The sequence below is a fragment of the Chelon labrosus genome (genome assembly GCF_963514085.1).
Source record: "Chelon labrosus genome assembly, chromosome: 23".
Taxonomy (NCBI): domain Eukaryota; kingdom Metazoa; phylum Chordata; class Actinopteri; order Mugiliformes; family Mugilidae; genus Chelon; species Chelon labrosus.
Genome location: NC_140356.1, coordinates 17,893,492 through 17,964,783, shown reverse-complemented (window position 1 = coordinate 17,964,783; position 71,292 = coordinate 17,893,492). Strand labels below are relative to the sequence as shown.

Below are 71,292 nucleotides of genomic sequence, written 5' to 3'. Positions count from 1 at the left end.
CCAGAGAGAAACGATCCAGATCAAGCGTTTACATGGTGTTTGGCAACTAATATTGACTTACTGGACGGATTATCAAAGGCTGACACCACCACCTCTACATCAGATAGTGAACTCCTTCTGATCAGATTGAGGTGGCTACAGGAAACATTTATTCAGATTATTTCACCCTTGCAAACGTAGCCATTGTCAATAAGAAGAAGAATAAATGATTATATTCCTGCTGTTTGACCCATGCATTGGTTCACATGGTAGCGTGTACAGCTGGAGCAGTGAGCTGCAGCCTCTATGTGGACTGCGCCAGGGGAGCAATTTAGGGATTACGTGGTTGCTCAAGGCACCTCAGCCATGGACATGGGGGGAGGTGAACCCGAGACCCTTCAGCCCCAAGCTGCACCTCTAACCACTACTCCATTTGATATTGGATCAGAACCACATCTTGATATTATTCGAATATTTCCTTTTGGCCCATTTCTCAACCTTCAGATTGAGCACCGGCATCCATACGAGCACAGATAGTGATTAGCTCCCTTCTTGAATAATCTGATATTCATTATAAGAGCCTAAATCACAAAGTGAGTCCAAGAAACAACTTGACTTGAAGTCTAAAATTTAACAAAGGACGTCAGGAAGCAGAAGCAAATCCTCTCATGATAAAAGCTCCTCATATAACATCAAAATAAATCTGTAATTTCAGATTATCAAAAGGTTTACGCCGCCCGTCATCATCTGAAAATGGTTTCTTTTACGTCCATGTAAAATGTATAGTTCAGTATATATATGCTCTTTGTGCTGCACTGGCTGAAGCATATGAAGCATAAATCCATATGAGCCAGATGATTATGTTATGACTCCTCACACATTTTATTAAACTTTTATTAAACTCTCGCTTGAGTCCAATTATCTCCATAAACACTATGAGCAGTTTACAGTGTGGTCTGCGCCACAAGATGTTCTCGGTCTTTACTGGAACAATATTTCTGAGGCTGCCTCCTCCTACATATTAAACCCACAGCAGAATGGAACAAGCTCCAGCCTCCTCTTCTCTCTCTGTGGGCTGTCGTTCTGGTTAATGTAGGAAATCACAGACTGTATCTGATCCTCACACATTTACTTCACTTTCCCTGCACATAACGACTCTCTTTCACCGTCTCTACAGGAATCCTCGTCTCTTTTAAAGTCACGAACTCTCTTTTTTCTTTTTTTCCTGCAGAGCTGCCGTCGGGTCATTCTCCTGGAGCGGCGGCTCGGTGAAGAGCTAAGAGCTTCAAGGACTCTGCTGCTATGCTGTGGGTGAGTCTGAGAGGAAAAAAGGTGGGAGAGGAGGAGGAGGAGGAGGAGGAGTGAGGGGGAGGGAAGATGAGCGAGATGAGGTCTGGTGGTTGGAAAGGAGAAAACGTTTAGAGTGGCGTTATCGGTTTGTAGAGACTTTTAAAGATTACTTCACCAATTTGTGGTTTGTATGACGCAGTCAAGTGCGAATGTTTTAGATAAAATACAGACGATCTTATTTTGTATGAGACATGTGGAGCAATACAAATTAAATTTTATTTAACTTCAAATTTAAAAAGATAACACGCTGCAGAGAAACGTGCATCTTGTCATACAGTTTCACAAAAACGATCTCTTTACAAAAAATAATTACGTGAACTATTTTTATAGTGCCAAAAGAGTGATGCGCAAGCGTGACGAACAAATAAATATCTGCCAAAACCTTTTAAATGAATGGCTGCAAACAGAGATGAACCAAAACTAACTTAAGAGCGGCTTTGAAGCTCAGTGTGGCGTCTACGGCCGCCGCCATCTTGGAAGTGCCCTACTCTGTGTAGCATGGACAAATAAATGCAGCGCGATTGGAGCAGAGCTGGACGGCTAACGCTAAATTGTCGCTAGCAACCTGGGAGGGCCCCCCTGCCTGTGACTCAAAGAGGCCACACCCTTAATTATGCATAATGTTATTAATGAGTGCTATTAGCTAAAAGTGTAAACGTGTTTATGACTGCTGTAAAGTTAAACAATTTAAAATGGAGGTCTATGGAGTCAGAAAAAAAGGTGAAAAATAAAAGTATAGTAAGATAGAATATAAAAAGTATATATAAAATTTTCAAAGATAAGAAATATAATTGAATATATATGTAATGCAATAAATATGGATATGAAGATATGTGATAATATAAAATATTGTGTACAGTAAGACTGCAACTGTATAAGATTTGTTAATACTGTATAAAATATTGGAGTTATTTAAAAAAATGCAATTTGAAAGATATACAAGTTATTAAATACATCATACTGTACAGTGACATATGTAGGATGCAGTCTCAAGTGGTCATTTGAGGAACTGCAGCTTGTGTCACCGAGCGTTAGCTTGGTGCAACTCGGTGCACGAAACAAGCAACTGAATTTTCTCCCCTATAACCACAATGATGACACTGATGTGAAAATGTGAAGGGAGGCCGTGTGTCCTTCTGGTTGCGTCATCTTTCTGTAAATGCCTTTCATGTCTGTAAGAAGTAATGACAAACAGGCTTCTCTTTAGAGCGTTGTCCTTCTGTGATATGATGCACGTAAAGAACAACTGACGAGCTGATTAGACAAACGCTCAAAGTGAAACATGATCATGAATCATCGCTATCTTAGCTTAGTGGTTTCCGTCTTCTTTGGCTTTGGCTTTCTTCTGGTAAGTTTCCCACCTCTTAGAAACTAAAAGTCCACAATATAACATGAAGCTCACTCACTTAAGTCTACAGGGGCCTCGCATAAGAAGACACATTTTAATCTACTGTAAATAAACATTAAAAACATTAAACAGGAAACCGGTTTCATCACAGTTGTGTCAACGCACAACTTCATCGCCTAACCCGCAGCATCTTTTATCTTTTATGTACGTGACATAACAACAACGTGTCAACATCGAGTCAAACCAGAAATTATTGAGAAATTATTTAAAAAAAATATATATTTATCAGGAATCAAAATTGTGGTGGTGTTTCTTCCAATTTGTCACCTCAGTTTTCCGTTTTCATCACCAGTGTTTGTCATCATTTTCCAATCATGAGCATTTTATGATTTTATCACGCCGATTAAAACACTCGTCATGCCCATCAGAGACTTCCCACACACGCAGGAAAACGTCTGCATAATCTACTACGCCGTCAAAATCTGACACAAATGCGAAACATTACAAATATCAGATGAACAAGTCAAAATAGTTTATCCTGGCGGCACCCTCTAGTGGCTGTTGTAATTATGACGGGAACAAAGGAGGAAGTGAGGTAGTTGTGAAGCCAGGACATTCACACAGAGGGAGGAGGTTGGGGTGGAGGGATGGGTTGGGTAAGACGTTGGATTTTCACAGTCAGCTGTGAAAATCATGTGCGCTCCATCATTTTTGGTCTTTTTTAATAAATCGCTGAACCTGCTGACTAATTATCAACATTCAACGGTCGCAACGGTTTATTGTGGTTACACCAAGGCCCTCTAGTGGCTCATGATTGTTCTTTAATCTGGACCAAACGATGAAGGAGAAGGTGTTGCAAACCTTTCCTGCAAACGTTACCAAAGCAACCAGTGGGGATTGTAAATTTTCGATTTTCTATCAATCACCAGTTATTATGAAGGGAAAAAAGGAGGAAGCGAGGTAGTTACAAAGCCACAACATTCACACGGAGGGAGGAGGTTGGGGCGGATGGACTGGTTAGGCAAAAATTTGTAATCTTACAGTCTGCTGTTAGCTTGTTATTTCTAATCATGTCTTTAACCAAAGTTATGTCTGAACCAGAGGTGAAAAATACCTCTGCTTATATTTCTGCCACCAGTACGAGTTCCAATACCACAACATCACCATATCGACAGGAAACTGCGAGCAACTAACTAACTTGTCCTTGTACCAGTTACATCGAAAAAAAACGTCCAACAGCTGTTGTGCCACAGGATGCCAGAATAGTCGGGGACAAGCAAAGGTTTTATAGGATTCCCAAAGACGTAGGCGCAGACGCAGATGTGGATTACTGCAATAAAACGCGCAAGAAGCAGGCACGAGAAAACAAAGCGGTGGGATCCCTCAAGAAACGGGTTAGTCTTGTGTAGCGATCACTTTATATCAGGGACAGAATCCAGCGTTTTCCAAGTGTAACGTCTTGTTTATTTAGCATGTTTTTAACACCATGTCCAACAGGTTTCTTTTAATAAAGACAAGTTAGGCTAATGTTTATAACGTGGATTACAAAGGGGTGTTGCTCACTCAGCACTAAAACTACTCACAATGAGAAAGAAACTCAGGATTAAACAGTTACTTGTTGTTGTAGCTGCGTTACTGTCATGAACCTCCTCAGAAAAATTCTTCAGCGTACGCTTTCAGTGACTCTCCGGAGTAGGAGAGTTAGGTAGTTATATGCATCTGGATACTGCAGGTCAGGAACATTGTCCACGCCGGCTGTTTCAAAGCTCGAAAAAAGGGTCCGTGATATATAATCTGTCAAATTTTGCCTTGAACTGATCAATTTCCATCTGTTTAAAGTGTGCAGTAACCTCAGTCTGAAATCAGCGCTGACTCCATTCATTTTTCCTCAGTTTTCCTGCCAATATGACGTTGTCAACAAAAAAAAAGCTCTACGGGATTTATTCTGACGATAACCAACTCTTTTTGAGTAATCAGGATGTATCGACAAAACATCACAATGCTTTGTGGAAAAAAAACATCCGTTCCAAGTCTTCAATCAATCATAAATCAATCAATCAGCACCTATCAGTCATCATTACATAAATTAAGAAGCTGTGAATTAATCATGACAGACAATAAGGAAGAAAAATAAAGCTGTGGTGCACAGAAGGACACAAAAAGAAGACATTACACTGAAAACTCAGAGGGAGTGACAGGACACGGTTCATGAAGGTAACTCCATTGTGTGTGTCTGTGTGTGTCAGTGTGTGTGTGTGTGTGTGTGTGTGTGTGTGTGTGTGTGTGTGTGTGTGTGAAGGTATGAGTGGATGTGGGGGATGGAGAGGTGTATGGTTAACCATAGTCTGAGCTCTTTGTCTCTTTCACACACACACAAACCATCACTTGCATTGCACTGCAGACATGAAATCTAGGTCACGTTAACACGCGAGCTGTCTTTAAAGGCTCGACGGAGAGAGAGAGAGAGACAGAGAGAGAGAGAACAATCAGATGCGATGAAGACGAGGCTCGGTCTGTCATCTCTCGCCGACATTCAGACTGTTCGCTAAATCCACCCCAAAAAAAGAAGAAAAAGAAACGCAGTTAGATTTCATCAGTGTTTCGCGGCGCTCGCAGACTCTGTGAAGCTGTTCCGTGATGAGGTGTTACGTCTTTTTTTTTTTTTTCCTCCCGTGTTGTAGCCAGTTTTTCACAACTTGCCCTGATGCCATGTAAGACAAGAGGCAAAAAAAATGTGTGAACTTGTTGCAGCGAGCTGTGGGTAACAAGTGTGAGCAAGTTTTTCCGGCTGAGGGAAAAAAAATAAAATATACAAAAAATTGGGGCAGTCAAGTGTCACGTTTAGTGGTCAGATGAAACGATTATTAATAAATGTCAGTTTCTCACAGAAATAGACGCGTCTTCTGCTTGAGTAGGTGAAAGGTGAAAGCGTCACAGTGCGGTATCAACTCTTTCTGCACAATCTGCAAATTTTTGTTTAGTACAGACACTTCTGATGATCTTTAAAATGCTTTTACCTGTTTATATACAAAACAAAGCAATAAGAAATAAAGACTACAGTGTTTTAATGGCTTTACAGTTTCTTTACTTTACAGTCAGACACCCCTAACGGTCACTGGGTAGCCATTTTTTATTATTTCACTGATTAGTTTTACTTCATCTTTTACTTTTTCCTTAGTATTTCTACAGATTTGCTCCCAGAAATGTTAACGTGCAGAGTAACAGGATCCAAACTTGTGCACATTCCTTCCTTTTTGGCTAATGAACTGCACCGAGAGACGGCCCCCGTGTCCCCTGCATCCACAGATCGCAATCCGAATCCGGCAAAGCGTGTCTCATAAATTATGCGCTCCCTGAGCTTTTGATAAGCTAATAGATGCCTGAGTGGAAGCAAATTGATGCCGCGCTCGTGCGACTCAGACGAGGAGACACGATTCAATATTGATTAATGTTTAGCGGGGACTGAGCGGCGGCGTATCTCCGACATCACACCTCTGTTTATACGACGGAGCGGTTTCCTCTCTATTGTTCATTATTCATTAGTCATCTGGACTGCCTGTGGGACTCCCTCCCATCTGCTACGACTCCCATTTCCATATGCCCGGCTCGACCAAGCGAGGCATTCATCTGATATGTAGAGAGAGAGGGAGAGAGAGAGAGAGGCAGAGGGAGGGTATAAATTCATCTCTTTTAGCTCCCTTCATCTCTCTTTCAAAAGGTAATGCATTCGTTGATGCCATCATTGGGAGGGGACTGATGAAATGATAAAAATGGAAATAAATTGCCGCTTTGAACAGAGACAGAGCGCAGAGTAGTGGGACTCAACAGGACTGGTGTGGGAAGAAAGAAGTGTGTTGGAGTGCCGTGGGTGGGAGGGAATTCAAAAAGAGAAAGAGAAAGAGAGAGAGAGATGTATAATTAGGAGCTGGCCGAGAGCTCTGCCTACATGGAAATTCACGTTGAATAATTTGACACAGGAAATGCTTAAAAAAAAAAAAAAAAAGACAAGGCGGAACTCGTCTCATTTTGCAATTTCAGCATTGGTTTTAGTTAGAAATTATTAACACCCTGATCACGAACTTCCTCAGGCAGAAACAGAGTGTAGGTAGAAAAACTTAATTGGGACATAAAATGGAACCAAGGACAAACTACTACTGCTACTTCAGGCTTGTTTTAAGGAGCGGTAAATGTGATATATTCATGCAAAGAACAAAAAATAAAAAAGGTTTTAGTGTTCCTGCAGAGTTTGAATAGTGTTTGATAAAGTTTTCTTAATGTGCAAATGAAGCCGTGTTTGGATTTCAGATAACAACATTTGTAAAATGTTTAAAATCTGAGGGAGAGGAAAAAAAAATAAAACTTTGCAACTACTGCTCAAAACAGGAAATATGTGCATGAAACTGAAAGGGATGTAAATGTATACTGCACTGCAGACCTCTGACTTCCTACCAGAGCAAATGTTTATTTTGGTGACGCGCCTTTTTCGTGCATTTGCTGCTTTTTCTGCGCAGATATTAAATTTAGAAGACTCAACCTAGAGGGACCTCGTGAAGCCGAAACAGCCAGGCAGGATTTGACACCGACAAGTGTTTGCTTCGTGTAAAATCTGGAAGAAATTTTTTGCAAAATCTGACCTTGAGTCCGGTAAAAGTGCAGGCCCACTCTGATGGCACGTACGTGGGCTCTGACATTTCTAACAGGAACCATCTGTAGGTTCAGACTTCCCCGTGTTTGACTATATTATTGATCTGCATGATGCAAATACGGTCTCAGATAATATTAACTGAACAACACCAGATGATTCCTGACCCGAGTCCTTAATCATAGAGGTGACACAAAGAGGTGAGTCTTTAATCATCAGGTAAGATCTGAAAACCTTTAACTAAAAGGATTCAAACTAATAATTGCTGGTGGGAAGCATGCGTATAAATATTAAAAGACGTGCAAAAGCATAAATAATAAAATTCTAAATTAGATTCATGAGGAAAAACCTTGAAAATGCCTCTACGTTTTATGCAACATTTTCTCCAGCAGTTCTGGTAGAATTGTCCTTCAAACTAAAGAAGAACTAAAAAACTTTACATCTTCTGCACGAGTCCTGCATGAAAAACTGCACTTATTCACAGCGACATGTGCTCACAATGCAGAAAAACCTCCCCAGACTGATTCATTATGATGTTTTTGATTGTTATGATGTTATGATGGTTACTGTACATATTTATTTAGTTTAAAGCTACAAGACTAAAAAAAAAAGCCATGTGTCTTAGTATCTTATCTTCTTTCAGTGTCCTCAGACAAAGGAAAAGCAACTTGAATGGTAATCGATATCTGTCCTCGCCATCTATCGCTTTTCAATTCTTCTTTCGACCACAGGAAACTTTTATTGGACACTTACAGGGCTCTGTTTTCATCCCTAGACGTTAATTCTCACAACCTTAGTTACATCTGTAACTCTGGTTTCTCTGCAACAGGCTCATCTATGCTCCGAGCTGCGGTAGTCTAGTCCGTCTTCGTTGCTAAGAGTTCAGCCATCTTTGCTGAACGTCACCACAGACACCAGACTTAAATACATTTTCCAATTCGAGTCAAATTTATTTACAAGATCCGATATTGAATCTATTGAAAATCCCCGGATTAATATTAGTGTATGATGTTTACGCTTTCATCCTCTTATTAAGAATCTCGCTGGGGTCTCGTGAGACCGGGTTTTGCATGATTAGTCTCATGAGATCAGTGCACGTGTGAAAGAGATCCGAAGCATGACAGAAGCTACAGCTTTGAGGGCGCTGAGAGCATCGTACTCTTTGGTTTTAAAGAGTACGATGACGGAGGAGAGCTGCCCCAAAGCAAAGCTACAGCACATACAAGATGAAGTATGAAATTAGAGGTCAAACATTGTGGAACTGCCCCGGGATGGACTGGCGACCTGATGACAGCTGGGATAGACTCCAGTACTCCCGCGACCCTTCACAGGACAAGCGGTTGCAGAAGATGAATGAATGAATGAATGAATATTGTGGAGCTTTCATGTCAAAGTAGTTTAGAAACCAAGGAAGCGAAATGAACTGAATCAAATCAGGAAAATCGGTAGCAATACCCAGTACTAGATTTAAAACACCAGTATGTTATGAAATAAACGCATTGATTTGCTTAATTAGACGGCAACAAACATCAGTTATATATAAAAATCCTACTTAAATTAAAAACCTAGGGGACACGGTGTAATTCAAAACAAAAAGACGGGTTGTCTTAATGAAATCTGAGAAAACTGCAAGATTAATGAGCTCCAACTGGACACTCCGAGCCAAAAGTGTTGGAAACGTTAATTTAATCTGTTGTACGTTAATAACCTGATCATGTGTAGTGTTGTAGTATCGTCACACTCGAGCAAGAAACAGGGAAAAAAGAAGAAATAGTAAATGTTCTAATAGTTCCACTTTGGCACCCTAAATAATGTCTACAGTATATTTTGTGTCTTCCGAGCTGAAAACTGGGCTGAGTGCCTGGAAAGCTGACACGGTGGAGATTCAAGATTTTTTTGCCTGACAACAGCCATATTTTATGAGGCTGTCTCACACTCGGCAGCAGTAACTCGTAGTAATGGAGCCTGTCTCTCCCCAAAAATAAAATACAATCGCCGATTCGACAATCGCCGAAGCAGCGCAGAGTTGAGAGCCCGACCCTCGCGTCGCACAATGCAAGGTGTTAGGTGAGGCGCATCAGCAGCATCATTGTTTGCGAAGAACAAGAGGGGATTATCAGGGTCAGCGGTGGCGTCATGTCATTGTAAACTGCAGCGCTGTGGAGGCTCAGTGTTCAGTGTCTCCGAGCTCGGCTTCGAGGGCTCGGCTCCGTCGGTAACGTGAGACCAAACTTGCGCTCCTGGTCAGGGGGTCCATCTCTGGCAGGTCGATGTAATGCAGCTCTCCTCTTCCTCACTGCGTCAGGGAAATTCAAAACCTCAACCACCGGAGAGTACACTGACGACACATTAGCATGCGTCACATACTGAGTCCGGGCTGATATGTATCTGGCTGATGTCAGACTTTTATTCGGTATTAGATGTCAGACCGTGAGTGTTGTTCTGAAGTTTCTTTCTGGACAAGAATGAAGTAAAAAGAAGTTTTTCTGTGAGCTCACTATGAGTTTTCAAATAAATGGAGGTAATTATCAACGGGTTTATTACAGGAGACTTTTCAATGCAAGGGGAAAAAACAAATAAGTAGAAAGTAAGTAAGTCTCTGCAACTAGAGACTATGTTTACACAGACAACATTTCTTCAACTTTATAGTCCTGGTTACTGTAGACGAGTCCATCTTCATTACTATGATTTAATATCTTGTCAGTTCTGGCAGTAACAGTAAGAAAACACAGTTAGATCTGCAGTTACCAGATCTTCTCAGTGTTTTTCAAAAAGATTTAGGTAACTATCAATAAATTTAGCAGTTAGGACTTTTTAATGCAAGGGGAAAAAACAACTAAATATGAAATAGGACTGAAACTAGCGACTATGTTAACGTGGACAATAATTCCCCATCTCACTTAGACGCCTACAAATTAATTCTTACAACCTTGGTTACATCTGTAACCCTGGTTTCTCTGCCTGTGGGACTCCTAGGCTAGTCCGTCTTCGTTGCTAGGATTTCAAATGTCTTCAGGTGTGGCAAACAATCATTGTAATCATTTTTCACTGATCTCTGTACTATGTTTTTTTTTTTATTGTAGGTAATTATGAATGGATTTATTACTTGGGACTTTTAAAACGCAAGAGGAAATTACTACCTAGGGCTGCTCGATTTTGGAAAAAATGAGAATCACGATTTTTTTGGTCAAGATTGAAATCACGATTCTTCAAACGATTCTTTTTGAGTTTGAAAATAAAATGCATTTATTCGGCATTTCGGCAAAAAAAATGGGGGCGACAATTTGCCAGTTCCCCACACAGATATGACAGATAATAGAAAACCATGTAGCGGCGCAGATGTATTTGTTTATTTATTTTTTTTCCAAGTGCTCGCACCGCCCCCCTTGTGTCATGAAAAAATGCCGCCCCGGGTGACTGCCCGGTTCGCCCGTGCCTAAAACCGCTACTGGGTGCAGATATCACACTGTAGCACATTTTGCACATTATGTGGCCCTGTGCTTCGTCGGATTCTTCGAATCCGAAGTGTTGCCATACAAGAGAACTTGTTTTACCCTTTTTATCGACCAAACGGGACCGTCCTCCCTCTGCCATCTCGCTCACGCTGTTTTCTGAATAAGATGAGTGTTGCAGGTCACCACACACACACACACACACACACACACACACACACAGAGCTCGTGGCGCCGCGTTGAACGCTCTGGGGGAGCGACTGAATTGCGCATGCGCGTCTCTTTCAGAAAAACCTCACAGACAATGGAAAATGGCAAAAGAATCGTTCCAACTCGATTTTATTAATTTGGAGATCGTTTGAACCAAGAATCGAAATCGTGATCAAAATCCGATTAATTGCACAGCCCTATTACTACCAACTACAAATGTGTTTACACGCCCCGAAAACACAATCACGTAGAAGACGATTTGTCAACACTGAACCGATTCAATTTCCAACGTTACTCCACATATTGATTCCAGCTTGGTTCATCTTTTCAAACTCTTGTTTCAACAGCTGGTTGTTTTTCTACCATCATGCTTCTGTCCCTCCTGGAAACTCGTCACCTGATGTTTAAATTAAGTGGAGAAAACATGCTCAAAGAGAATAGATTCACTCCAGCCAGAAAGAAACGATCAAATCAAATGTTTATGGTTATTAGGAGACCACCCCACTACGTGTAGTTGTAAATTCCCTCTGATCATTTCACATGAGGCACTTTTTATTCAGATTATTAGAGGAAGACTCGAGTGAACGCAGCCAGCGATACAAATATCATGTAAAACAAGCAGCTTCTGGCTCGTCTTCACCAACCCTCCCCGGCTGTAACCTCCAGATTTGCATAACCTCTCAAAGGTTGTGTGTTTCTTTTACAGACGGTAGAGTAAAGCAGTGTTATAGTTTTCATGAATGGAGAACAGAATCAAAGGCAGTCTGCGTCAAAAACTGACAAACAAAGACAACGACAACGCCGCCCACACACATCTTCCCTGTTCATGCCCTGCTCCTGAGGGCCTCTTTAGCAACTCACCACTAACACATCGCTACGCTAACTCATATTAGCACACAAAGTAATATCTCCCCCTCCATGCCGTCATGAACAGGGCTGGGAAAGTGATCAAATCAAGTGTTTACATGGTTATTAGCAGATCAGATTATCCTAGTGAACAGATTATCAGATATTTACACCAGCCCTCTCCGTCAGATTATAAATTCCTTCTGATCAGGTCAGTCTGGTCTGAACGAGGTGGTCACATGAGGCATTTCTATTCTTGATTAATCCGTTGTTTATTATAAAATCCCAAAACACATAATAAAGAGTCGATTAAATGACTCCGAGTAAAAATCCAAAAGATATTAACTGTGTAACTGATATAAAGCAGAAACAAACCCCACAATAAAGTGACTAAACGATCTTTAAATTAACTTACAGTTCGTTTTCTGACATTAAACTAATTGTTAAAGAATTTTGAGAACACGGTGCACATTATGAACATCTCATAGCGACACAATAAAACACATAAACAGATGTAGATGAAGTAGTAACTGTGGCTTTTCAGGCAACAATGCTAAATACTTGCTAAATTTTTAAATATATAATTAATGTAATTACCCAAAATTCTTCCAGTTGTGTAATGCTCTCTCTTTTTGTCCATTTCTAGAAAAACAATATCATGTAAATAGAGTTTGAAACAAGGAGTATTTCATTATATAATACTGAGAAATACATCTTACACAACTCAATTAGATAGTTAGAGCAGATTAAATGGCATTTCTGTCATTTAATACACAATAATAATAATATAGTATTTGTATATGACATATTCAGCAATGTTTTTATCTGTAGGGTTCATTTCCACCACCAGTCGTTCTCCCCGGTTTGTTTTGCAACGACTGCCCAGATGTTTAACCTCACGCACTGCGATCGGCACGCTCTACTTGCGCGCACACGTGCACACAAAGACCACGCCAGCGAAAGAATTAAAGAAGAAGAAGAAAAAAATAAAAAAACCTGGTCACTCTCGTTGGTTTATATTCAGTTTCGTGCTTTGACTGATTTCACTTCACCTGCGTTTAGATGTTTGCGGTCGTTGCCTCCTCTTAAATAGCTGACTCATTTCCTGCCATGTGTCTCTGTTTCTGTATCATCAACTGCCGCACGGCCCTGTCACACTTTGGTTATGCATAAGCTCTCTGCACTGCACTGTGTGCAAAGGTGTGTGTGTGTGTGTGTGCAGTCAGGTAGAGGGTGAATATCTGTACGTTTCCGTTTTAGTTTTATTTGCAGGTTACATCCTCTTTTTTTTAATTTTTTTTTTATCTCCTTACTGTAAAAACACTCACTCTGGTCGGCTTATAATAATCCATGTGCTGGTATGCAATATGAATGTGGAGGGTGAGGGAGGGAGGGAGGGAGGGAGGGAGGAGAGTTGTAAAGGATGACTGGGAGGGAGGAGGGGGGGGGGGGAAGGAAGGGGGGTGTATCTGGATTGTTGCAGCAGCTGGTTGGCTGCTGGGCAGGTTTCCATGGCAACGTGTGTAAAAAAAAAAAAAAAAAAAAAAAAAAGAGTACAGGCTCCGTCCCTCAGTCCCGTATCGATGCTCCGTACAAAAGAATAACATTTTACAATTACATGCCCTCCACCCTCTCCCTCTCTCTCCCTCTCTCTCTCTCCCCATGTCTGGTTTTCATCCTTCTCTTAACCTGAGAGAAATTCATCTTTAATTTAAATTTGCAAATATTTAAATATGTGTTCCGCTATCTAAAATAGAAATATATATATATATATATATATTTTAAATTCAAATGCATGTTTCTCTACAGAGTTGGTTAGAGGGGAGGAGGTAAAGCGTTTACTGGATGTGCTGCATGTTCTTGCAGGAGGATTCATTTAAAACAATGCAATGGGGGAAGCCCACTAACTGTCTAATGAGGCTCTGAACATATATATATAGAAATAAACTGTTAAAAATAAAACACCTACAGAGGGGACTCTCCAATGAAACGATATTAAGTCACCCTCAGAATAGTCAAAGTCAAAAATACTTTTAGAGAAGTAGAAATAGTAGCAGGTTGTTTTTCCTTTTTCACAAAGGTATAATGATTTAAATGAATTAAATTAGAGCTGTTGAGAAGAACCCTGAGCAAAGTGATTAATAGCTTCACACTGCAAAATAGAAAAAGCAGATGCTGATGTCTGAAAACTTTAAACCTGCAGAGTTCTTTGGGCTGAACTGGTCAGGTGGAAGGATTTAGGGAAAACATGGGCGTCAAACAACACAAGTTTCTGGGGGAAGCAGATACCTTCCTGTGAGGAGGCCTTTCTGAATTAGCTTTTATTGTTTTAATTCTTATCTGCAAGAGTCACTGAAAGCACAGATACGAGTTTGTTCAGAAATCTAAACCAGAAATCTAACACTGAACATTAGAGGCTCAAGGCCAAGAACATTAAACAGTAATTAACATAAAGCTCCAAATTCACTAGATCCCAAACTGATCCAGTATCTGTGGGATGATCCACAGAGGCCCCTCCCCTCAATAGGACCAGACACCACAGGACACCCTCAGAAGGCCCATGTCCATTCTCTGATGAGAGACCTGCACAATATTAGGAAGGTGGTCATAATGTTACGCCCGATCGGTGTAGTATAATATAGTAAAGGATGGTAGAGGACAAAGCACATGTTGGCACAGAAGACAGAAGTGCAGGAGAGGACGGTACATTCAAAGCCACCACCAGAGGATAAAACTGGACAGTTGTGAAAAGCAGAAAACAGTTCAGGTCGATAGAGGCCGATGTAGGTCAGTAGAGGACAGTAGAGTGCAGTAGAAAACAGCAGATCAATAGGTGCTGTGGAGGACGAAGCAGAACAGTCGAAGACGGTAAAGGACAGGACTGTACAGACGAGCGTACTGGCGTTTGTTTACGAGCTTTGTTTCCTTCTCCGACTGGTTTATTGTAGATTTCAGGTCATAGGTCTGTGAAGATCACTAATTTAATTATATACATATAGATTTATTGCTTTATTTTGCTTCTTTTCTAACTTGTTAGTCACCTCCTGCCTTCACACAAAGAAAACCACAGATGAAGGGAATATCTGACTCAATTAACACATTTATTTTGGTTGCACACCATTTCTTTTTCTTCATATGTTATTAATAATTAGATCCGATTCAAAAACCACAGGAAAAAAAAAAAGATTTTTCTGTAAACGGTGCAGCTGCACTACAGTCAAATAGAGCTCAGTTCAGTGCAATAAAACCACTGAAACAGTTAAACAGTTGGTTTAAATCAAGTCCATCGTAATTCATCTTTGTGGATGCCACACTTAGTAACTGGGAGTATTTTCGTTCCTCTGGACAATTATGACAGAGGCAAGAGAAGAAAACGCTTAAAGGTGCTAAACGCTCAGCAGTTACGGGAAGGAAGTGTGGCTTCATCAACACAGTTAGCACACGCACACAGCAGGCCTTCTGCTTCTGCTTTGAATTTAAACATGACATGCTTTTATATCTTCGCGCGGGACAAACGTGACGCATGTGAAGTGTGACAAATAATAATTTAAAAAATAAAGAAGCGTGCGTGTGTGTGTGTGTGTTTTATCTGCAGTTGTGTAATCATGGTAACGATGAAAGTCACAAACTGGTGATGATTCATTTTATAGACAAAACTGAAACGTGCATCACTTTGAACTACATTTCAATCTGGCACGTTTAATCTTCTTTCAGTTTTTTTCATGTTCTTTTTTGTGACTCGTCCTCATTAATTTTCTCTTAAAAAAAAACAAACAAACAAAAAAAAAAACCTGATGGGTGAGAAGATCATTTCAGGAACACTGGCACCTCCTGGTGGAGAAATGACAAACTATCACATGCATTCATTCATTCATTCATTAATCTTCTGTAACTGCTTGTCCTCCTGAGGGTCGAGGGGGGTTCTGGAGCCTATCCCATCTGTCACAGGGCGAGAGGCGGGGTCCACCCTGGACAGGTCTCCAGTCTATCACAGGCCTAACACAGAAAGACACTCACACCTACGGCCAATTCAGAATCACCAGTGAACCTAACCAGCATGTCTTTGGACGGTGGGAGGAAGCTGGAGAACCTGGAGAGAACCCACGCAGACACAGGGAGAACATGGAAACTCCACACAGAAAGGAACCAGTCGACGGACGGATTAGAACCCAGAACCTTCTTGCTGTGAGGAATCCGTGCTAACCACTATCACATGCAGAAATCTACTAGTTTTAAATTAAAGATTTAACACATTTGCAGCGTTGTTTTGGCAAGTACTAGATTATCTTATATATATATATATATAATATTGAAGAAAACTATTCCAGGAATGTGAAGAAAAATATGAAAAATCAAATATGATGAGTGGTGGCAGCAGTAATTTGCATGAATCAAGTAAGAGTGGACCTTTAAAGCAGGTAAATAAAGCAACTACAGTTAATAAAATAAGAATAATTATTGAATGTTCCGGTTTAGGAGGTGGGGTGGGACCCAGACACTTGACACACAGGAACGCGAGGAATGAGGAAACAAAAGGAGAACGTTAAAGAGAAGCTACTGCAGGTAACAAAGGTAGATTAATAAAGAAAAGCTGATAGAGAAAACTGAAGAAACCCAAAGGGGGACAAGGGGGAAAACACTTGAGGGGAACAACTGGGGAGGAACAGGAACAAACACATGAACTGACAAAGGACAAACGAAACAGAGACAGGTCTACACACCCATCAGCTGATTATCTTGTTATCGTGGGAACAATTTGAGAGACTTTGATATGAGCTAAACGGCAGCGGCTAGACGACTGGGTCTATCAAACATGGTCCGTGGCGTGTGGATCTAACAGATATCCACCGTTTTTCCTTTGTTAAAAAAAAAACAAACAAAACAAAAAAGAGTGACTTATAACTGAAGCCACAGATGAGAGAAATGTGACTCTCTCTCCAGATGATGAGTCTTCATACAGTGACCTGTGCTTTACATTCAGTTGCAGATGTTCAGTTCTGTAAATGACTCACTGGCCTTTGCTTTTAAATAAACAGAGCTGGGTTCTGGTTAGGGGTGGGAGTTAAGCTGCTTTTGTTTCTAAAACTGGCGTTTTGTATTGTCTTGTTTCCAAGAACATCATCAATGTTATTCACTACACAGGTCGGTGGTTTTAATATTGTGGCTGATCGGTGTATATATATATATACAAACACAAAAGGCTGACGGGATAAAAAGAAACACGTGAGCCCGCAGCGAAACAAAAAAGCTGGATGAACAGAAAAACAGAAAACTAAATATCACGACGACCGAGTATTTTTAAAATTGGAAAAATGTGTTTCTGCTTTTCAAGATCACCTTTAAATCCATTTCATCTCGTTTGCACGGTGACGCCACGACAATCTACCTGTGCTGCTGTGGTTCAGCAATAAATCACATGACACAACTCTAAGCAAAGAAAAAACACAACATGACATCAGTGTTGTCATTTAACCCACGTGGCTCTCTAGCGCCTCTTCCAGATAAAAAAAAAAGAAAAGCAAACCAACTTAGAAACGTCTAATTATACTAAAATAAATGTCGGTTCTTTTTGTTTCATACGTACGATAATTTGAGGACTCACTCACAAACACACACACACACAATGACTTCCCCTTTCTAACCTCACTGAGTGTGACCTGAGAGGTGTTTCCCTTTGCCTTGTTGTTTTACAAATGGGTTTCACTTCATGTGTGGGTGGAAAGATCAGAAGATGCGTTCAATGTCTGCTCGGAAATTGCAGCTTCTGGCGCTAAATAAAAGTTTAAACTTCAATGCTTTAGCAGAGCGAGGGGAAATGTGCACAAGGAATCTCAGCACTTGAATGCAGCATCAACTTAATTCGAATTTTTTAAATCTCTTTAAATTTGTCCTACCTCACTTAGAAGCTAAGTAAACCTAACAGAAAACTATTTTATTCAGCACTTCATATTGAGATATTTGTAAAAGGCTGAATATTCCCACAGTCAGTGAATGCATCAGGATATCACGCTTAAATGCTCAGGCTGTTCTCCGTCCGGTCTGTCACACAAATGCTCGGATGGAGAGAGACGGAGACACTAAACTTCACAGGACTCTGCGGTCTGTTTAAAGGTGAGCACATGTTTTTTATTGTTTTTATTTATTTTGTTTTATATTATTTTTTTTTTTAAAGTATTTTCCAGCTATTTTCAGCTTTGAGACGCACGTTTGTCATGAGCTTGTCGGGCTGCATTTAGAAGCAGAGTGGAAGGAAAAATCCTGCTCAGAGTCTGTGGCTGTTATTATTAAACGCTTTATTTATGGTGCTTTAAAGTTGCGGTTTGTTAACTCCATTTCAGTGTCGTAACAGACTGACAGGAATCTGATTTAAATGCAGGTAAATTAAAAGAGGCTGCAGTTTGTTTTCTAACCTGATCATGTGCACCGTTGGTGAATAAACAGCTGTGAGGCAGGAGGTAAAAAGCAGCAGCATGTCTCCACTGTGAGTGCATCACTAAGAGGAAAGAGATCGTCTTATCTCTTATCAACTGAGGCTGTGAAACCTAGCGTAGGAAGAACATGCATGATTTTAATACAGGATTAAATTTAAAATATGTTCTAAATTTACCATAAAGGGATATTTTTCCATTCACTGCAACAGTCCAACACAATGATAAATACTGTCCAGAATATTCTCCAGAATAAAAGTTATATATTAAAGAAATATGCTGCACATACTGTACGCTGCAAACTATCCAGCATGGTCGAGCTTTAACAAAGACAGTAGAGGGGTCTTTACTGTCAGTAAGTGGTGACTCAGTTCACATCGACAGAAAATACAAGCTGATCTCCTAAAAAGATCCTTCTATATTTATCCATTTCTGCCTGAGAGGGTTTGTTTCCGCTCGCTTCCCGATTTCCCAAACTACAGGTTGAGCCGAGGGTCAAATCCCAGAAGAGACATGTGTTAATTGTGCTTGCGTTATCAGTAAATGCTCGCGTCTAGCCTCTTCCGCCTTTTGAATGACTGACCACTTCAGGGACGCTCTGAGTGTCTGTGGTCCTGTCAGAGCTGCAGCTGAAGTCAAAGTCTTCTGTCACACACATGGACCTCCTGTCAGCAACAACAAAGATGTCCCCTCCTCCTCCTCCTCCTCCTCCCCCTCCTCCTCTTTTGGCTACTTCAAACACACACTGTGCTTTGATGCTGTTTGATACAGAGGGTCAGGTGGGAGGCCTCGCTTGACTTTCTCTCATGAAAGGTTTGTGAAAGGTCTCCGGCTCCGGCGCGCCGGCTCTTGACCTTCTTTGCATCTTTGTTTGTGTGTGTGTGTGTGTTTGAGGACGGACCAGCGGCGGTGGCATTTTAAAGTGCCGCCGGGTGGTTACGGATGGCACCGTGGTGCTCCGAGGCGACGCGGTAAAGTCTGCTTATTTAGCCTGTTGGCTGCACCGAGACCAACATCAGCCGACGAGCGCTCGCCGCAGAGATTTGAAAGATTCTACACTGCTCGCGCTCATTGCAGCGACGCATTTAACCAAAACGTGTTCACGGGGTTTTACAGAGTAGAGGTCAGGCGTCTTGTTTTAACAATTACCCCTGTGTTAGTCCTGACTAAATCCACTTAGTAGGTTACTTAAAGATGAAGAAAGAGGGAACAGAGCGATTAATCCCTTAAGGACGTCATTACAGATATTATACCAACAGTATCCGGTTTGTTTTTAAATCTTTATTATTACACATTATGAAGTATTTTATGGTAAATAATAGGAGCTTTTCTGGAAAAAAAAATTGCTCACAAGGCTTATAGATTTCAACTTTTCTGACCTTTCAAATAGCTTCACGGTTGTTAAAATCATCTTATTCATCAATCGGCTTCTTCCAACTCTCCATCCAATTAGTAAAACATGGATATTTTCACATATATCGGGGAGGAACTAACATCTTTACATAAAAGACCGAACGTCTCTTCAAGTGTGATGTCTTGAGTCTTTTATGGGATCTGTACAAGAAATAAAAACAGTTTTTTTGAGGGAGCAAACGAGAAGACACTATCAGATCAAGTGTTTATATGGTTAATATATATATGTGTATTATTAGGAGCTAATATCAAATCTCAATCTGATTGAAAATGTGTTCTGACTAAGTCATTCTGTTCTTATTGAGGTGATTACGATCAAGCAATCCATACAACATGCTTTCAAATATATGACATCTTTAAATGAAGTAATCAGCAACATATTTTGTGTAGTATTTGGGAAGACATACATTTATCTAAAACTTTGATCACTGTGTCGGCTTCTCTCAGCTTTCCGCTCCCTGAGCTTCTCTCTGCCCACCTTTTTCAAACGTGTACAGCAGCCGCGTTTTTGCGTGTTTTTCTGCTCGACTTGTGTTTTTCAGTCACGCTCGCACCGGCCCCACCTGTGAGGCTTGAAGAACGACAGAAGAAAAATTTAAACCGCTCAGAGACAGGAAGCGTGGTTACACCGTCGTAACTCGAGCACCGGAAGTTTGGCTCCTCCTGCACGAGAGGCTGCAAAGAAAGCGATGCAGCTCGGTGCATTTTCAAATCTTTGAATCTGTGACGTTAGGAGTGTTCATTGGGGAAGACGTGATATTTATTCTTGGCGGTTACTCTTCAGAGCGTTTGTTTTACGCAAGTTATAATAGTGTAAACATGTACTGAATAAGCTGAGCCATTGGTTTACATGATGACCGTCGCATAATAAAGGTTTAATTAATGGGACATTTTTTAACTGGGACTAGAAACTCTGTAAAATCAGATATTAAACAATGAGATTGATGAGGTGTCCCAGTTTCAAACCACTTCATTGCTTTGATCATCAGTACGTAGGCCATTACCTCGGAAACAATGACAATAGTGGTTGAAAGCCACTAACAACTTCAGTGAAACTGATGGCGCATGGCCAACACTACTCCAGTGTTTAACTTTTATTCTTTAATTCTTTTAAGGCAGAAAATTCGTCAGTATTCACCTGATTCCAGTTTTTCACATGTAACATTTGCTCGTTTTTGTTTTCTTTGGGGTTTTGGACTTGGAAAAAGGACAGCAGTGTAATTTATAGTCTGTCAAATACATAATAATATAATAAAACACAATCACACGATGCGGATTAAGCTGATTAGCGCCAGGTAAAGCATCCCTACTAGTTTTAAACTTGGCGTCTGTGGTGACGTTCCCAGGTGTCGATGCGCTTTACGTCAACCAGTTGTTTGCCACAGCAACTGTCAGCAACGAAGATGGAGTAGACAACAGAATAGGATATAAAAGTTTTAAGTAGAAACCTTTTACAATTCATCAAAGCTGCCTCTTCAAGAAGCTGCAGTTTGTTTGTTTGTTTTTGTTACATATCCAGCTCTTTAAGCTGCTCCAATATGTTCACCGTCTAGTTGCCAACGATGTCTGCCAGCTAATGAATGTTGGTCAGGTGTCAAGTGTTTTCAGAGCTTTTCCTCTGGCTTAAGAGAGGAATGAAAACCAGAACAATGGTCTAATGATAAGTGACTGCTTTTACATTCTGAAATAAACATATTAGTTTTAAACTTCCTAACAGCACAATAAGAACACACCCACGTCGAGAAAGGAAACTCTTTCTCCACTAGAATACAGTAAAATTCTGCTTTAACGCTAGATGAAAACTGAATCGGTCTCTGTTAAGACGTTGGACTGAATCCCGTCTTTCACTTCACATGACACTGCTGAGCAAGGGGCAGAGAGGTTTACAGTAAAGAAAGACACAGAGTCCTGCAGACTCAGGCACATGCAGTCATATATTCCTGATCTGCGTTTAGTATTTCAGCTCTATTAATAGTCACCTCCCAGCTTCCTCTACACCACTGGGACTGACACACACTTACAGCCATATGCACAAAAAAAAAAAAAACAACAACACACACAGCTCTCCAGCAGGCCTCAAATATCACATCGACCGTCACCAAGCCAAAAGCAGCCACTCGCTATGAATTCCTACAGAAGAGGAAGTGTGTTACAGGTAACTCTGTAGTTATTTTCACGCTTGATTACCCAAAGCTGAGGGTTTTTTTTATTTTAAAAAAGATTTTGTTTTAAATAGTGCCCCGCGGCTCAACCAAGCCTGACAGCTGGTGTTTACGAGTTCTCAAGGTATGCGTGGTTTTATTTCAGCAGAGATTCAGCAGGCTTGGTTTAGGTGTGATTACTCTGATGCCCCATCGCGAGACAGTTGTGATTTATTTTGTCCGGCGAGGGTGTATATATGCGGAGATGTTTTGTTGTTGATTTAGCTTCATGCCCTGATTTGACAGCCAGCTGGAGTAGACTTTAAGTTTGCAGGGAAGCTCGCTTTACAGCCAAATCTTGTGGTTGTGGCGTCATGGGTGCTAAAAAATCTTTGTCTGTGCCTCTTCCTTTCACAGGTTGATTCAAGCGTCAAGGACGGAAAAAAAAAGCAAACCCTTCACTCTGCCTCCTCCTCTTCCTCCTCCTCTTCCTCCTCCTCCTCCTCCCCGGCGGCCAGACCATCTTTCCTCTGGAGGAAAAGGGGGCAGTCGGTGTATGCTGTGGTGGAGGAAAGGAGCCATCTCCGAAATCTGACATATCTCATCACTTTGCAACGAGGGACGTCACCCTCGGGCTCCCAGAACGTTGTTTGGATATTTGACTTGAAGCCGGACAGTAACGATCCACAGCCATGTCACCTTTCCTGAGGATTGGGTTCTCACAGTTTGAGATCGATCCCGGTCTGGCCTACCACGAAGAGGTGCTAAACCCTTACTGCGCCGTCTGCATGAAGGAGGCCATCGACACAGGTCAGTTATCTGAAATGTTGACGCCCGTCTTGTTGTCGGTGCACCAATCAACTGATAACTCTGCCAACGGTCGGCTTTTGGTTGCGTGGTCCGGTCTTTGTCATCCGAATGTGGTCGTGGCAGATTGAGGAAACTTTACATATCTGCATTGGTGATAGCATCATCTGTGGTTTACATGTCTCACAGATAAACTGGACCTGAATCTGTTTGCAATATTTTTGTTGATTGAATGTTTTCAGTCATTTTCATGGACTTGATCGCTAAACTAGTGTTTGCTTTGAGTTAGGTATAACTGGCAAAAAGTCCAGTTCTCTATGCCCATCTAAACCAATTATGCTTCTAAATGTTTATTATGTTTAGACTATTGTTTGGGAGCTTTGTAAGTTAATCAAATAAATAGTAAATCTAGTGTACCTGTCATTCTGGCACAATCTATATTTCTGTTTTCAACAGAAACCTTCTCTTCCTTGGTATTTTCTGACATCCTTACCCAAGCCCATTGCTTCATACCAAAGGAAATACATAATAATATACACATCCATTTTTCAGTAGCCCGATCATTTACAGCAACAGCTGGGCATTGTTGTCATTAGCAAACTTCACTTAAACCGGAGTAAATGAAGCAAATGTAGACGATTATTTTTAAGGGTTTGACGTATTTTGGACTCTTGGTTTGACAAAGGTTAATTTCAAGACATTATCAAGCATTTTTAGATAAATTCAAACATCTTATAGATAAAAAAAAAGCCATGTATTATAATTAACGGCCGTTTTGTTTTCACCGTTCTCTAGAAAAAAACGAAAATGAATGATTTCCTTTCCACCCAGGAAGTGGTGTTCAGGAAGACAATGTTTTGTAGTACATAGCTTTTAGGATCAGTCATAGTTAATGGTGGCTTTTCTGGCTGTAATACTGTCAGGGAGTCTGATGCATACGACACCACGCCTCATATAGTTGGTGAAGAACTCAACCAAAATAGCACTACGCTGTAAATCTATATATTAAGCCTGCACAGCCTTAATTTATTTTTAAAAGGTCTCCGTTGTGGCCGTTGATTCGCATCCAGTGTTACAACTCTGGGAAGCTTCCCTGCATGATAACACACTCACAGTGGATATCTTTACCCTGCATGTGGCTATCTTTAACCACTGGTGAGTAAGAGGGCAGGATGAAGTTTAAAAACAGTGTCACTGAGAGGAAAGGGGAGGGCTCTCATATTTCTTTTGCTCTTCGGTGAAAACCACAAGACTTGTCCTTCAAGGTAGTCGAGACTCAAGACTGAAACAGCAAAAAACACATGAAGACATCCACTGTTTTCAAAGCGCATAAAATAAAGCCCTCGTGGTTCCAGTGTTTATAACGGCACCATGCTGAGCCCGTGCAATAAAGAGCTGATGATGAGGCTGGCTAAAGAAAACTAAAGACAGCTCCCTCCCATCAGGCACTTTGGCTCGCTGCGGCTGATTGGATCTTCAAATAAAAGTGATGGAAAGCCCCCAGAGACTGCTTTACGTTTGAAGTAGGTCTTTGTTTTTGACTCTGCCAAGCACAAGTCGCACACAAGTGCTACATTTAAAAGCCTTTTGACTTTTTTGTTTTTCCCATGCGTTTGATCGCTAAAGTAGAGTTGGCTAAAACAGAATCCGCTTCTCGGTGCCAACCTTCTCCAATTACGCCTCTAAATATTGATTATTTTTAGAATAATCGTTGGCTTTGCAGATGAATCCAGTAATTTAGTCTGTGAAACTGTTACAAAAAAAATATATAAAATTGACAAAAAACTGAACAAAAAAACCAAAACCTTCTACGTCTTGGTACATTCTGACATCCTTACCCAAGCCTGTTGGTTTATACACTTATGTCCAATAATATGCACTCAATTTTAATTAGCCCTGTCATTTCCAACAACAGCTGGGCACATTTGTCATTAGCAAACTTTACTTAAACTGGAGCAAATAGAGCAAATGTAGACGACTATTTTCAGGGGTGGATTAATACATATTTGATGCTAATTAAGCATTTCTGGCGTCAAGAGAGAGTATGAAGGCTCTAACAAGTCGTGGATACTAAGAAAAAACCTATTATGCAGATCAATCCATTGTTGGTTGTGATATTTTAGGGAATCAAAGAATAATTTGTGGATTAAAATAATGAAGCTTGTTCAATATAACAAAGCCCTGCACAGCTTCCCATTTTTTTGTTTTTGTTTTTTTTTAAGATAGATATATCCCTCATGTGTTAATGGAAATACTTGTTTGACAGGCTCATTCTTGGTTAACTTCCACTTTTAGATCTCTACTCAAATGAAACAAATGTGATGAGTCAGAGGTTTTAAGCTGAAAATGTAGCTGACCAACTTTTTTATGCAGCTACTGTGGACGTTGTCATGGCGTGTTTATACCAACAAATTCAACGTCACCACATAGCGCCGTAGACCGACAGCACACGAAGACTGGAAAATCTAAACTAGTCTGAGGTGTAAATGACACTGTGGTGCCTTTTCAAAGAACACAGGAACTGACTGAACTGAGAGACGCCAAAACACAACGCTTCAAATTCTGCTTAACACTGTGAGGGTAACCTATCGCCTCATTTCCACTTTAGTTTTTGGTACAACGAAAACCCCCGCAGACTGGTCACTAGAACCGCAATATGTGCTGCCACAAGAGACATAAAAATAGTTTTGAAAGGTTGAAATTTAATTTTTTGGCAAGACTGAAGTTTTGAAGGCGTGTCAGTCTTTAGTGGAACAGTCTGCTAATCCAGCTTAACCCTGTAAATACAATATCAGGTTTGTATCGCATTTCAGACCAGTTGACCCACATACAGGATCTAGGCTTTTGTTTTTAGACATTCAAACCACAGAATCACCACTCGCACACTCGCAACTGTTTGACATGTGACGCTGAAGTGCCCACTTTTCAGAAATAGTGGATAATACAAGCGCAAATATAGAAAAATCCTGTGACTCTCTGATCTTTAGCGTTACAGGTTTCGCTAAAAGTAATGCAATTATGGATCAAAATATTGATTCATTTTAGACTTTTTTTTTTTAAAACAAGTTTTTAGAAACAAGAAATAGTTAATAAAACTAAAACTGTCCTTTATACCCGTGTGCTACACTTTCAGAACTTTTTCCCCCCGCAAACGACCTAGGTTTCAAACTTGGAAAACAAACAAACGCACTATAGGAACAGAATTACAACTCCACAAAAGCATTGGAGAAGCACTGAAGAAAGAGCGTTGCAGTTGAAGAGAAAGAAAGTGGAAATATAAAGTACTATTTGCAGAGATTTGATTTTGAGTTTTTTTGCAGTCATATGAAACACTAACCAAGACCTCAAATCTTACAAACCTCAAGTTTCAGTCTTGCAAAAGATTTTCCTGTTAGATTTCAAGCAAAATCAAAACCTTTCTTTCTTCTTTTGAAACAAATAACAAAAAAAAAAAAAAATATGGCATGATATTAATCCCCTACAACTATAATTTCTTTTATTCGCCCAACCAAGATTTTACAGCACAGTCAACTGACGATGTACTTAACGTCAGAATGTCACCTATGCTCAGGGGTATTACGCGCAGTGGAAAATAGAGAAAAGTACCTGGAACCATATCATGTTGCAAAAATGAGGCTTATATGCAGACATATTTTCCTCTGTATGCTTTAATCGGCACAGGCGGCAGCTGGCAGAGCCGATGGACAGACAGTCAATGAGCTGATGATGGAGAAGGCTCACTTTTGGGGGTAAAAAGCTTAGCGGGCTTTACTGTCGAAGCAGCGGGATGGCCGGGATGGCATGAGGCCGTTATGTAAGTGGATATATGGGGTGTTATTGCAGAGAAGAAAAAAAAAAAAAATCTGCAGATGTCAATTATAAAAGCCAGAAGGGCCTTTTATTTCCTGTCCATATGATGCAATTGAACATGTCTGAATCGGTACAATAATCCGTTGGCCGCATGGTGAGATATTCAGATGCTAACTGAATGTGGTACCCATGGAAACGATGGCGCACAACATGGTAACTGACACTAACATGCATGTAAGACGGCCACAATTTAATAAAACATGGGAAGGACGGAGCTTTAAATGGCAACACGGGCAAAAAAAGAGCAATTAATCCCTTGAGAGTGATACACTATATATTAATCTGATCCTACACCAGATTAATTCCTGGTGTCCGTTTTCATCCTGGCAGGAAATCTTCTCCATGTTGTGAGTTAAATGCTTAGAGGAAATGGCTGTTGACATCCTATACATCCGTTATGGTCAGCTAATCCCATGAAAAGTGAAAAAGCTGCATTGTTTTTTTTTTCCCCCCCATTACAAAAATGCTATACCTCCAAACCATACATCCGCTGTTGAGTCATGTACTTATCAGGGATTAGGGCTGCGGATTAATACACATTTGGTGTTTTAAATGGTATAAAGCTATCAGATGTCCAACCTCGAACCAACAAGGCAGCAGCAGCGTCGGTATTTGGACTGTTAAGAGTTTTAGCTGATTGTTGGTTGGTGATGTCGGTGATCTAGCAATTGCTGATGATGATGATGATGACAGCAGTGCTTTAAGTGGGAAAAAGTGCCAGTTATCCCCTTAGTCACCTGATGGTGTGTTTGTGGGTGTGTCGGGTAGTCGATATGGAGACGACATAACCACGTTCTGAATGGCAAAAGTAAATAAATCCTGGTGAAACGCTCAATGCAGGTGAGGGGGCAGAGAATTAAGTGGGTGTTTTGTCCTTATCAGTTGTGTAATGAACAAGAATTCAACAAAAACAGAAACAGGGGAAATTAGATTTGTGGAGTCTTTTGAAGATGCTTCATCAAGTCTTCGATTCTAAAAGACTGGTGGGAAGTTGAGGTATAAATAGGAACATCTGTGGGTGTTGTTCAACATAGATTTATATGACTAGGGTCTGTTGAAGACCAGATACCAGATTACTCTGGTACTAATCGTATTTTCTTCCTCTAACGAATGGTATTCAACCAACCCATTATTAGGCAGAGAATCCGGTCCCAAGGACTGAATGTGGGTGAAAACGTCTTCAAGAAACCCTAAGTCCAGTTGTCCTTGTTTGAGCTTTCTTGTACACACTTGTCAAAATGCTATATTTGAATAAAAGTTGAAGTTATGTTCGCTTTTGAGCGGAAATGATTTGTCGCCGATTTTTTTTATTTATTTATTTTTTTAATGAGATTTGCTGACAGCAAGTATTAGCTGAAATTTCTTGGTAAAAGTAAAGTGAAGTGCTTTATCTTGTCATTATATAACGTACAACGAAATTGCATGGTCGGATGGAGGGTGCTGAAGCGAAAGTCAAAGAGAAAACAGCCAAGAGCGGTTTTAGCTTCATCTTACTTCCTGCACAGAAAATAGATTAATATATTTGGCATTTCTCATTTCCTTTCCAGAAAAGGGTCAAGTGTACAAGCAGAAGAAGCCCACCATGTACCCGCCGTGGAGCTCCACGTTCGATGCCCACATCCATCGTGGGCGCATCATGCACGTGATGGTGAAGGACCGAACTGTCGAGCTCAAGTCCGAGGCCACGGTGGCTCTGGACTCGCTGGCAACGCGATGCAAGAAGGAGAACGGCAAGCTGGAGATATGGGTTAGTGCAGCGGGATGGGATGTGTGTTTGTGCTCGCGTGAATTCAAAGCTGTGGAGCTGCTCTGGCAAAATCCAGATGGGCCGACTCAGTTTGGGGTCAAAAGACCAAACGTCTGAAGGGGTAATCCTCCTTTTAGTCATTAAAACCAAATCATGGTTTCCATTTTTTGGTACCGAGCATCCTCACCTGCATACAAAATGTTTTTTTGTTTTTAAATCTGAAAGCAGAAAAAAAAGCACTAATGATGGCTCTGATCCATGTCCTAGAAAGCAATGTCAAAGAGCCAGTATGCGCCAAACCATTGAGCAGAAGTGGAAAAACTAGTGTTACTAGCTAATATGATCTTTTCTTCTACGGAAAAGCTGCACTATGTGCTCGACTGCAACTTTTGCATCTTTTGGAAGTTTGTAGGTCAGACACCAGCAGTGAATTTGCTTTCTCATCTCCATTTCTTCGGCTTCCCATCAACACTCTGTTAATCTACTGTAAACCAATAGGTTAAAGACTTTCAGTGTGTTGTTTTATCAATATTACAGCTGTGAACACAGGACATGACTCAAAGTGTGATTGTGGCAGAAAAGAAAGCTGCAACATGGCTTTGTGATTACAAGAAATTCATGTCTGTGATCATCAGTGAAAACAAGTCAATATGAAACATTTAAACCCTCTTGCAGCAAAGTTCAAAATACGAAACTCCAGTGAATCGAGAATTATTACAGTGTCAACAAGAAGGCAGCAAAATAAAAACCCAATTCGGTATTAAGTGCACAGGAATAGAGCGAGACATGTTGACTCGTTGCTTTACTCTGGCCTATCTCTAGCTGATTTTAAAAAAATTACAGCTAGCAACCTGTGAGGGCAACTAGCTGTTCGCCAACGCAAACCCCATGTCGTTGTCATGAAAGCTTTAATATTAGGATGAAAGCCAGACCAACTTACCCTACCACCACTTTTCACTCGTTGGGAACCGATTATGCCGTGGCAAAGATCTGTTGGGCCGATCAAATGGTTTGGGAGGGATTTATCCAGTTTAGTTTGGCTCAGATTGGTTGTGGGACTATCCAGTTACAGGCAGAGTTTGTCTGTATTGGCTTGCCTGAAATCCAAATTGGCACGTTACCAGACTCTTATTTGATAAGAATTGAGTCTGGGTTCACCATGCTACTTTTATATTCAAGCCCGAGTTACACCTTAATTATATCCATGCAGATATCATGCTCATAATAATCACAGTTTTTCCTTACCAAAGCCAAGATTTGACAGAAGCTTCACGCCAACTGTCTCCAACACTAAACCGAGAATCAAACAAATACCGAGACAACTAAGCTCAGATGAAAATTCCTCCAATCTGGCCCTTATGTGTGCACCAGACTGCGTCAGCGCCTCCAGACTGCATGACACGGATGCGTCATCATCCTCCTGAATCCTTCCCTCTTCATTCTCACGAATTTCTGTCCTAAAACATCGTTTTCGTTTCACTTTTTGCTTCTTCTTTCTCTTTTTGTTTCACGTCAGTTGGAGATGAAGCCGCAGGGCCGCCTGCTGATGGAGGCCAGATACTATCTGGAGAGAAGTGGTGAGTGAGTGGTGAGCTGTGGAGGTCATAACCAAAGTGGTTGAATGAATTCACGACCAAATAACACATAAAAACGCCCGCCTCAACTAACCGTCATTTTTACCCATTTTATTGTTTTAAACGGCTTCACAGCAGCTGCAAATGTGAGGAGTCATCCAAATTGTCCTTTAGCAGCACCCTGTGCCTTAATCAGACTTAACTGTGCCACCCTAATTACATTGTCTCAAGCTAAAAATAGAGTTTTGACTTTCGGCCTTCTGCTGGTTTCAAATAGTGAAAAGTGTCATGTGAGCACTTTGCATTTTCACTGGTGCTTTCCTGACATTAACGCCATGCCGAAGCCTGAGATGTCACAGAGAACTAAAGGGAAGGAGTCATCTCGTGCGTCTATAAATAAACCGAGCAAATGGGAAATCACTGCTGGGAACAACAGGTGGCATTGTGACTGGTACACAGTGAGGATTTCAGCTGCAGAACTTCCTCCTGCAAACTCACACTGCACTCGTGCATCTTGTCGAAATGCAGCAAACTGTCTCGCTGTGCTCATTATTGTGAATCTTAAAAAGAAAATCAATCCTCGGACGTATTTTAAAAAGATTTCTTTGCAAGCGTGAGAGAGGAAAAAGATCTTACATCTTACATCTTACACATCCTGAGCTGGTGTGAACGAGGATATGTGGTCGGTGTTGGCCAATCAATAACTGTGCAGCGGCAGTGAGGCTACAGTCTTGAATTTCTATTCTTACACAGGTTAATGCACAATAAACTAATACCTACCTAGCTGGCATGTTTTGGACCTTATCGTCCCCACTTGTCGAACATATACTTAATATAACTCTATGCTTTATGCACATCCTTGAGCCACGTTCAGAGTGGAGGCTTAAGCTGCCATAATCTGACCACATTACAATGACGACTAAAGCCTTAATTTATGGATGCAGGATGCAGCCTGACACAGACACACACACAAAAACGCTTTAGGAACAACTTAAAAGAAAAACATGAAGAACGGCGTTGGTGTTGACCTGGCCTCCAAATTCACTAGATCCCAAACTGATCAAGTATCTGTGGGATGACACAAATCGTGATTGTATATTCTGTAATTCTTGCAGCTGCAATTGGTCTGAAATGCATTTTCTTGTCCGCGTGACTCAGCAGCCGGCATTTGCAGTTATAGAAAATAATCCGTCTCGGTCCATCTGCAATAGTGTTTGTAAGAATTATTAGGGACACATCAGTCATGTCAGCTCGATGATATTATCTTACTATGGCTCAGACTCACTGACTGATGTAACTAACACTTCTGAGTCAACAAAAGGTGAGAAACCGAAACTTCACTGTGGATCCTCTCGGCGGTTTAGTGCTCACTCTGTATGTTTTTTTTTTTAAATCTAACGGTTGCGTGATGTGATCTTTTTAGACGCTGCAGGCCAGACCGAGGGAGACCCCGCGTCGGAGCGGGACCAAGACGGCCTGTTCACGCTGCATCAGCGACGCGGCGCCATCAAACAGGCCAAAGTTCACGTCGTCAAATGTCACGAGTTCAGCGCCACGTTCTTCCCTCAACCGACGTTCTGCTCCGTCTGCAAAGAGTTTGTCTGGTACTGACTGACTCTGTCGTAAAACCACTGAATGAGTAATTTTCTCCATTAACACCTTAGTCATTTCACCTCTTTCTCCTCCACTGCAGGGGCCTTAACAAGCAGGGCTACCAGTGCAGACGTGAGTTTATTTATGAGCTTATAAGTTTGACTGATGCCTCCATGTCTATGTCACACATTTACAACAGTCACTATTGTCTCTTTTAGAGTGCAACGCTGCCATCCACAAAAAATGCATCGATAAAGTTATCGCCAAATGCACCGGTTCGGCTATAAACAGCAAAGAAACAATGGTAAATACAAGAAATTCGCAATGAAACACTAGCCTTGTTTGCTTTTATCTCGCTGCTAATGTTTCACTTTTAACTCGGGCGTGAATTCATAAGACGACGACGCTCACCGTTTTGACACAGGAAGTGTGTCTGTACCTCTTTTGAACCTTGAAGGGCTCAATTCGCTGATAGGTGTGATAATGTGTTGCAGATCCACAAGGAGCGCTTCAAGATCGACATGCCCCACAGGTTTAAAGTGTACAACTACAAAAGTCCCACCTTCTGCGAACACTGCGGGACTCTGCTGTGGGGGCTCGCCAAGCAGGGGCTCAAATGTGAGGGTGAGAGGCGGGAGTTTTATGATTTATGTGGTTTTGTTTGCACTTATACAAAAAAAAAAAAAAAAGAGAATTATTTGACTTGTGTCTTGTTGGCAAAAGTTCAGTTTAACATTAAAATGTCAATATACTAATAAAGATAAATGTGAAATAAACATTTATAGATAAAAGTCACAAATAAAGATAATAATAAGAAAAGACCAGATGAGACAAGACAAGACAAGACAAGACAAGTCCAGATAAAGCAAAGACCAAACCAAACCAGACCAGACCATGCAAGATTCAACAAGATCAGACAAGTTAAAGTTAAGATTCGACCAGAACACACAAGACTAGACCAGTCCAGACCAGAGCAGACCAGGCAACAGCATAGTTTGAGGTCTGTAAGTCCTTATATTACGCAAACTATGTCCTGCATTTTCTCACCAAGTCATAAAAGAAAACAACTCTTCAGAACAAGTAAGAACTAATAAAATGTACCAGAACTCGCAGAGTTGCTCGTCTTTAAATGAAGTTAAGGAATAGCTACGTACCAGGCAAGATGCTTCACAGTAGATGCAGCGTGTGTGTGTTGCATGAGTTTTCAGTGGAACCACTTGCTGAGCTAGTTTCTTAGGAATCATACGTTTACACAGTTTGACTGTCACGTATTCTTTAAACACACCTGCATCTTCTGCTAAGAAATCTTGTTGTGTTTCGAAAGTGAAAAATCTCTGAATGAGTTGATATCGCATTGAATCAGGACCTTATCGATCAGAATCAAATTGTTTCCAGGAAATACGCAGCAACACCCGACACCAACAGAGATATGTGGAAACAAACAGGGGCGTAAAGTTATGTAAAACGTACCAACACCCGAGGTTATACGCGTACTATTTGAAAATATTTTGTACGCGGCCAGGTGCAAATATTCAAATGTGCAGAGAGGTTCAAGACAATTCAAGAAAAATCTATTTATACCAACTTATCTATATTTTTCCAATCTGTAAAACCTCACTTCAGAGTACAAGGAAAAATAAAATCATGAAGAAGAGCAATGGAGGATAAAATGCTCTAAGCACTAATATACAGATATCAATATGTTTTTAAATGGTGAACGTTACAAGAGGCTAATATTCCAGCAGCTGACACAACAGCTGATATTTATATATTGTGGCTGAATTCTTTGAATGCTGTTGGATGATCGACCAGATACAGCTGCAGCAGCAGGTGGAAAATATCGTGTTTCATGTCAAATTAATCACATCCAGTACAAAGCTCTCTCACTAGTTTGGATATACTGTGTATTGTGTGTGTGTGTGTGTGTGTGTAGAAATAAGAATTGGTCAAGAAAATGTGTTTTCTATGTAAAAAAAAAGTAAAGCAATGAGAATAATTGGTTAAATGAGAATACAATCCTTTTTAAAAGCCTGTTGCATGATAATGTGTGAAAATGAAAGACGTCCAATCCATTAGGAGGACGGCGGATGGTTAAAAAGATAATATATTGTTATCTGTAAACTGTATTAAAGCTGTGTTTTCTGTGCAGAATGCAGCATGAACGTCCACCATAAATGCCAGAAGAAAGTAGCCAACCTCTGTGGCGTCAACCAAAAACTGATGGCTGAAGCTCTGGCTGTCATCGAGAGTAAACAGCAGGTCAGACCAACAGATCTTCTGCATGATTCTGATGCTGAGAGCTGCTCCATCAACTCTTATCTCCATAGTAAACTGCATTAGTTTGTACTTTAAAGTTAAACATCACTCACAGATTTGGCCTAAATCTTTAGGTTTAGAGTTTAAAATGGTTCTGATTTAGTTTATAAATAAAAACCCTTAAACCTTAAAGTTGGATGTTGGCCTTACCTTTCCTCTTAAGGCCCGAAGCACCAGAGATACTGACAGCACCGGTCGAGAAGGTCCAGTGGGTCTTGGGCAGCCGGGAGTGGTCCGAGCGCCATCCGGGTTAATAATGGGCTTACCAGCCACGGCTACACCTGCAAACAAAGGTAACAAACAACTCAAGTCAAACCTGCGATGCCTCCTTTGACGCTTTAATGTCGTATCTTATTTCCCGACCTGCCTCTTGTCGCAGATGTTCAGGGTGTTTCATGGGAGGGACCGATGGACGTCAGCAGATCTGCCGCGGACGTGGCGGCGGAAGAGCCCTTGTACGCCGTTCCGAGGAAGGATCACCAGTCCAGATTCGCCATCGATGACTTTGTCCTTCACAAAATGCTCGGGAAAGGCAGCTTTGGAAAGGTCTGATCTGATTCAAAGAAGCAAAGCACAAAACTGAGTTTATATCAAATCTAAATCTTCATGTGTTTTTATTTAAATGGAAGCAGGAAACATTGCTCAGAATAATAAGATAACTGCAACGTTTTTAATGGAAATTCTTAAAGCGTTAACGGCTTGTTGGGGAAAGATTATTTCCATTAGTTAGTTTTTCCATTTTAGTCATCGTCTTCAATCATATTCATGTAGCTTCACATAGAACATGTAGGGCTTGTGGTCACAGTTGTTTGTGCAGCCAGTTTCCACTGAAAACCACCTGTTACTTCTTTTTTTTTTTTTTTTTTTATTTTGCTGTTAACGGTGAAATGGTCTCCACCTGAGGAGACGGCGGTGAGCAAACAGGGTGACGGGTGCACTGTCTTCCAGGTGTTTTTGGCCGAGCTGAAAAAGAGCGGGAAGTTTTTCGCTGTGAAGGCGCTGAAGAAAGACGTGGTGCTGATGGACGACGACGTCGAGTGCACCATGGTGGAGAGGAGGGTCTTGTCTCTGGCTTGGGAGAATCCTTTCCTCACGCACCTCTATTGCACCTTCCAGACCAAGGTGATAACCGTGTACACACATTTCGTCTACGCCACCACCACCTCCCTCAGCCGACTACGGCCCTGAAACTCTCTCTGATTTTTCATGTGCAGGAAAACCTGTTCTTTGTTATGGAGTATCTGAACGGAGGGGATCTCATGTTCCACATCCAGAACTGCCACAAGTTTGAACTGCACAGAGCCACGTATGTATTCAGTCACCATGTCTTTGATGATACACATCTTTGCTGGAAAGAAATGATCTTTAGTGACGTGTGTTTCAACTTTAGATACAGTGAAAAACACTTTTAATAACAATCTACAGTGCAGTTAATTGTTTTTTTGCATAAAAATGACTCAAAACATCAGCTGACTTTCACACTAGTCCTGAAAGCAGGGGCCATCATTGGTGGACCAGTGAATTCTGAATTATGGCAAAAAAATTGAATCTTACGAGAATCTTCAGAGAAACTGGGTCATGCAGCAATACAATGACCCCAAGCACACAAGTCTTTCTAAAAAAGAACGGTTAAAGAAGAGCAAAATGAAGTCGTGACCTTAATCCAAGGACCTGAAGCAAACAGTTCATGTGAGGAAACCCATCAACAACGCAGAACTGAAGCTGATCTGTTCTGAGGAATGAGCTAAAATGTCTCCTAGCTCCTGTCGATGATTAGCCTGGTCGTTACCATCCTACGTTTCGCCTGAAATGTGATTTCGGTCTGGCACGGAGTCTGGCCCAATTGCACTTCTGCGGTTCGCGTGTAACCGCGCCAATCAGCGAACAGTTGGGTGATGACGCGGAACTCGCCTGCCCGAGTTGCTTGTAGTTCAACAGCATAGCAACAATGGCGACGGAGGAAGAGACGCTAGGAGCCATCCGCGAAGTTGTCTCAACTCTCGAGAGCATCACGGAATTAAAACCAGAACAAGAGGCTTGTCTTGTCAATTTTATAAATGGCACGGACGTCGTAGCTCTCCTTCCAACTGGCTTTGGGAAAAGTTTGATTTATTTAACTGGAAGCGGAAGTGGTAAGCGTAAGAGCCTGAACTCCGGCGCACAATATACGTCATTACCAAACGTTGCTGATTGGTTAAGGGAACTCCAATGATTTTAAACCTCAAAATAAGCATCCGCCCATTACGGAGACAGATTCCTATTACATTGGGCCAGACTAACGTCAAATTTCGGGCGGAAGTACGTAGGATGGTAACGACCATCTAGGCTCGTAGATGATGAGCTCCTGTAGATATTTTATAGATCAGCAGTTACCGGAAACGTTTGGTTGTGTTATTGCTGCACAAGGAGGTCACAGCAGATACTGAAAACAAGGATTCTCTTGCAACTCAGATATAAACAAATTACAAAATTTCTAGAATTAAATAAATGCAGTATAATATTTCTGTTTCATTTGTTTGAATACTTTTGGGACTTTGGGAGAAAATTCTTTAGGTCACAAAAAACTTTACGCTGCACTGTAAATTTCTAACACAACGCTAACAGTCTGAGGTTGACCCAGTTCATCTCTACTCTCCATCTGTAACACGACAACAGTAACACGCCCAATACATTTGTCTCTTCCTGCAGCTTCTATGCGGCCGAGATCATCTGCGGCCTCCAGTTCCTGCACTCCAAAGGAGTCATTTACAGGTAGGCGCCGAGTAAAAGCCAGAAACAAAACTGAAATCTACCGCGAAAAAAAAAAAAAGTGAAACTGAGACATTTTCTTGTGTCTCTGTAGAGATCTGAAGCTGGACAACGTGCTGTTGGACTCAGACGGTCACATAAAGATAGCGGACTTTGGCATGTGTAAAGAGAACATGCAAGAAAAATCTATGACCTCCACCTTCTGCGGGACGCCGGACTACATCGCCCCCGAGGTGACTGCACATTTTGCATTTTAACACGTGAAAAGCTGCGTTTATGATATTTCTTCATCCGGATTTGAAACCTGACCGTTTACACGGACGTAAGGGCGCATCTCTGTAAGGGCTGAAACAAGCCCAATTAAATTTAGTCCATCTTCGTCAGTGTAAAAATTCACCAGCATTGTGTGTGTGTTACTGCGTCTCAGATCCTGCTGGGTCAGAAGTACAACAGCTCGGTGGACTGGTGGTCGTTCGGCGTGCTGCTGTACGAGATGCTGATCGGTCAGTCTCCGTTCCACGGCCGCGACGAAGAGGAGCTGTTTCTGTCCATACGAACGGACAACCCCGTTTACCCCAGCTGGCTCAGCAAACCAGCCAAGGACATACTGGTCAAGGTGAGACATCAGGTGTTGTTGTAGATGCGTTTCACAAGGTCAGTGTTGACATTATGAGCACTGAACCAATGGTGCGTTCTATTTGTCTTGTAAGCGCGACTTGCAACTCGGGAGTGACGTCACATCCGTGTCGGAAAACAAGTTACAGCGGGTTTTTGCGTTCTGTTTACGAGAGGTCGGAGAAAAGATGGACGCCTCCAGGAAAGTCGCTGTTGCGCTAGCTCTGAAAGAGTACAGCTACAATCAAAGTTTGTGGTTCATCAGTGTGGTTCAATGTGCTTGGTTGCACTAGGCAGTTTGGACGGTTCGTAACATTTATAGTGTTTATCTCGTTTACAGTGCAACCACGGCGGATTTCACATGTTCACTACATATTACACAAACATATTTCACAGTTTGATATCTGAATATTCCGCTTTGATTAACGTTAACGATAGGCTACTGCTCCGCTTTCTGCTCAAGACTCGGCATTGTTGTCATAGCAACATGGAGCGTCTCTAGCCAATTTAAACTGGACAAGCTACAAAATAACTTATTAAGCGGTATTTAGCTGTAGCGATATGCCTATTAGGTAACCGTATACACTGCTATGTGTACGACTTCTACATTTGGTTACAACAAAGACAAAAGTGCTTAAAATAGTAGAAAACCACAATGTTTACTACGTGTGATGCTCGTGGTAGCCATCTTGGAAACTGAACTCGGGGTCCTCTGAGCCTCGACGAGTTGACGACTTGTATATGCGACCTCGGGGGCGTTCTATTTGCAACTTCCGGTTCGTAACTCGGGAAAACGACTCGGAAAACGAGTTCGGTGGACAAATAGAACGCCCCACAAGAAAAAAGGGCAAGATCAAAGCAAGTATGTCAAGATTGCTTGCTTTTTTTAATAACACGCTATCCTAGCAACAAGCAAATGTCCACACACACAATTCTATAATGTTAAAACTCTTGGATATGGAAGTGCACCAATGATAAGAGACAGTAGAGGAACAAACACGAGATTAAATCCTTCAAATTGTCGCCCCTGATTCTAAAAACAATGCCTTCATGTTCATGTTTTTCTGCTTCAGCTTTTCGTGAGGGAACCTGAGGAGCGACTGGGAGTGAAGGGAAACATCCGACAGCACATCTTCTTCAGCAGCACCGACTGGAGCGCCCTGGAACAACGGCAGGTGGCGCCGCCCTTCAGGCCAACTTTAGTAAGTACAAGAGGAAACTGTACTTTAATAGGGATTGTAACCACATCCAAATACACAAACAATAACCGTCTATTACCTTAAATATTTCTTCTCAATCCTCGCAGTCGTCACCCAGCGACTGCAGCAACTTCGACAAAGAGTTCATCAACGAGAGGCCCAGGCTATCGTGCGCCGACCGCACGCTCATCAACAGCGTCGACCAGACGATGTTCAGGAACTTCTCCTTCGTCAACCCGGGGATGAATCGCGTCGCAGCTCGCTGACCGGACCCAACCACAACAACAAACAAACAACAACAACAAAAACAACTACCTGCTACCTACAAGCGAGCCGCTCAGACAAAACCAACACTTACTGTAACTAAGCAACAAACTGCAGAGACTTTAGACTGTGAATGTCACAAAACTCAGCTGTGTGTTCAAACTGGATAAAAACAACCACTAAAGACGTGTCCTGGGTGGAAGGGCACAAACAACTCAAGCGTAACTGGATCTAAAACTTAATTGTGACACATCCTGAACAAGTCAGTGGTAACCGGTGTGTTGTTTTGTTTTTGTCGTAAATATTTCACTCAAATATTCAAATAGACGAAGTATCGCACACCAACAATTTGATGTGTTTACCAGTAGAACATGTAATGAACTAATGGTGCCTCATAATATTTTATGAAGTTCATGTGAATTAAACTGAGAAACTTACCAATTAAATCTACTGTATATTCCTGTCCTGTTCGACAGCAGTGTTTGCCTCCATTTTACCCTTTCTATGTAAATAACTGGATGTGGTAGCATCAGTAGCTTATAGACGCGTTAACGTATCAGAGTTAAACGACAGGGTTATTGTTTACATGTGTTTTCCTCTTCATTGTGAATTCTGTACAATAAAATGTGTTTGTGTTTTTTTTTTAAAGTGTTGTGTTCGTGTCTTGTGTAGTGCCGTACTTTATACACTGAGGAAGTGGTGGTGGAGGCGTTGACCCAAGAAACTGTGTCAGTTTTTCCATTTATTATTGCACCACAATACGAGTCCAAAGGTTAAGACGTTTACAAAAGTAAGGAGTTTAAATATTATTATAAATCACGCTATAATCTGTGAACGGAAAATATATTTGCAGACAAAATAGTCTTGACAAGTCATGTTTTACCACCGTTTCCTAAAGGGAACAACAGAAGAGTCATGTGGGAACCAGAAACCATGACATTTGAAATCTGAAATTCGTTTGAAATTCAGAAGAGGCACAAGCATAATATTGCGACATATGACGCATAAAAACAGAATTTCCCAACCGTTTACCACAGAGAAACACCGTTCACAACTTTGGTTCCTATTCCCATATTCGCAATGCTGATAGCGGGCTTCAAACATGAACCCAAACGGAGGGGGTGGTTTCACTAATGTAGAGCAAAAAAGACCTACGGACGAGATTACTTAAGCTACCAGAGCTGGAAAAAAAAAAACACCAGCAACGAACTTCGTCAGCTATGAAGTAAGCATTCGATGAGCTCAACTTCCTATCAGCTGACAGACAAAGTCCCAAGGCTAGTAGAATAAAGTTAAGAGCTATGATAATACTTAAATTAACCGATTACCTAACAGACAGAACATGAATCAGCAATTCACATATTAAGATAGAGAGATGTTCATTTTTATTGCTGTTTTTTGAGCGATGATAGAACATATTCTGGTTCTAAACAACCCATTTCCCTTTATTTATATTTTATAGGTCGCGAAATTGATCAGTTAATTAGATTAATCCAAACTAAATGTCAGTTTCAGTGGTATTACATATTTAGTTAACCTTTTGACACGTCGCAGTGGGATGGGATTGCTGTAGTTTTAAGATTATGCTACTGTCCATATATAAATTGTGTCATGTTGTGTCAAAAATCATCAATGACATGTCAAAATGTGTGCTGTTTAAAATTACAAGAAAAATAGACAACTGAGCTGCCTTCTTTGTCCCAAGTATTTCTTTATTTGGAGTGTCAAAGTGCCTTTACATGACATCAAAACTATTTCTAGTATTTCAGGACAATTTGGTCTACGGTGTGGTTTCAATTCCCTTCTTGCACATCCACACAATGGTTCCGGTTAATGAAATACGAATACGTTCACAACTGTTTTGACCGTGTGGTTATATTACACCATAACCGAGGTCAAGTGAGCAACAAGCAGAAGGAGTAAGCTGATACAGAGATGTTGAAATAACAGATGTTTTCCCACAAAGCCGTCAATACAACAGCCAACACTGAAACTATGCAGCAGCTGGAATAAATTCTTCAACAGACATTTGGCCACACGAAGATAAAATGACAACACAACAAACACATGTGTGTGAGGTTGTAAATGAGATGGTAATGATTTGAACAACTGCAGAGATACCGGATGAGATCAGGATAAGAACACCTGTGGTCCCTGTTGGATTGCATTGCCAGCAATGTGATGCTAAAGAAACGGTAGCAAGAGGAATGCTAAAATCAGCATCCGTGTTGCATCTGTCGGCACACACTTCCATCAACACTTTTAAAAATGAAAAAGTGTAGCTTCGCATTCAACTCCACTGTAGTCCTACTTGAAACTAGCTAACTAGACGTCAATCACGGCTAACCGCGTTAGCTTCTCGCGGATAGCGTTGGAATTTATAACATAACGACAAATCCCCTTATAAAATATTATTTAAATACTCCCGATTTGTGAATTTCTTTTAACCTTAACCACATTTTTATTTTTATGTCATACCAACGTGTGGAGTTAAATAATGTCCACCTGTTCGCTGACCGTTAGCTGACCGTTAGCTGACAGTTAGCTGAGTGTTCGCTGACCGTTAGCTAACAGTTAGCTGGCCGTTAGCTAACCGTTAGCTGACCGTTAGCTGACAGTTAGCTAACCGTTAGCTGACTGTTAGCTGACAGTTAGCTGACAGTTAGCTGACCGTTAACTAACAGTTAGCTGACTGTTAGCTGACTGTTAGCTGACCGTTAGCTGACCGTTTGCTGACCGTTAGCTGACCGTTAACAGTTAGCCGACCGTTAGCTACTTTGTTTACAAGCACAAATTTGAAAAACAGACTTGACGACACTTACCAACGTTTTAAAGACACTTTCATAGTCTTAAAGCACTCTTCTGACCACTTGGGGGGCACTATATTCCGTTTCCAAGGCAGCAAAAAAAAAAAAAAAGTTTTTAACTGGCTCTACAAGCAGCAATTTGTTTATTAGCTAAACAAACGCAGAGCAAGATGGCGACCGGAAGTGGACCGTCGCTCGGTGCGCTCCTTTATTTCTTCCCCCTTCTGGTCAAAATAATGTACAACTGTTACCGATTACCTTAAATGCTAAATATTTTGGAAACATGAAAATGTTTTTTTTTTTTTTTTTACTAAGTAGCATAATAAATATGTCACTGTGGTTTAGATGGTGGCAAAACGGCAATAAACACTGTCAACATCTGGCACTGTTTGACAAAGTTTGGCTTGTATACCTTTCGAAAACTTAACACTGAAGGTTAATATTTGTGGTTTTAATTAAATAGTACCAAACTGTCCAATTTAGAGACAATGAAACATTTCCTTGCTTATATTTAAAGCTCTGTGAGTTTCCTTTGAGGTGACTACTAATAGTGGTAACCAACATTAAAATAAAGCCTCTTTAAAGTGCCGCGCAGGTTTCTTTTATGTGAACACAGCTACTATTTTTTGATATTTTTCTACCTTTACCACAGGAACCCATGAATCTCCAGTAACCAGTTTCAGACTGAAGTTTATGTTTTATGTTTAGATTCACCACATTCCATTTACACATTATTCAACTGGCCCAACCATCAAAACACAACATGGCCAAGCTTGGTCTTAAAATGGCATTACCGTTCACTCTTCCTTCACAACTGATCCTCGTGTTCAACAGGTTAGACACTGAGAACAATTTTTTTTTTTTTTACAAGAAAGAAAAATATTAGGTGTTTCTGGACATCATAGATGGGACACACACACAAAACCTTTATGGATTTGTCATTTACAGAAATTTTTAGGTACTTCTTGATCCACGTGTGGTTATTATTAAATACTTGGCATAGAAACAACTGGATGGCTATTGTGCAAACTTATAGGAAAAGATACTACATTATGTTTTTACTGGTGGTGCATACAAGCCCAGAAGGAAGCACTTGTCCAGGCAAGACTCTCTCCGTGTTTCACAAATGCAGTGTAAGATAATCTCAACCAAGAAACTGCGGAGTCTATAAAACAGTTCACCTTCACATCACTTTATCTTATTTAATATTATGTATTATATCATGTATAGGCCACCACTGTAAAGGGCTTGATACCTTCCCTAACTCTTCAGAAGTACAGTACCAATGCAGTTGTAACAACAGACACATTTCCTTCACACTTAAGTCTGTAATGGCTTATGGATTTCGGGATGTAAAGTTTTATTTATTCTCCACATATCTGGGCTTCACATTTCTACAACTCTTTCACTCTACACCCAGTAAGATGCGAGGTGTTTTCTCGATATGCAGGAGGCAACATGGTGTCGTTGTAGAGTGGTCTTCATCTCATGTAGCGTCAGTGTGTTTCGGGGGTTTTTCATTGGCTCCCCGTCGCCCCGGCAGCACTGCTACGGTTGAGGTTGCGACTGAGCTGAGGGAAGTGAACCATGGGTGTTCTGGACGTGGGGCCGTACAGGCCGAGGTTCCTGGCTGCCGCCGATTTCCTGGGCGGCTTCACGCTGGGGAACGGGGAGAAGACATGTTGTTTGGGGGCGGAAGTGGCTGATGAGAACGCCGGGGTCGACGGAGAAGACGGGATGTGAGATCTAGAGGACGAGGAGGCAGTGGAGAGTGACGGGGTGGACGGGGAGCTAATTTTGTAAAACTTGGAGGACGTAGGAGGGGAGAGGGTAGATAAGCCATTGGCTGAGGAGGAAGATGGGAGGCGTTGGGAGGTAGGCCTTGGGGTGGAGGCCAGCGTGGGAGAGGATGGAGAAGACGGGGCGAGAGAAGTCGGTGTAGGAACTGGAGATGGGGATGGGCTCGGAGTGGAAGGTGATGAAGAGTTGACGTGGGAGTTGTGCAGAAAGTGTCTTTCTGGTGCAGAGTTTCTCTCTGAACTGGAGGAGTCGGTCTCTCTGTGTCTGATCGAGGACGGCGGCGGAGGGAGAAGAGGAATCTGAGGAGCAGGTTTAGACTCTGGTAACTGGGGTTGCGTGTCAGGGATTGAGTCGTCGGGGGACGTCACGTTTGATTCATGCTCTAGATCCAGAGATTCCAGCTGCACCACCACCTCTGCAACATCTGCTTCATCTGTTACGTCTGAACACTGCGGAGCTTCTTCACATACTGACCCTGGACCAGAGGAATCAGGAGACACAGGTACAAAAGAGTCCCTCCTCTCTTTCTGCTCATCATCTTCTTCATTTTCCTCTATCTTCCCTTCTTCCTCATCCTCCTCAAACCTTTCAGATTCTCCTTCTTCCTCCTCCTCCTCATCATCCTCCCTTTCCTCTGAATCCCCAAATCCCAGCTGTGCTCGAGCCCTGGCGATATTCCTCCGATGCTGCCTGACGTGAGCGCGCCAAGGTGACCCCGCGCCGCCGCCTCCTCCTCCAGAGCTCCCCGGAGATCCACTGCTGATGGAGGGCAGCGAGCCGCAGCGCTGCCTGGCCAAAGAGGAGGAGGAGGAGGAGCAGCCCTGGCTCTGGGGTAGAGGAATAGGTCGAGCTCCCGGCAGCGGGGAGGTGGGCGTGCAGCTTCGGGGACTTGCGCGTGGTTTCCGACCCAGAAGGAGGTGGTTGATCGCTGCGCTGGAGGGGTTGAGCTGAGAGGCGAGGACACGGGTGGCGGGGCACTTGTCTGGAGGGAAGGAGAGATGGGACGGTGCAGAAACGGAATTAAAACACATGCTAGATTCAGGTAACGGCTAAGCATAACAAAATCTAGAACCTAAGTGGTGAATTTGACATTTTCTTTGGGTCTTTTTTACAATTAACCAATTAATCTAACACCATTTACTCACCCTCTTTTCTGAGTTCCTTAAATAGCATCTTACATCAATGTGAGAAACTGTATTATAGTGCATTTTTAACAAGTTTCATTGATTAGTATTCTGTTACAGTCCTAATTAACTGTCACACCTGCAAGACTGAGTCACATTTAGAAATAAAAAGCTGTTCAGAGCAGCCATCGGACACTAGATGGCGCCCACAGCCTTCGACTTATCAAGCCTCTCACAGACTGAATGATTTCTCTCGTGTTATATAACATGTACAGTACTTGGCTCATTCCAAATGTATGCAAACCATGTTAATGCAATCAGGGCTTTATAAAAGCTGATTACTGAGCTTTAGAGAGAGGGTGATGATTGGAGCAGAGAGAGAGAGAAGCTATAAGAGCAGATGTTTTGCAGCTGATGGAGGAAAACTGTAATTATTAAGATTTACAAATCAAATCAAATGTTAGCGTGAGATGGGAGGAGCTGCAGAAGAGTCAGAGTTTGTTAATGAGCCCAACAGAAAACCCCCAAAAATTTAAAAAACAGTTGAAGACATCCGTCACTTTTTGTTAAATTAAATATAAACTCAAGCTCTTAAAGGAGCTTGAGTTTATGAGATGTTTACGGGAGTAATTTTCTTCTATTTCAGCTTATATTTGCATGCGATGCGCGCAGAAGAGTGACAGATGTCTCCAGATTAGGTTTAATCATCAAGAACAGAACAAAAACCATCATCGTCCCGACGCGTGCGAATACTTCCACTTGCCAACATTTTGCCTTTTTCCAATCAGCGAGGCAAAGTGAATCACATGTGCTGCGTGTGTCAGCATTTAGAGAGCATGACACGTACCCAAGCTGACGTCTAGAGGATTGTTTTTACCATTTCGAGCCTGAACGTGAATCAGTTTTTAAGCAGGTCTCTCAGCAGACTTCCAATGTTTTCAAGAGAATCCTCTTAAAGGTTCATGTGAAGTCTGGTTTCTCTCTACGGTATAAAATAATTTAACTGGAAATCTGCCTTGGGAACCCACCGTAGCCTTGATGTACAGTTTAAACCCATTAACTTATTTTCATTCAATCACCAGTGAATCATTTAAAAAAACAAGCCCCGTAAAAACACCCAGCTTCATTTGTCCTGTAGCTTTGACACGAGTACCGTCGCTGTGTCGGTCTGTAGTGCCGCTGCGTTTGCTGAAACCCTCCTGAAGAGTTCCTGGACTTGTCGGCACTTCAGGTCCGATTCCTACGAGTCACACAGCAGCATCAAACATCCGGCTCATCTGAGTCGAGCGTGTCTCCGTGGCTTTGTTCCAACCTTTTATTCACATCTCACAGGTTTGATTTTGAGTCATCCCTATTACTGGCTGCGTTTACATGGACATCGTTTCCTGATCAGAGATTTCAGCTTAAGATATAACCTGGTTCTGCTGCTGTGGAGCGTTAAAACTACTGAAAATGTAACAGAAGAAGAAGAAGAATTTTACTGACAACATGAATTCATTCAGTAAAAGAAGACGACAAAGATGGAGCTATGGTGTCAACGGGGAGAAGGAGTAGGAGGAGAAGGAGAAATAGAAGAAAGAGATAAGGGAGGCCAAGAAGAAGAAGAAGGACAGGGACGGATAGGAGGAGAAGAAAATGGACAAGGAGGAGAAGAAGGTGGAGAATGAAAAGGAGAAGAAGGAGGTGGAGAAGGAAGAGAAGAAGAGAGAAAAGAGGAGAAAGTGAGGAGAAAGAGGGGGAGAAAGAACGGGAGGAGGAGGAGAAAGAAAAGGAAAAGGAGAGAGAGGAGGAGCATGGATAGGAGAAGGCAGAGAAGAAAGAGAATGAGGACGAGATCAAGAAGGAGGAGGAGAACAAGGAGAAGACCCAAGAGGACGAGGAGGAGAAGTAAACGGAAAAGGAGGGAGAGGAGGAAAAGGAGGAGGAGAGAAGAGGAGGAGGAGGGAAAGGAGAAGGATGGGTAGGAGAAGACAGAGAAGAAAGAGGACGAGGAAGAGATTGAGAAGGAGGAGAAGAAAGAGGTAGAGAGGAAGAGAAGAAGGAGAATGGAAAGGAGAAGAAAGAGGTGAAGGAAGAGAAAAGGAGGAGGAGAGAGAAGAGGAAAAGGAGGGAGAGGAGGAGGATGGATAGAAGGCAGAGAAGAAAGAGAATGAGGAGGACATCATGAAGGAGGAGAATGAGAAGGAGGAACAGAAAGAGGTGGAGGAGGAGAACAAGGAGAAGACCCAAGAGGATGAGGAGGAGAAGGAAACGGAAAAGGAGGGAGAGGAGGAGAAGAGGAGGAGGAGAGAGAAGAGGAGAAGGAGGGAAAGGAGGAGGATGGTTTGGAGAAGGCAGAGAAGAAAGAGGATGAGGAGGAGATCAGGAAGGAGGACAATGAGAAGGAGGTGGGGGAGGAAGGAGAAGAAGGCCAAGAAGAACAAGGAGGAGAAGGGGGAGGAGGAGAAGAGGGAGGAGGAGGAAGCAAAGAAGGAGAGAGGGAGGAGTAGAGGAAGGACAAGAAAAACAATGAGGGGAAGGGAGAGAAAGACAAGAAGGTGGAGGAGGGTGGATAGGGGAAGACGAAGAAAGAGGACGAGGAGGAGATTAAGAAGGAGAATGAGAAGGAGGAGACGAAAGAGGTAGGGGAGGAAGAAAGGAAGGAGAAGAAGGAGGCCAAAAAGAACAAGGAGGAGGAGGAGAAGAAGGAGGAGAATGAAAATGAGAAAAAAGAGGTGAAGGAAGAGAAGAAGTGAAGGAGGAGGAGAGAGAAGAGGAAAAGGAGTGAGAGGAGGATGGATAAGAGAAGGCAGAGAAGAAAGAGGTGGAGGAGGAAGAGAAGAAGGAGGCCAAGAAGAACAAGGAGGAGGAGAAGACACAAGATGGAGTCATGTTTTCAGTCTTCCTGTTCACATTAATTCTTTGTTCATGTTTTCAAACCACATTTTCCTGTTGAGCAGATTAATAAATATTTATATCTTTATTCCTTCTGGTCTGTTCTGACTCAGGCATCTTTATTCTGATCATTAGTGGAAACTAGAGTCCATGTAAATGCATTAATGAATCAGTGATCGACTGTTTGACCCTCGGTTAGTTCAGGTAAAAACATAACGAACATAAAGTCAGATCATCTCCCACCTGTGCGTATGTACAGTTGCATAGCCTGTTGCTGCTGCCGCCTCTTGATCCGTGCGTACTGCTTCTTCAGCGCCGAGATGTCGGTGCTCATCCTCTCCATCATCATGCTGTTGATGGCCGCTTGGTGCTCTGCCTTCGCACCCCCTACCGCTACGCCTCCTCCTCCGCTTCCTCCTCCTCCTCCTCCTCCTCCTCCTCCAGCTCCGCCTGCTCCCACTGCTCCCGGGCTCAGCTCTGCGATGTTCCCCTGCTCCCCTCGCTGGTCTGGATGGAAGAAAACAAAAGAGGAGGTGGAAATTAGGTGATTAATTCAGAGCACATTTGAGGGAGAGGAAATTAAAGTCAAACAAAATCCTTTTGGTTTTTTAATCAACCACTCAAGATAAAAGCAGAAAGCTCCTTGATGCTATCTGAGACGACGATAAGGATGTTTTGCACAGTTTTCTGAGACAAAGTCAGCCTTTGAAGACCAGTAAAAAGCATTTAGTCGAGGCAATTTCTATCCGTGAATTAGAATTGTAAGTCTGAAGTTACCTTTAATCACTTATCAGGAGCTTTTCCTGCTATTGTGCAGCAAAAACTGAATCCAATCCAGCAGAAAACGCCCGTAAGAGGCCTCCAAAGAATACATAAAGTAAAAGGAACGAGGAATGTTTGTCTTTCGAGACCTTCTTGTGAGGTTAAATGAAGATCTAAAGTCGTTTTTAAATCCCTTCCTGCTTCGGATCGTAACAAATGTTTTTAGCCAAATCCCCTCTGGGCAGTTTGTTTCTGTGCCGTCGTTGAAGGAGGAGGGGGAGGAAGCGTGAGATTTATCTGGAGGAAACAGATCAGACAACTATTTGTACTCTGGAGTTAAAACGGGGGCAGAGCACGAGGATTTGGGGCAGCGGGGCAGTTAGTCTGGCGCTCTCGGCGGGTTGTCGTTTTAAATCCTGGCACGGCGCTGACCTTTGAGATGTTTCTGGTATCTCTGCAGCTCCGGGGCCAGCAGGCCGCCCAGGGGCCCCAGACAGCCGAGCGCCGTCACCACAGAGTCTTCGTCGTCCATGTCGGCGTCGTCGTCGCTCTCCCAGCCGCCCAGGCCTCCACTGGAAGAAGATTATTACCACTGTCATCAGTGTTTCACCATAAAAATTAAAGTTTTCATACAATTTAAATTTCGCTATTTTCTGATCTTTCTCGGCGTAGAACAAACCTTCCGTTGGATTTCACTGAGGTAGGGAAAGGAGTGATGTTGTAGGTGTATTTCTCTCTGAGCTCAGCCAGCTGGGGGAACGGAAACACCGCCATGGAGTAGACCTCCTGATAGAAGGAGAGGGAGCGGGGAGTCAGGATCACGACGTTCACTCATTTAAAAAACGTGAAATAGGTCTTTGTTGTCTCCGCTACCTGCATGAGCTCGACGGGATCGACGAGGTTGTGCTCCAGCATCTCCTGAGTGAGGCAGCCCATGGTGCTGTAGAAGTCATCCGCCGACTGGCAGTACTCTATCCTCCTGGACGGAGGTCAAAAGATAAAGAGAGACAGCGGAGGAGGTAAAAAAGACAAGAAGGTGGGAAATAAAAAAGACAAAAGATGGAGAGGCTTAAAATCCAACACTGCAGTGGAACTGATGTCAGCTTGGTGGAACAGATCGATATAAAACTGTTCCTCCTACAACCTGCAAAGCTTTTTCCCTCAGAGGAATAAAACAAACCTGTAACCTGTGAGGAAAATTGACCTTTTTAACTTCAGATTAGAAGATTAATATGAAGATTTAAAAGAAACAACCATCACTAGTCCTCCCTCAGCTTTTCTTTAAAGGGGAATTACCGTTTTTTACAACCTGGACCTTATTTCTGGCTTAAAATACCATCTTTTACTCACCCATATAACTTTTGTGTCATTTGGAGTTGTTCGGACGATATTTAGATCCATGTATATCCATATAGTGTCGAGTGATCGGGACCGAAACATGATAGAGACATTTCTGGAGACGTCCAGACGCGTATCTCCTGGCCTCAAATCCTACTCTGAGCAACAGAGGCATTCTCCACAAGAACGCCACCAGTTACTATCTATTCGCAGACGTGCAGCTGTTTGTTGTTCTTCTCTCTGCCTCCTCATCCTCCTTTCAATGAGCTCCTCATCCGTATACTCTGGCTCAAAACGGTTAAGGACGTCCATCATAAACAAAGTCGTCGTCAACAACCTCAGAATCGGAAAAATATTCAGCCATGTTGCAAAAAAACTAGCAGTAGCACATTACAGGTAAACAAGACGACCGTCGTGGGTGTGCGCTCGGCACTCAGAGATGACATCATCCAGGTCAGAGGTTAGTAGGTCAATCTACAGACCCTGGATGATGATAACAGGTAACTCCAGACTCAACGGGGAATAGCACTGGTGTATCATAACAAAATATTGGTGAAATGAACGAGTTTCGCGGCTGATAATGTGTTATTTAGAGGCGCTCCACTCGATCTAAACATCGTCCGAACGACTCCAAATGACACCAAAGTTATATGGGTGAGTAAACGATCGTATATTATGCCAGAAATAAGGTCCAGGTTGTAAAAAACAGTAGTTCCCCTTTAAGTAAACATATTTTTGGATGTTTAAATAACCAAGAACCACCCTAAGCACTGTTTTCTTTCACATGACAGTATGAAAAAGGACATATAAGGACAACTCTGATAATAATGAGTGGATATGTTGTTGTGAAACCAGAATTTCCGGAAAACTGTTTGTGTTTGAGATATAAAAAAAGAGGTAATTGTGTCCCAGGCCTAGGTTTATTGCAGTTTTGACTCACAAGTTGAAGAGCGAGACACTTTGTTTGGCTGCCACAACAGATGTTTGAAGCCCTATTCGCACGGGACTAGTTTTACCTGGGAACCCCTTTTAATCTGCAATAGTTGCGGAGTTCATCTGTGATCTTAATCCTGTGAGAATCGGCCTTGTTTGTAATTTGCAAAGTAAAAATTACACAGCATTTATCCAAACGTGGAATAGCTCTACCTTTCCAAGTTTCCTTGAATTTTCCTATTTAGAAAGAAAGGTCAAACAAAATCCCTCTGCCTCCGAGACTAATACATTAAATTTTCAAGACAGGGTAATCTGTAAATCAGGCAACGAGCCACTCACTCTCCCAGTCTCTCCCAGATGGCGAGGGCGACCCGAAACAGCACCTCCGATCCCTCAAAGAAAACCGAGTCCCAGATCTTCAGGACGGTGGCCGCCGGCAGGCAGGTGGCGAACATGGTCAAAAACCACTGCATGGTGAAAACGTTGGTGAGCGGAGGCTCGTAGCTCCCTGAGAAAAAAAGCCACAGGTGTCCCGGGTTAATATTTCACTCCCTTTGCATGTTGACGTGAACATGGAGCACAATCTTACCTCCAGCTTCTCGGTTGGCTGCCTTCTGAAGGTGGTGGAGGTGCTGGGACAGACGGGGCAGCTTCAGACGCAGCAGGTCTCTGAACACGGCCATGTCCACTGTGAGGACATATGTCGATATATGAATGACGTGTTTGAAGGGCAGGTTTCACACAATTCAGACCACGGATGCAACATGCATTCACATATTCAGCTCCTTAAAGATTTCTTGAAAATGTTAGATCACTGTGAACGTTTCCCCGAGCTAATATTGTCATATTTAAGTCGTTTTATCTTTTATCTTTATATTTCTCCAAAAAACAACAATATCTGTGCCGTTTTGTACAAAATTGTCTCTTTTGTCGGCTGAAACTGTTAAATTATCTAATGTTAAAGTATTTTTAAAATTTTTCAAGATTGTCTTCAGTTACAAAACGCATCAAACTGTGTCCGTGTCATCGTGTTTACCTGACAGTGCACGCAGGTTGTTGGCAAAATAACTGTCGGGCAGCACTTTGTCAATCAGATAGATCATCACCTGAACGTAGACGAGAGGAAAAGGACATAAATCAACACATATCCCAAGAACTTCACGTGTCTACATATAAAAACTAAGCAAAACTTCCCCTTTTCATGCAGAAGACAATTGTGCAGTCATGTTTTCCCGAGTACCTTCAGCGCATCGCTCTCGCTGCCCTCTGTGACCTCCAGTATAAGTGCAGCCAACACGTTGAACCCTTGGCAGTAGCCCACCGCTTTATTCCAGCGTGCGTAGGCGAGCAGCACCCTCTTCAACACCACCCGGTCCTGCTCTCCCTCCTGGCCGCAATAAGAGCTGCAGCCCGTCCTGTGCAGATCCTGCAGATGAAAAAAAACAGTACACAAGTCAGTGCATCCCGCTGGATAAATTAGAGGATTATTATGTTGGTGAAGCAAGAGGAGAGATGCGTGGACTTTGCCCTGTTGGCGGAAGCGGCCATTACTCTTCTAAGTCTCTGAGTCATAGAGACAAAGGAAAGAGGTGCAGCGTTTCCGTGATGCGGTCGTTCAGTTCTCTGACGCACAGTCATAAGTAAACACTGACCTTAACAGTCATGTCAAATACTGTGTTATATTACAAGGACGTGCTGGTTTACACTAGCAGGAAAATATCACTACTGTGTTCAGCTAATATCTAATGTATCAGCCACAAAATTAAAACCACTGACAGGAGAAATAAATAACTTCGACCATCTTGTGATAATTCTGTGTTCTGCTGGGAAACTTTTGGATGTTATTTAGACATAGCAATGACCCTCCTTTATGGCAGCAGCCACCCCCAGCAGGATGCAGCCTGACAACTCAAAAAAAAACAGCACAAGGTGTTGACCTGGCCTCCAAATTCACTAGCTCCCAAACTGATCAAGTATCTGTGGGATGATCCACCACAGGACACCCTCAGAAGGCCCGTGTCCATTCTCTGATGAGTCAGGACATGAACAGAAATGCTCACATACCACTTGTGAACACACATTTCTCTCCTCCTCGAGTTACCTTGACGATCTGGATGCCGAGGGAGTCGTCGTCCGGGTTGCTTCGCTCATTAAAGGCGAAACGAAGCGTCTTCTCCCAGTCGATAGAGATACTGTGGAGGTACTGGTCCGCCAGTGTCAGCCAAACCTGCACAAAGACGATGGATTGCAGCATTTAAAGCTAGGTGTAGGTCAAGGACACATGGCATATGGGAGATACTTCAGATTCAAACAAAAAACAAAGTAAAGTTGCACACCCTCTTCCTCCATTCCTTTGGTACTCCTGTAGGAAGCCTTGCTACAGATTTCAGTGCATCATACCACTGTTGGAGGGGGAAAGAACAGCAGGTTAGCATCACATCAGCATCTAAAAGCATGCATGAAGGGTTATCCCTGCAGGAATTTAAACCCAACATGTGGGTTGTAGTTTATTTTCAGCCATTACCTGCTGGAATCCATTCTTCCCCAGCGATGGTTCAATGGTAAACTTCAGCCTCGTGTCAACTCCTAGAATCAAACAGAAGCACTTTTAAGGAGGTTAAAGAAAAAAGGCTCTTCCCAAGATATAATTGATCTAAAATACATTTGAAATGAATGGGAAATTAAATAAATAAGGGAATACATTTAAAAAAATATTAAGTTATGCCATTTTTTGGGGCAGCTGTGTTCCTCCATATGTCCCAGGGTTTATTAATTTTCAGAACTCCAAATATTAATATATATATATATATATCAGATTAGGATTTCTGCTTTTATATAACAGAAATAAAGGATTTGAACGATGGTTCTGATGTATTGTTGTTGGATTAAAGTTTGGCGGCACGGAGAGTCGCTGTCCATTTCCTGGTGGTGCTGAATCCTCGTTTCAATCACTGCTTCGTGCCAAACCTCTTTGCATGTCAACTTCTTTAGAGAACATTTAGCGCAGTGGACTAAAGTCCCCCCCCCCCCCCCCCCCCCCCGGAGACCAAACGGAAATTAAAATTTGATGTGAAGTTAAGAGGGAAGGTCCCGACATGACTCGGCTCCGAGCCAACACCTCCGGCAGCGGCCATTTCTCTTCCTGTCTCCGTCCAGGGCGCTGCCTGGAGGACTACACCCGTCAGGTGATCACCACAGAAGAAGAAGAAGAAAGACGTATATTGTTCCTGTAGCGTAAAACTCCTAACAGAAGTTATAACAGTGTTTAACCTGCTCGCTCCGTCTCTGTCGGTCTGCGCCGCGCCATTGTGGATGAGCCGCGTTAACGTGGTTTCCTCTCGGCGGACAGAGGCAGAGGATTACCGGGTTAAACCCTCCTACACCCCCCCCTCCCCCTCCCCCGGTCTGTCACAGATTATCAACGACGAGTCTTTGACTCATAGACAGACACGTCTACTACAGGCTGAGCCCTCCAGGGAGGAAATGAACCGATGGACTAATACAGGTGTAGTGATAGAAAGAAAGAAAGAAATGGAAAGACGAGGGATAGAAGAAAGAAAGAAAGAAAGAAAGAAAGAAAGAAAGAAAGAAAGATTTGAGAAATACAAAAGAAAAAAAGTGGGAGAAAAAGAAAAAAAAGAAAGAAAGTAAGACCGGAAAAGATTGGAGAAAGAAAGAACGGGAAAGAAAGAAAGAAACAGAGACAGACAGACAGAAAGAAAGACAGATAGATGAGGAAAATAAAAGAAAGAAAGAGAGGGAAAAATGAGAGAAAGAAAGTAAGAAAGAAAGAAAAAGATGAGAGAAAGAAAGAAAGAAAGAAAGAAAGAAAGATGAGAGAAAGAAAGAAAGAAAGAGAAAGATGAGAAAAGAAAGAGAGAAAGACAAAGATGAGAGACAGACAGACAGACAGAAAGAAAGAAAGAAAGAAAGAAAGAAAGAAAGAAAGAAAGAAAGAAAGATAAATGAGAAACATAAAAGAAAGAGAGAACGGGAAAGATAAGAGAAAGAAAGAAAGGTGAGAGAAAGAAAGAAAGAAACAGAGACAGACAGAAAGAGAGAAAGAAAGATAAATGAGGAACATAAAAGTAAGAAAGAAAGAAAGAAAGAGAAAGATGAGAGAAAGAAACAGAGACAGACAGAAAGGAAGAAAGAAAGAAAGATAAATGAGGAACATAAAGAAAGAGAGAACGGGAAAGATAAGAGAAAGAAAGAAAGGTGAGAGAAAGAAAGAAAGAAACAGAGACAGACAGAAAGAAAGAAAGAAAGAAAGAAAGAAAGATGAGAAAAAGAAACAGAGACAGACAGAAAGGAAGAAAGAAAGAAAGAAAGAAAAAGATGAGAGAAAGAAAGAAAGATAGATGAGGGAAATAAAAGAAAGAATGAAAGAGGCAGTAAGAAAGAAAGAAAGAAAGAAAGAAAGAAATAAGAAAGAAAGAAAAACAAGGTACAAATGTACTCATCAAAGTGTACATGTTCTTCCAGATGTATCTGAACAGAAACATCTGGACGTACCGTACATCAGGAGCCTCCAGAATAAAAGTCCTAAAGTTATTTGATCAAAGTGAATATTAGATGAATAAAACCACGCCTGCACCTAATGGACGTCCTGTCTGATTTGATTCTGAGTTCCACCGGCTCATCTGACACCTTAAGGGTCCCGTTGGAGAACAGACTGCTGCTTTTAGAACCACGTAGAGAACATTAATGAGAAGTAATGTTCTTTATGAGTGGATACGGCAGCATATATTAAAGCAATAAGAGCTAAAATGTTCCTGAAACTGGGGCAGATATCAGGACCCAGTGTTCATATTCAAATATAAACACTATAAATAATAAATAACAGACACTCTGTGCTTCCATATTATTTACCACACCACCTAGAGAAGTAATATTTAGCCGTTTATATCTGGTGCCACAGCTGTGTCTCCAGGTGTGGCTTCACCTGGCTCTAAGGTGCAGAGCAGCCGCGGTGCGCTCCTGGAGATCCCGTTCCGTTTCTTCAGGACGTTGCTGATGATGTTACCGACCCCTCCCGATCCCTGCTGCCGCTGCTTCACGCCGGCCCTCGGCCTCCTGCCGCCGCTACCGGGGATCCGCTCCTGCCTCATCCCGGAACCAGAGCGTCTAACCCGCCAAGTCACCTCATCGCTCGGGCCCCCCCAAAAAAATATCCTCTAATGCTTTGTCGGAGAAGAGGAAGACGTCCCGATAATCAGCTGTTTCTCCAAATAAGCGAATCTCTTCCGAATCTCTTCAAACCCGGAAAACTTCGGTTACCGTTTAGAGCTCAAACGGAGCAAACGATAAATAAATGATTGCCAGAAACGCCAGAAATAGCCGACGGTTGAGGAGGAAGTAAGGCTTTCTGCTGCTGCTGATGCTGCACCACCACCACCACCTCCTCATCCTCCTCCTCCGGGTCGGCGTCACCGGGAGGAGGCGCAAAGGATGGAGGGATGCGGTAGGACGGAGAGCCACGTGGGGAGGACGTGAAAAGATGAGGTAATGGTGGAGAGGAGAGGAGAAGGATTGGTTGACCTGCTTCCACAGACTGAACGGACCTTCAGAGGACACGTTTAAATAAAAATAATAATAGGCTACCTAAATGTTTAAAGATAACCTTCAGGGCTGAGACTGGCACTTCAACCAACTCAGGGTTTGTTCTATTCAATGATTAAAATGGTCACAATAGAGGGGAAATATTCCAAGAAACTATATGAAACTGACAAAACACAAACATGTTCAACAGCCTCACACGATAAAATATAACAAAGATGAGCAGGAAATTACGTTCATCCATAGATAGATAGATAGAAAGCAAGAAAGAGTGATAAAGAGGAAGAAAGAAAGAGGGATACATAGAAAGAATGATAGAAAGAAAGAGAGAGAAAGATGGATAGATAAATAGAAAGAAATGAGGAAACAGAAAAGGATGGAGGGATAGAAAGTAAGAAAGAGTGATAAATTGAAAGAATGAAAGAAAGAAAGAAAGAAGGATGAGGGATAGAAAGAAAGAGAAGAATATGGAAGAATTGAAAGAAAGAATGAGAGGGAAACATGGAAAGATTGAGGAATATATAGAAAGAACAAATGAAACAGAGAAAGATGGAGGATAGCAAGAAAGAAAGAAAGAAAGAAAGAAAGATGAGGGAAATAAAGAAACAGAGAAAGATGGAGAGATATATAGAAAGATCACGAAACGGAGAAAGATGTTGGGATAGCAAGAAAGAAAGAAAGAAAGAAAGGAAGAAAGATGAGGGAAAGAAAGGAAGAAAAATGAGGGAAAGAAAGAAACAGAAAGATGTTGGGATAGCAAAAAAGAAAGAAAGAAAGAAAGAAAGAAAGAAAGAAATGTGGAAGAATTGACAGAAAGAATGAGAGGGAAACATGGAAAAATTGAGGAATATATAGAAAGAACAAATGAAACAGAGAAAGATGGAAGGATATATAGAAAGAGAATGAAACGGAGAAAGATGTTGGGATAGCAAAAAAGAAAGAAAGAAAGAAAGAAACAAAGAGGGATACAAAGAAAGATGAGGGAAAGAAAGAAATAGATAAAGATGGAGGGAAAGAAAGAAAAAAGAAAGAAAGAAATAACGAGAAAAATATGGAAGAATTGAAAGAAAGAATGAGAGGGAAACATGGAAAGATTGAGGAATATATAGAAAGAACAAATGAAACAGAAAGATGGAGGATAGCAAGGAAGAAAGAAAGGAAGAAAGATGAGGAAAAGAAAGAAAGAAAAATAAACCAAAACATCAAATTGTCTTCTTCCTCTTCTGCTTTAATAACGGTTGTTTCAAGTCAAAGCAGCAGCAGAAGAAGAAGAAGAAGAAGAAGAAGTGAAATCACTAAACATGTCTGCTGTGTGGAAGAACTTCCCTCTGGAAAATGAAGTCAGTGAGATGTGGATGTTTGGTGATCTGGTAGCAGGAGATCATTGTTTAATACGACCGCCTTGATTCAACAAAAAGTCCACTCAGGTTAAAAGCTGCACCCAAACAACAACAACAACAAACACTGAACGTTTAAAAGAAGAGAAAAGTTTCCTGGAGACAAGGACAGACTTTAGGAAGCTACAGAGGAGCGAGTTTGTTTTATTTAAGATCAGAAGTTTGTAACTGTTTAGATTTTTCCAGCTGTCTGTGTTCTGAAGTAAAACCTCCTCCTTTACGTTTCACCACAGCCGCCTGGTTTGGTGTTAAATTAAAAAACAGCAGCCTTACGTCGTTTCTGTGAGACGGCCTGAAGACACGCCGTGATAATGTCGTAGTTCTTCTGCATCTTGTGGCAGAGCCGGTCTCTCCTCTTCAGCTGGCGGATCAGCTTGGCAGACTGCAGGCCTGTGCGGTATTTCACCTCCTGGATGATTGAAAGCAGCTCCTCTGGTGCTAAAAACAAAAAAAAATAATAATTAAAAAAAAGAGCAAATATTCATTATAATAGTACGTGACTGTTCAAACCGTCGGCTTTTCTCTTGAACAGTAAACAAAGCTGAGAAGCCTCAGACTTGTCACGACTTCTCAACGGCACATTAACATAGCCCAACATTAAGTCTGCAAATATTTACTATTTCTATTCTGTAACATTATATATATATTTTTTTACATATATATATATATATAAAGTTGCTTCAATCTTGACATAGTTTGGACTCACGCATGATCAGAATAACACACTCATTAGTCTGTTTTCCAGGCTCCAGGCGAAAAGAAAAACCAGACCACCTGCTCCACATAAACACCCCCCCCCCCCTTCCTCCCATTTATGGAAACATAACCTCAAAAATCAGACTCTAGATCTGGGACATAATTAGGTCAGAGGGTCACTGGTGTTTTGTCTAAAAAAAAAAATAATAAAAAGACCCGGTGCAAAAAAAAAGACATAAGAAAGAAAGTAAGAAAAGTAGAGACCCAAACGCTTGAGAGACGTTTGTCACTGTTAATACCATAGACTGTATATAAATATGGACGAGGCATCCCCACTTCCTTGCAATTTGCCCCGTGGATACCGGCGGCGCCATCTTGCGAGTTTGGAGCCAGAGTCCGAACGGTATACGTGCGATATCGACGCCCCGACCACACTTCCTCCAGACTCACTCGCGTTTTAGTTTTAGTTTAATTAAAGGAACAGTATGTAAGAAATGTATTTCAATTAATCATAAAATGGCCCTGATATGTCACTAGACATGAAGAAATCATCTTCATTTCAAATACTTATATCACTGACAACAGTGGTCCGGCCAGGATATTGTCATTTAAAAGTGAGAGTTGCAGCCCTCAACTGATGTTGATGTTGTCATGTTGTGTTTTGGTCTGAGGCGCCACCCTCCACCTATCGACCAATCACGAAGTCAGTAGAGTTTCGTCTTCCGGGTTGCCAGCTCTGCTCTAGTTACCGCAGCTGCAGCTACGAACGTGTCGGATAAAACATGTATAACGTTACTAAACCTAAAAGACCTCGTTATGAATCCGAACTACGTCGTGACAAAGTCCGAAATAAAACAAGGATTTGTACAGGAGATGCCTTTGAAAAATGGAGACGGCTGAAAACGGAGAAGAATTTGAAGACAGACGCCAACGTTGCTAATCTTCTCCTGGCTAACTTACTTGTACATAATGTAAATGGACATTTAAAATATTCACGACAGTCGAACAAAGTTATGCATGTTCGTGCAAAGCAACGTTACGTTAGCGCATACAGAGGAGGTGGGTCATCGAATTGAAAAGGTAAGGAATTGTTTGGGAAATAAAAACGGCGAGTCGTCATTGCTAACATTAGCATTAGCATTATGAGCCCGTTTCTCTGCTGAAACGCCGAGGAAAACAACATTAGCACGTCGATTACGGCAATGTGAAACGTAATTGAGACGTATTGAGTAGCCTGACGTTACCTCGGCAACCTGGCAACCTCGAGTCAGGGGGGAGGTTGGAGGGGATACACCGTTCTACAGTATTTTGAAAGTGATTGCAGTACCAGTTTTGGCCAGTTTTGGCCACAATCTTACATACTGTTCCTTTAATACTACGCTCTGCTCTACCTCCACCAGTTACAAGGAAATGTTGGATTATACACTGTACCGCTTTACGGAGCAGTTGGCATGGCAACTGGCGGTCGCCGTTATGTCACATCCTGTTTCTGTAGCGTCAAATAACCAAATAAAACGACGCTCAACACATGAACCCACTAACACGAAGGAGGAGGAGCTTATATGAGCTATACTGCAGCCAGCCACCAGGGGGAGCTCTACTTGCTTTGGCTTCACCTTAGAGGAGCAGTCTATGGTTAATAATTATGGTGTATGGTGAAGTTTAAAAGAGCGAGACATCAGCTGAGAGGACTGTCAGACAGCGACGTGAAGCTACGGTATTATTAGGTTCGTATATCTTCAAAGAAAACGCAACCATCCTTTTAAAATCTAAAAGTTTTAAACTGCGAAGCAATCAATTCATTTCACGTTTACCAAAAGGGGGGTGAAAAAAAACATTAAGCTTCCTCTTCCTCTGCTTTGTTTAACCCACATCATGAGTCGAGGACAAACCCTGAACTCGCGGGCCTGTCTGTGTTTACTGTAGGATTCCACTTTAACAGAAGGAACAATGGCCAGCAGCGTGCCGAACCAAGACTCTGAGGCGACGGCGGGGACTAGTAAATGAGCCGTCAGCACGCTCGTCCTCATCCTCCGAGTGTGTTTGTGTTCTGTGTCGCAGACAAGCCAGCTACACACACAGCTTGACTTACAGAGGCTCTTGTTAAATGAATGAATGAAAAGCCAATGAAAAGCCAAAGAAAAGCCCTCTCACATCAAGCTATTTTTTTGTCAGGAAAATAAAAATAAAAAATAAAATGTGTAACTCAGATAGTTTAAATGCTTAAGTATATTTATGGCCACAATACGGTAAATTAAATAGACTTTCTTGGGATTCAACAGCCTCCTTATTGAGCAGATCTGTGTCAGAATCTGTAGAGCATCCCTAATATATTTATTAAATCTGGGATGATTGGTCGAAATGGTCGAAATGCACAATTTCTGGCAGTTTCAGCCCCAACAATCGTATAATGCAAAGAGGAAACAAGGCAGCAGCAAATGACTCAAAAACAAAGCACAAAGACGACCTAAAAATCAACAAAAAATAACTTACAAAAGTTGTTAAAACCCACCGATGCGGATGACCAAACCTTACTGGTTGTGGAAAACTTCCTTTGGAGCCACGGTACAGTTTGTAAGTAAGTGTAAGTGTTCCTCAGCAGCCATCCATCCATTCATCAGACCAGACCACCTTCCATTGCTCCGTGGTCCAGATCTGATGTGTCCATTGCAGTGAGCTTTCATCAGTGGACGGGGGGGTCAACACGGACACCCTGACTAGCTCAGCCCACACATGCAAACCTTGGCCGTGTATGACCCTGTCCCCGGTTCACCTCTTTTACTTCCTTGGTACACATTGACATTTTTTATTCCCTGTTTTCTATTGATCATAAAACCTCTCTGGTCGTGTTTATCCAGCAGCCATTCGTGTTTATCCTGGCTGAAAACTGAGCACAGCAAGGAAAAACATGCTGTGTCAAATTCTTGGAAGTACCATTAAGTATATTTCAGGAAAATGCAACCTTTTAAGATGTTAATTTTTTGAGCTTTTCAACTTTTGCTAACTTGCAAAAACTTGATGCATGTTGTGTTTACTGAATCTGCTGTGTCGTCTGTATTATTAAGACAAATATTCCACTTTTTTGGACTTTAAAGTATATTATAATGCAGGTAATTCAATAATTCAGGTCTAAACATTCATGATAGAATGGTTTTCAGTCTTAAACATCTGGAAAAACATTTGATGTCAGATTAATTTGGCCTCCCCTCACCTTTCTGGGCCAGGTAGTTCATCTGGTGCCTCCTGGTGTGCTTCTCCTGGAGCTCCTGCAGGAAGCTGGACCCGGAGTTGCTGCGGCCCAGGAAGGCGTCTGACCCGGACGCCTCGGTGGAGCTGTCCCAGCTGTCCCCGTTCCTCCTGCCGCCCCCGCTGTACGTGTCGTACAGCTCCACCAGGAGACAGTCCACTATGGAAGTCCTCTGAGCCTTAACCCTGTCTACCAGGGACTCACAGTCACAGTCACTGTCACCGGCCGGGTTGGTCCTCAGGGTGGCGGTGACGGTGCCAGGCGGAGCACCGTGCCCTCCTCCGGGGACCCCCTGCTGTCCCGGAGGTGCTGCTGCTGCTGATGATGATGATGATGTGTCATTTGGTGACTCGGTGGCGGCGGCGGGACTAGTCCACTCCTGAAAGCCGGAGAAGTCTTCCTGGAGGGAGGCGGCAGAGTTGACACAGACGCCGCTCTCGTCCTCGGAGCAAACGCCACCGTCGCATATGTCAACTTCCAGAAGTTCGTTCCCGTTTAGTTTAAGCTCGGACGCCATTTTTCCTTTCATGAACAATAAACTCCGCAAATTAACTTTCTTATCCTGTAATAATTTATCTAAGTGCGAGTTCTTGTTTTTCTGGAAAACATTGTTGAATTTGGAAAGTTTTCGAAGAGGACATAGTTCCTGGAGCGCTCCATTCCTCACCTCAGGAAGGTGGAGACCAGTCTGACGACTTCTACTTTCCTTCCTGAACGTTCCGAGTTGGCATTCCCCGGCTCCCCCTCTCCAGTTCTGCACAATGGACCAGCCCACTCCGATGAACTTCTCAACGGCTGCCAAACTTTCTTCAGGTCGCGCGACAGGTGCCGCAGCCTGCAGGTGCCTCGAGCTGCTGGGTCGACCAATCAGAGAGGAGCCGAAAAGACCTGGACCAATCAGCTCCCGCCTTTGAGAGCGACTCTGAAAACGCTTCACCGAGACCTACAGTTAGGTGTAAACATTGAACGTAGCATTAAAAAAAATACGATTTTACGCTTTAAACTTTAGATATTTTTCTTGTTTGCGTTTTTAATTATTAAACTAATTAATTAAAAAGTGCATTTTAGTACTGTTGGTTGTCTGTAGTGCACATTTAACACACATTTCTTTATTATATTAGTTAGGAAACAGGAAAGAATAGAAAACACAGGGTCATTTTTAATTTTTTTTTTTTTTTTTGGTGTTTAATGTAAGGAATTATAAATATCAGAGGATTTTTAGGTCACTCAAATAAGAAATAATTCACTCCAAAAAACTTTAATTAGTGTTAAAATAAATAAATAAAGATAAAACAACACAACAACTTATATCAGCATACACTTGAGGCCCACTGCTCTTACTTTTTAGGGTATATCCTTAGTCAAAAATAAGTTTCAAATGGATTAAGGTAAAAGCTTATATCGTTAGAAAAATCACAATATATTTAAGTGGAAATTTTAACTATTGTAAAGCAGTGGTGACTATTTTCAATATTGCTTTGGCACTTTTAGATATGCGTTACTCATCTTAACTGATAAAAAACAATAAGAATTGACCGGCCAATTCACAAACAACTATTTTGAAAATATATAATGACAATGACACAATGGGTTGACAGACTGATGGGTTTACAGCATATCAACAGTTGGGAAATAGTTGTTGTTATTAAAATACACTCAAAAGTAGCTTTTATTAACACAGTTGCCTCTTAAATCACTGCAATATTACATATTACAATTAACCCATCTGAATTATGAAAAATAATCAATAGCTGTTGCAACATTAGCAGTCCTGTCACTGGTTTACATGTGTAAAAAAATGGCTGTAAAATGCACTCAACCCTCTGACGAACAAATATCTAAATGACAGAAACACATGTCTGATTAAGCATAAGATCACATACAACAATATATCTCAATAAAGCTGATTAATCAGAAAAAATACAGCTCAAAGCATATATTTATTCATCAAACGATCAAACGTTTTTAAGTGTTTGTGGGAGTAATTTTAATATTTGATGTTATTGTTGGTGGGGCATGGTCCACCTACACACAGAGGCTTTAGAGCAACATTATAAATGCTTAGGAAAAGAGGTATATTTACATTTTTGTGTCACTATTGCACCTTATTATCATCCCTGTGTATATAATGTATATTCTTCCATCATTATTTCTTGTACATTTGTCCATATGCTAATTTGTACATTTTTGCTTATATTATTTTTATTTTATTTTACTAGAGTTTATTTTACTTATATATCTTTTTATTATTATTTTATTTTATGACAGCTGGGATAGGCTCCAGCAGATCCCGCAACCCTTAACAGGAACAAGCGGTTACAGAAGATGAATGAATGAATGAATGAATGAATGAATTTTAATTTATTTAATCTTTCTTTTATCTGCGGTTCTTAAGAGTGTTTTTTATGTGCAACTAAGCTACTGTGACCAAGCAATTTCCCTTGTGGATGAATAAAGTTTATGTTTACTCATCCAAAACATGGCAAAAACGTTTTTATTTTCCTTTTAAAAGACTATAAACATTAAAATAATATACAGCCACTGAATAAATAATATATAAAGCATACAGTTAGTGAATTAAAGCTTAAAATAACACGCAATGCTACCTGTTAGTCACGCTGGAGGCTTTGCGTCTTCCAATCAGGTGACTCAGGCTTCCGTAGCCGAGCGGCACGTGACCATCAAACACGGAAGTGTTGTCTCAAAAAGAACAGGGCCGATCCTGTTCGTTGTTTTTCCTTCAGAGGGGACGAGGTAACATCATTTCACGCTGTCGTTAGTCACACAGCGGCGGCGCAGACTGACAGCTTCTGTAGTTTATACTTGAATTAAGAAAAAATGGGCTCAAATCGGACTTGTCGCCCGACGTTATTTAATTGTCTGCTGATCTGCGTCACTTTGTGGAGCAACCTGGGCACCGGGGTGTTTGCCAAATCACACCGGAGACCAAACATTGTTTTGATCCTCGCCGACGACTTGGACATCGCTATCGGGGGTCTGGTGAGCGAATTTGATCGTTTTACACGCCGCATTTCATGTTGTTTTTGTGTTATCGGTGCATCCGAGACGTTGCTATTTGACTAATTTAGTGAAAAACAAGTGGTTATTTGGCGTAAACTTGACATTTAGTCCAGTCTGGTTAAGCTGACAGGTCACATTCCAGATTGGAGACATCATTTCGGGATGCCACAGAGTCAGCAGCCTTATCTCATCCTCCATGCTGAAAACCAATTCAGAAGTTCATTCAAATATTTAACAATTTAAAGGCCTTCTCCACATAAAGACAGGCTGGTAGCATGTTAAATTATCTTTATTTTTACTCTTTCCTGTGACTAAAAATGTACTGAAATTACAGTATATGCTTGCAAAAGACATCAAGGCATTTATAAATATGTAAAATACTAAAACGCATCATTATTTAATGTGAAAAAAATCAGGTTTTGGTAAGTGAAAATGTTAATTAGCAGATAGTGGCAGCTGTAATCACACTACTTTGTACAATATAGTCTTTTCTAATGTTGATAGCAGTGTGCAGTGTAAAACCTTTTAATTAAAATCTTCTGTTTCTCCTTTTTCTTCTTCCTTTCTTTGAGTTTCCTTAGGTTCTTTAATCTGATTACTTTAGGTCAAAGAATACAGTTGATGTCAGTTTTAATCCTCATAAACATTCCCCGTCCCAGCTCACTAGGATCACTTCTGCTTTTTTAGGAAGTGAAACGTCAGAATAATAGAAGAGACGAACACTTATTTCAGCTTTTCTTTCTTTACCACCGCGTCCCCGGTGCGCCACACGTTTACATACGTCTACTTAGTATTTGTTAGCCTTTCCTCGAAACAGTCTAACTCGTGTCAAATGTTTCTGGCAGCCTTCCACGAGCTCCTTACAATAAGTCTCCTTCATTCCTCCTGAACATAACCGGTGGAACCGAGTCAGATTTGGAGGCCAGAATGCCGGCGCATGCTTTTGCATTTACGCCCACAAATATTCCATTCGATTACTTGATTCATGCATAAAGTAGACGTCCTATTGAAGCACTAAGGTAACATGAAATCTGTGCAAAGATCATATAATGACTTTAGCCTAAGCGTATGTAAACTTCCAACTTCATCTTTGTTTTCTTAAAACTACGTTCGGCTTCAGTTAAAGTTTAAAAGAGGTGCGATAAATTAAGTCTATCTTAAATACTCTCGTTAGCGGAAGTGAATCATTACCGATTTCCTTCCAGAACGCTTCACAGCGTTGGCAAGCTTCGACTTGGAGGCAGTAAAACAAAAAACGAAACCTTCTGCACAATTTGGCTTCGCTTGGAGTGCATCAGAGGCCGACAAATTAATTTCATAAAACGTGTTTGTCTTTCAGAATCCGCTGATCAAGACGAAAAAGCTCATCGGTGATGCAGGGGTATCGTTCACAAACGCGGTAAGTCTGATTCTCACATCAGTCACTGTCAAAGATCGTTTACTGTCAGCGTTTTCTGTCTCCCTTGTGTCTTGCTTTGTCATTCTGCTGACTCCCCCCTCCCCTCCTCCTCAGTTTGTTGCCAGCCCGCTGTGCTGCCCCAGCCGGGCCAGCATCCTGACGGGGAAATACCCCCACAACCACCACGTCATCAACAACACCTTAGAGGGAAACTGCAGCAGCAAAGCCTGGCAGAAGAGCGAGGAGGCCACCACCTTCCCCGCTTTACTCAAGACCTTCGCCGGTTATCAGACCTTCTTCGCTGGCAAATATCTCAACCAGGTGAGAGAATATACATGAATGTAAGTCAGAAAAGAATAGTGAAGCAACTAATAATAATCAAGCTGCAGCTGCCGTCAACTCCATTAATGTTTGATATTTGTTTTTTAGAAGCATCAATGTGAGACAAAGACGCTCAAAATGGGTTTTGTTAAATGTTGATTATGAAAACGGTCTTAAGACTCGCCATCATAAGATTTTAATATCACGATAAAAGCATCCAGCTGCACTTGTGATTAACAGATGGTCAAACGGGGAAACGTTAAAAGGGTCACTTCACCCAGTTCACCAAACAAAAAGACACTTCTGTTTCCACAATTCTCGCTTTCACTCCTGTTAACTTTCTTTCCCTAAAATCCCTCAAAATGAATCTGTGACTGCACTCATTTCCAAATATCCAGCAGGTTGAAGCAATCGTCTTGTACCCTGTATCACAGTTTTGCCTAATTTACACCAATCAAATTCAGCTGGAGACGAAGAATTCAGAAGAGTTGTCCTTTTCTGTTTATTTTTTCTTTCTATGATGCAAGAATTGGTAAAAAACAAACGTCTGTCCTGCTGTTTACTCAGACTTCGGTCTTTGTGGTGTGTTCAAGTGCATCTTTTTTGGTCCAGACTCAGTCGAACCTTCGTAGCCGGTTGTTGTGTCCGTCCCTTTAAGATATCAGAAGGTGAAGCAGTTAAACAGTTTTTAATTTTCATTTAATGTTAACGGCTCAGTCAGCGCTCAGATCTCTTCCATCTCGTAGTGTTTATTCACGTTTTCCAGCGGTTGCCATCAAGAACAATATCGTATTAATGGCAGAAAATAAAGGTTGAGACATTCAGGATGTTTTTGCACATAAATTCACTCTCGCTGGTCCGAGGCAATGATGCCCAACTTACTTCCAGAAAGTGGAAAGATTACTTTAACTGAATTGGAAAATGAGTGCAGTGAGTCATGGAAACTAGAAGGCACAAAAAAAGCCAAGTCTAAACATTTAGCATAAAATAATGGACTAATTAGAGTACTGTGTGTATATATATGCGCCATTTAATTGTTTGTGTCTTCCAGTATGGACACTCTGAGGCTGGTGGAGTGGAGCACGTTCCTCCAGGCTGGAGCTACTGGGTCGGACTGGTGAGTTCATACTTCTAACCTTCCAGCCACGTTTACTTCTTCTTTCTGTCAGACATCAGTATCTGAACTGACCCATTTTGCAAGAGGCATTTTATTTTTGTCAATCCTCCAACTTGCTGATTATTTTAATAGATTTCTGTTGCACTCTCCGACTCCTGGACTCCACCGTATGTGCACTTGTTCACGCTTAAGGCGATATCTGACTATCTGTGGGAAGTTTATTATTTTTGCAACGGTGCGTCTATCTCATCCGTCAATGTGAAGCCATGTGACTGGAAACTCAGAAGGAGCCAGACGGATTGATTTTTTTTTCCAAAACGTCTCAGACTGGTTTACAGAAGTCATTTCACGGCGGTAACGGCTCGTTTATCTTCGCCGTCGCAGACTAAGCCAACACAGATTGGAGTCTCGTGATCTGAAAGTTTATCTAAAACAGAGAGAGGTCAAGGTCTCGGCTTGTACATTTCTGCGTCGCTTTATTTGGAAAAAAAACAAACAAAATAAACGGCTTCACTGATGTGAATCTGGCGGGTTTGAAATCTGTGTGAACCAGATGCTTTTCACGCAGAGAGAGAGGAGGTTCGTGCAGGTTCCTGCTTGTGCTGAAAAGCTATAATTAGAAGAAAGACACGGTGTTCTTGTCACAACTCTGGCAACAAGACTGAGATTGTCTTCGGAGGTCACACTGTACATACTGTACAGAAGCTTGTAGGAGCTTTTCTTATTTTCACTTTCTGTTATTCTAGTCACATTGGGACATTGGGAACATCCGTGTCATTCAGTAGTCAAAAATACTATTAATATAAGACGAGTTAGGCTGTCAACAAGGTGAAATTAAAGTCACCCACCACTCATTTCTCTTGGATGTTTGAGCTTCACGGCACAGAGTTTGTAAGAGAAAAGTAGCGACATAGTTATGAATGCAGCTTCAGTTCAATGAGGTGGAAGTTTAGCATATCTAGCAGTCAATAGAAATTAAATAGAACCTTGGAAGTATTCAAGAAAGTGAACTAGTGCGCTCCGAATGTTGAATTGCTCCTTTAAAGCTCCTGTTATCTGAGTTCATCTGGCTTCCAAGCTTGGCATATGTCGTGTGCATGTAATTACTCTCACTGCCAGAAGGGGGAGACAAACATTCTGCTCTGTACCTTTAAAAATATTTGCATTATTCAACAATGCTGTATTGGTATTTCTACGTGGAGGGGATTCATTTGAGAAATTGTTATTTTTTTTAATAAAGCTCTGGTTGTGTTTTCCAGGAGAAGAACTCTAAGTACTACAACTACACTCTGTCCGTGAATGGGAAGGCTCAGAAACATGGAGCGGACTACAGCAAAGATTACCTGACAGACGTACTGGTGAGGCATCGGACCATGACTGTACCTCTGTACATTTGACGTCATTCAACAACACCCTTGTTTTATTGATACAAGGCCCTTTAATTAGCCGAAGTAAATTTTTTGCAGTAAAATTGGACACGTGAATAATTAATCTTTGAGTGTTATTTTTAAAATTGTTCTCTTTCAGTCGACTGTTTTCTTTCAAAAGTCAAATATATTTAATTTGCAATAATATAAAACTGATTTCTCACAGTTTTACCAGACAAATTCATATACCACTCAACTAATCAAACCATTATAAGTGATCATATTAAAAGTTGTATTTTTTTCAGGCCAACATGTCTCTAGACTTCCTCCAGTATAAATCCAGCTTCGATCCGTTCTTCATGATGGTGTCCACGCCGGCGCCCCATTCCCCGTGGACGGCAGCTCCTCAGTACCAGGACCGCTTCAACACCACGAAGGCTCCCAGAGACCCCAACTTCAACGTCCACGGGAAGGTAGGAGCTTTAAAACATTGGTGTAAAACAACTGAAAAGCAAAAAAGAAAAACTGAATTCTTCAGGAAGTGTTTCCTTCCGTCTCTCCTCAGGACAAACACTGGTTGATCAGACAGGCTAAAACCCCCATGTCCAACTCTTCTGTTCAGTTTCTGGATGATGCCTTCAGGAAACGGTCAGTCTACTGAAATATCTCTCATATTTACTAGCCGCCCTCTTAGGTCATAGTATTGAATAAATTGCTGTTGCTCGTCCTGGCCTGCAGGTGGCGAACTTTACTCTCGGTGGACGACCTGGTGGAGAAAATAGTGAAGAGGTTGGAGGTCAGAGGCGAACTGGACAACACCTACATCTTCTTTACATCCGATAATGGCTACCACACAGGTAGGCATGTGCTGTTGCTTTAAGGGTTTCTTAAAATCTGAAATGTTTTACGTGTTTTTATGAAGATGAACTAGATCAATATCTGAACCAATAGTAATAAATAAAAAGTAAATTATTAGATGGTATTTTAGAGCTTGGCGTCTCCTGGATAAAGATTCAAAATGTTGATGACTCATTCTGCACTAGGGGGCATGTACCCTCCATATATGGGCGGAGCCTGCTCAGGCCAGCAGGCTTATCTTCTTGGGGGAGGGGCCAAATTGCACAACACTTGTTTTTTACGGGTTAATCTGTGTTTTTAAGTCACAAAATATAAAATTTTAAAAACTTTAGTGGAGATATATTTTTTCCCGCTCTTTTTCTTTCAGGTCAATTCTCCCTCCCGCTGGATAAAAGGCAGCTCTATGAGTTTGACATCAGAGTTCCTCTCATGGTCAGAGGACCCAATATCAAACCCAACCAGACCAGCAAGGTACAAACACACGGTCACTATTAAACCTTGAGCTTAAACTGTGTCTTTAATTACAGCCTAAGTCATATCCTACTGATTTTAAGTCTTTATTTTATTCTACCTTGAATAAAATACTTATCATGAGCCCATCAGTTTTCTCCCTCACCAACTATGGCTGATATGATACCATCTGTATCTGTATCTGTTGTTGTTCTGACTCATCTGTGTGTCCAGTACAGTCTTTGTTGAACTGAATTAAACCGAACGTGTCACGTTGGCAGGTGCTGGTGGCGAACGTCGACCTCGGTCCGACCATCCTGGACATCGCTGGCTACAACGTCAGCAAGACTCAGATGGACGGCATGTCCTTCCTGCCTATTATGGTGAGGTCGCTGAGCTAATGTGTTTCCTTTTGTTGTGTCTGATTAATGCAAAACTTAATGTCATCACTAAGGGCGGAGGGAGGCATGGTTGTTTTAACTTTAATAATGCCTTTGATTGGTTTTTAATTTGTATTTATCTGAGACAAACTTCACTTCTAGTTGTCTGAGCAACAGCTGATGGTCTCACTCAGACCGAAACATAAAGAACGACATTCAAACTTAAATAATATAAGAGTCTGAAACTACTCTACAACTAAATCTGCTGTTGAATACATTTAAAAGGTCCTACCTCTGGAAAAGGCTAGGAAGAGCTACTATTAGCTGGGAGGCTAGGAAGCTAGGAATCGCTACTGTTGGCAAGGAGGCTAGGAAGAGCTACTATTAGCTGGGAGACTAGGAAGCTATGAAGAGATACTGTTGGCTAGGAGGCTAGGAAGCGCTACTGTTAGCTAGGAATCGCTACTATTAGCTGGAAGGCTAGGAAGCTAGGAATTGCTACTGTTGGCTGGGAGACTAGGAAGCTATGAAGAGATACTGTTGGCTAGGAGGCTAGGAAGCGCTACTATTAGCTGGGAGACAAGGAATTGTTACTTTTAGCTAGGAGGCTAGGAAGCCAGGAATCGCTACTATTAGCTGGGAGGCTAGGAAGCTATGAAGAGCTACTATTAGCTAAGAGGCTAGGAAGCTAGGAATCACTACTATTAGCTGGGAGGCTAGGAAGCTAGAAAGAGCTACTATTGGCTAAGAACCTAGGAAGGGCTACTATTAGCTGGGAGGTTAGGAAGATAGAAAGCTATTCTTGGCAAGGAAACTAGGAATCGCTACTATTAGCTGGGAGGCTAAGAAGCTATGAGGAGATACTGGTGGCTAGGAAGAGCTACTATTAGCTAGGAGGCTAAGGAGAGCTGTAAACCATCGTATAGAGCTGCTTCCCCCTGAATTCTCCTGATCAGTTGGTCTGCAGTTTATTCATTTTACATGATGATGTTGCTGTGAAAATAATCGTGTATTTGAATGTGAATGGCCCAAACTCCTGCACACGGTTGACTGTCAGCTTGATGTGCCACCGCCTTAAAGTGCAAGTGTTGTGCATAACATTAGCCAAAATTGTTATTAGTGTTAGGATGTGATTAAATTAGAGCAGCAAGCAAGTTAAAGCTGAACGTCATCTGTACAAACCCACCCCTCTCTGTGCAGGAGGGAAAGATGAACAGCAGCAGCTGGAGGACAGACCTCCTGGTGGAGTACGAAGGAGAGGGGAGAAACGTGTCTGACCCCGCCTGCCCTCTGCTGGGGC

The 71,292-nt window shown here is 41.8% G+C and overlaps 3 protein-coding genes and 1 long non-coding RNA gene across 4 annotated transcripts in view; 2 read left to right on the top strand and 2 right to left on the bottom strand.

The window, feature by feature from the left end:
• Positions 1-17,511: 17,511 nt before the first annotated feature.
• prkcq (protein kinase C, theta) lies at positions 17,512-39,576 on the top strand. Its single transcript, XM_084573949.1, has 18 exons — positions 17,512-17,938; positions 22,227-22,619; positions 28,034-28,233; positions 29,750-29,810; positions 31,231-31,411; positions 31,501-31,532; positions 31,619-31,704; positions 31,895-32,024; positions 33,550-33,659; positions 33,880-34,009; positions 34,096-34,262; positions 34,665-34,838; positions 34,931-35,022; positions 36,405-36,467; positions 36,559-36,697; positions 36,892-37,080; positions 38,153-38,281; positions 38,386-39,576. Exons 2-18 carry the CDS (start codon positions 22,502-22,504, stop codon positions 38,542-38,544), a joined length of 2,160 nt encoding a protein of 719 aa, XP_084430075.1. The 5' UTR covers positions 17,512-17,938; positions 22,227-22,501; the 3' UTR covers positions 38,545-39,576.
• Positions 19,609-34,149, bottom strand: LOC311508946. The gene is made up of 3 exons (XR_014699772.1): positions 34,080-34,149; positions 33,867-33,997; positions 19,609-19,809 (listed from the first exon to the last, which is right to left on the bottom strand). It is a non-coding gene; the product is annotated as an uncharacterized lncRNA (long non-coding RNA).
• A 2,944-nt stretch (positions 39,577-42,520) lies between the features above and the next one.
• tbc1d30 (TBC1 domain family, member 30) lies at positions 42,521-61,929 on the bottom strand. The gene is made up of 14 exons (XM_084573443.1): positions 61,044-61,929; positions 57,410-57,574; positions 52,705-52,766; positions 52,517-52,582; positions 52,282-52,407; positions 51,421-51,606; positions 51,217-51,286; positions 50,770-50,868; positions 50,520-50,688; positions 48,783-48,888; positions 48,589-48,695; positions 48,342-48,481; positions 47,391-47,654; positions 42,521-44,131 (listed from the first exon to the last, which is right to left on the bottom strand). The coding sequence occupies exons 1-14, from the start codon at positions 61,606-61,608 to the stop codon at positions 42,867-42,869; spliced, it is 3,390 nt and encodes a 1,129-aa protein (XP_084429569.1). The 5' UTR covers positions 61,609-61,929; the 3' UTR covers positions 42,521-42,866.
• Positions 61,930-63,720: 1,791 nt separating this feature from the next.
• Positions 63,721-71,292, top strand: part of gnsa (glucosamine (N-acetyl)-6-sulfatase a) — a 10,943-nt gene continuing 3,371 nt past the window's right edge. Inside the window, exons 1-11 of the mRNA XM_084573698.1 lie at positions 63,721-64,079; positions 65,440-65,499; positions 65,614-65,820; positions 66,872-66,937; positions 68,197-68,295; positions 68,610-68,777; positions 68,870-68,952; positions 69,043-69,161; positions 69,530-69,633; positions 69,894-69,995; positions 71,193-71,292. The exon at positions 71,193-71,292 is cut by the window's right edge and continues 11 nt beyond it. Of these exons, the coding sequence (XP_084429824.1) occupies positions 63,918-64,079; positions 65,440-65,499; positions 65,614-65,820; positions 66,872-66,937; positions 68,197-68,295; positions 68,610-68,777; positions 68,870-68,952; positions 69,043-69,161; positions 69,530-69,633; positions 69,894-69,995; positions 71,193-71,292 (1,270 nt within the window). The 5' untranslated portion in view covers positions 63,721-63,917. The remainder of the gene's footprint in view (positions 64,080-65,439; positions 65,500-65,613; positions 65,821-66,871; positions 66,938-68,196; positions 68,296-68,609; positions 68,778-68,869; positions 68,953-69,042; positions 69,162-69,529; positions 69,634-69,893; positions 69,996-71,192) is intronic.

Excerpts from the sequence above, each read along its gene's own strand:
- prkcq (XM_084573949.1), top strand. The coding sequence starts at position 22,502 with ATGTCACCTTTCCTGAGGATTGGGTTCTCACAGTTTGAGATCGATCCC. Across the intron at positions 31,412-31,500 it reads GTCTGCAAAGAGTTTGTCTG|GGGCCTTAACAAGCAGGGCT; the intron begins GTACTGACTGAC and ends CCTCCACTGCAG. Across the intron at positions 35,023-36,404 it reads TTTGAACTGCACAGAGCCAC|CTTCTATGCGGCCGAGATCA; the intron begins GTATGTATTCAG and ends CTCTTCCTGCAG.
- tbc1d30 (XM_084573443.1), bottom strand. The coding sequence starts at position 61,608 with ATGAAAGGAAAAATGGCGTCCGAGCTTAAACTAAACGGGAACGAACTT. Across the intron at positions 52,408-52,516 it reads CAAAGGAATGGAGGAAGAGG|GTTTGGCTGACACTGGCGGA; the intron begins GTGTGCAACTTT and ends GTCTTTGTGCAG. Across the intron at positions 48,696-48,782 it reads ATCCCGTCGAGCTCATGCAG|GAGGTCTACTCCATGGCGGT; the intron begins GTAGCGGAGACA and ends TCCTTCTATCAG.